The sequence below is a fragment of the Glycine soja genome, chromosome 14 (assembly GCF_004193775.1).
Source record: "Glycine soja cultivar W05 chromosome 14, ASM419377v2, whole genome shotgun sequence".
In the NCBI taxonomy this organism is placed as follows: Eukaryota; Viridiplantae; Streptophyta; class Magnoliopsida; order Fabales; family Fabaceae; genus Glycine; species Glycine soja.
In genome coordinates this window covers 4,581,434-4,637,672 of record NC_041015.1, presented here as the reverse complement: position 1 = coordinate 4,637,672, position 56,239 = coordinate 4,581,434, and the positions used below count along the sequence as shown (strand labels likewise).

Here is a 56,239-nt window from a genome sequence, read left to right as displayed (position 1 = left end):
TTTTGATAAGCCCTACCCTATAGTCTTTTAATATTAATTTAGACCCTTTAGATAGATGCACATCATTTTAATTAATCTCGAATTGGATCCAAGTGGGGGGAGGAGAGGTCCTATCGCCTCACCTATACTTTATTCATTAATTAAAAAAAATCTCTTTTCCTATTGTAGGATTCTAATCCCTGAACACAGACTTATTTATTTATTTATTTATTTTACCTTCTCTAGTTTACTATTACGCTAATTGAGAACCATATGCATCTCTATCTCTGCATTGGCCATATTTTTGTCTTGTGTGGAAGAAAGGAGACCACGTTAGAGAGAATCTGCACGAGAATTAATTGGCCGGTGATAGCTAAGTTGGGAATTTGACTAAGGTAAAGACTGTGGATGTGTCCTTGTCAACGTCATGCCGGGTAATATATTACATGCCATGTATGTATGTATTCGGGACATGTGAAATAGCCAAAAAAATTTTATATATATAATAATAGGGCATATCTTCAGTGATATGTTTTTAAATGAAAGTTAAAACTTATAAGCAATTTCATAGTAACACAACAACTTTAATTGAAGAGTATATATATATATATATATATGTGTGTGTGTGTATACAAGGCAAGGGATCGATGTGCAGCTTATAGGTTTAGGGTCGATCCTTAGGGTCTAGTAAGTGTAGATCTTATGGCTCGAGTTGGTTTCTATTATGGAGTGGTTATAAGGCTAAGTACTGATGTTTGGACCACACCCTCCATTTGACAAAAGATTATCGTCACTAGCAAGTACTTATGAACAAGCAACCCCACTAGCAATGTTTGCAGATAATTTCCTTTCTAAGCTTGTGCAATATCTAATCACATATTCGAATCCTTCGAATATCTCAAACGAAAGAAGGTAATATAAAACATATTTTTAGAAGTGATAAAGATAAAAACCATCCTAAGACCCCACTCCCTAAACTTTTCTCAATTATGTGGATCCATGCAACTATAATTTGTCTTACTTCGGGGTTAGCGATAAAAATATGCAACAAGTAGGTAAACACATACTATATTTAATTTAAGTTCTATTAGATTTCATAAAGAAGTAAATAGAAAATCCCTTTGAAAATTATTTTATTTTAACACGAACTGTGTGTTTTAAATTAAAAAAGCAACAAAATGAAATTTATGACTGTGACTCCCAATAATATGTGGATGCCACATGTATGTATGCGTAACCAAACCTAACAAGATGTATTTATATATGGGCAATGCTTTAAACTTTTATCCGTGCCTATATATCCTCCCAGTGACTGCTTTTCACCTATTTGCATTTTAATATTTTTCTTCATAAAATTTCTGCCAGGTATAGCTTGCCGACGGGGACACAAACTGGACAGAATGACAGACAGGCCGGTGAAGCAAACTACTCACGTCAACCTCATCACGAATTCACAGTTCACAAACACGACACCACCACAAAAAAAAAACAGTAAATTTTGTATATGCGAATTAAATTTTTACTAATCTTATATACTGTACAAGTATATATAACCAATGTAAAAACGATGTAATAAACAGAATTTGAAAACTAATTGTGCTTGGCGATGATTGAGATTGAGGGAGTAATAGCTATCAGTCCAACCCAACAGACAAAAAGCTAGCGGGCACATCTGTTCTACAGTATACTACATTAATTGTTTTGATATTCATTTTGATGCCCGGAGAATCTTGGCACCTTAATATCAAGTTCGTAAATGAATGACAACACTCTTCTCCGAACATCTCGAATGCTGCAATTAATTAATTATAGTAGAGTTGGGCCCCTACATGGTATTTAGGAATTCTAATAAGTTTTTTCCCACTTAATTCTTAAAAACTTAGAACTGTTTAAAATAGTTTCCAATTGAATTCGGATACTTTTAAGTAAGTAGATGAAAAAAAATGATATAAAATAAAATATTATTAACGATGATCAATTAAGTTGTCTAACAAAAACTAATCATGAAAAAAAAAAACTTTTTAAAACAGTTATTTATATAAACTATAATTATTACTGTGAGCACAATATTTACTCCAATGATAAAAGTCGATGAGAAGTGCTTCTTAAGTTTTGAGAACCCACGAGAAACTCACTTGTTCTTGTATTCCTTATAAATATCATCCATTTGTAGCTTCACTCGTACTCGCACTCACACTTGCACGCTTCTTAATTCGTTCACTCCACAAAGTATATGCATCTTAAACTTCTCCTCCCAAAGCCCAACAACTTGCAAAAATTACATAAATTCCTAGCCCAAAAAACTTGATCAGTGAACAAACATGGGAAGTTCCGTGCGCGTAAAAGAAGCATCAGTGATTACACCTTCTGAGCCCACTCCATCAAGCGTGTTGGCTCTATCAGCTCTTGATTCACAACTCTTCCTTCGTTTTACCATAGAGTATCTGTTGGTCTACAACCCTTGCCCAGGCCTGGACCAGGCTGCCACCACGGCCCGTTTAAAAGCCGCATTAGCCCGAGCGCTGGTTCTTTATTATCCTTTTGCGGGCCGGGTCAGGCCTAGGCCCGATGGCCCTGGCCTGGAGGTGGTGTGTGGAGCCCAAGGCGCGGTGTTCATAGAAGCCTCCGCTGACTGTTACAATGTTAACGACTTCGAGAAAGCGCCTAAAACAGTTACGCACTGGAGGTCTCTCTTGTCGCTCCACGTGGCAGACGTTCTCAAAGGATCGCCGCCGTTGGCGGTTCAGCTGACGTGGCTCCGCGACGGCGCCGCCGCACTCGGCGTCGGGATCAACCACTGCATCTGCGACGGGATCGGCAGCGCGGAGTTTCTAAACCACTTCGCCGAGTTAGCCAACGAGAAACGCGAGTTATTATTAGGTCTCAGGCCCAAACAAAAACCTGTCTGGGAGCGTCACCTTCTGAACCCGCCGCGTGGGAAGCAGACGCGGGTTGACTCGGCGAGTCACCCCGAGTTCAACCGAGTCGCTGATTTATGCAACTTCATGAGCAAGGTCTCGACGGGGCTTAAACCAACATCGGTGACCTTCGACAAGAGGAGACTCAACGAGCTTAAGCGACTGGCGCGTTGCACGAGTCAACCAGGCGAGTCGGTGTGTTACACGTCGTTCGAGGTGCTAGCGGCGCACGTGTGGAGAAGCTGGGCGAGAGCAATAGGGTTTCCGCCGAACCAGAAGCTGAAGCTGGTGTTCAGTGTAAACGTGCGGAACCGGGTTAAACCGGGTTTGCCGGAGGGGTATTATGGGAACGCGTTTGTTTTGGGGTGTGCGGAGACGAGTGCAAAGGAGTTGGAGGAAAGAGGGATCGGGTTCGGGTCGGGTTTGGTGAAGCGGGCAAAGGAGAGGGTGGGGAACGAGCACGTGAGGGAGGTGATGGAGTTGGTGTGGGAGAGAAAAGCGTGCCCTGACCCGGTTGGGGTGCTGATAGTGTCGCAGTGGTCTCGGTTAGGGTTGGAGAAGATTGACGTGGGTATGGGGAAGCTTCTTCACGTGGGACCCGTGTGCTGCGATAGGTACTGTTTGTTTTTGCCGCTCAGGGAACACTGTGTGAGTGTCAAGGTCATGGTGGCTGTCCCCACTCTCGCCGTTGACAATTACCAGCTTTTCATGCGCGCGTCGCACCTGTGACTTGTGACGCAAACGTGCTTTTTTTTTTTTAAGAATTTAAAATGGTGTCCAAAATTTTATAATAATTATAATCTACGTATTTTACTCAATTAATGGAACTGAACTTTTCACCTTAAATGCCTGAGATGCCCCCACTCTCACTCATTCCCACACTTCTCACAAGTGTGTTTTGTCCTACTTTTTCTAGCTCGAGTTTTGACCCAAAATCTAACTTATTAATTACGGTAAATCGGTAATTATTTTCGTACACTATTGAATCAGACAAAAATCATGATTTTCTGAAACGTACGTTATTTACTGATATGCTATCAAGTTTTACATTAATTTTAGATATATTTTTATATATTTAATTTGATGTTGTGTAGGAAAATTTAGAATTAATTTTGGATTAAAAGAATTTTTACTAATTTCTGCATTAAATCCAAGTTTTTTTTTATTAAATTTTAATCTTAATTTATGATAAAAACACCATACATAAATTACATCATTTTAAAATGAATTTACCAACTTACATTCAAAGGAACACTATGAATTGAGATCGAATTTAGATTAGATGCGCTGAATGGTTATGGTTGAGGTTTTACGAATAAGAATCGAGATTCGGTAGTGTGTTTGCATTTTGCAAAATGATGAAATGCCCACCGTGGCCTATCTCACATGGTGGACCATGAGGCGCTGTGGCAACGAACCAAGTGGCACAAGCTTATCATGTAGTACAGGGAGGAACATGATCTCCCATTTTCCAATGATGTAATGCAAGGATGCACCTTTGGTAGCTTTCAATGCAATCACTACGACACTACTTCTCTATCTATATGATAGGGTCTTAATAATTAGTAAAGAAATTAAGGATAATCAAATTTTATTTACATACAGTTAATGTATAACATAATGCAATCTGTGCCTATGCTATATTATACTATGTAACTATGTATATCATAATTTTCTTAGTCTAGCTAACATCTGTAATTTTAGTCAATGTATTCTCTTGTCACTTAGTTGACTAAATCTATTATTTGTTCACGAGTGATGAGTTTAATTGAAGCATCTGAAGTAATTTGAAACATTCAGGTAACATACTACAAGCGTTGCAATAAAAAATAAAATAAAATAAAGGAATGTAGATATAAGTGAGAAGCTATCAATTTGGCATTTTACCTTTTAATAATTTTAGACTTATTAGTGATCACGTAACAACAAAAGATAAAGATTGTGTCTGATACTATTCTTGCTGAAATATTAATATATGTTTGATATATGATGGAGAAATTTAAATTTAGTAGCACCGAACGTTATGCATGCTCACGATCAACTTCTGTCCATTGGGCACCATAAGTTTGGTTCTTGGCCTTGCTGGCTTATTCTGGTTGTTCAGTTACAAAACCAAGTTTTTTTGGGTAGGCACCCCTTGTGCCATCTTAATATATGATTCTCTTTTTGGCTGATAAAAAAATAATTCTGTCCATTGGAAAGGGTGACCAAGTGACTAATTGTACTGTGATCACTTTGACTAATATTTTTTTTAACTAAATAAAAAATTTAAATATATTTCTCTACCATTCGACCAAAACTGCAAATTTTAAGAGAATGAAGCGTATATTTATAAGAACTCTAGAGAATGTATATATCATTTTTGGAAGAGAATATGCATTGACAATTGTTGGACTTTAATTGAAGAGTGATTCCTATAAGTCACGTTGTGTTAAACTTCCTCAGAAACAACACTATTGGCATTCGTTTTGATGGGTTATTGAGTTTTCAAAATTTATGATTGAACTTTGACGGCCATAGTAATTTTAATTGTCTACCATAAAGAATATTTGTAGTGTACAGCAAATTGAACATTAAAATAATCCAGTAATTAAGCAAATTCAACATTAAAATAATCCAATAATTAAACACAAAATCAATGTATTGAAATTAAGATTAAATTACTTAAATAATATTCAAGTTGGATCTCTGACGAATTTTTTTTTTACTAAATTTTAATTAACTTCCTATGAAACTTTAAATTAGTCAGAGTTACATTCTTCTTATTATGAGTAGTTAACACGGAAAAATTGATAAGGAGAATTGACTCTCGTTATTCAAGTATGATAGTAGCAGTATCTTGTAGAAACTTACTCCTTAAAGGCCCAAATTTCTCCTGCAGCGCATAATTTTCAGCAACCACGGGATTGAGAACTTTGATAACTGTTGACAATATTTTAAGGTTAGATGTTCCGGATCTGCTGTTCCATGACAAGAATCTTTGACCTAGAAAGGCCGACGAGGGAGCCAACCGAAGGGGCATTACGCTAACTTATGCTGATTAAACGGCATATTTTGAGGGAACCATAAAAGAGTAAGTTGATTTTGCTATTACAAGACAATTTTAGTATTTTGGCCAAGAATATCCTTTTGTCCTCTGCCTAATTTTTCCATTATCTAAAATTATTGATATCCAAATACTATTATTAAACATTTATGCAATATTGGAATGAGTGAAATGAGATGATATTGAACATAATAAATTAGCTAGGTAGATAGGAATCTATAAAAATCAAAACTCCACTCCGTGTTATTTAAATATTTTATGATGGATTGGAAGAAAGTTTCTATTCCATTTTTTTAGTACTGAATAGAATGAAATAAATTAATTTTTTTTATACATGATTAGTATAATTTTATTTACACACTCAGTTAATTATAAATTATTTTAAATATAATTTTTAAAATAATTATTATAAAAATTAACAATATGTAACTATATATGATGATCTATAAGTAAACAACAATGTAAAATACTTTATAATTAGTTGTATATTCTGATTAAGATATTTTTATATTACCCTTATTTTAACAGGACTAATATCAATGCAATGTGAGATTCTCCCTCATTCTATGCCTTCTCGATCTACCTTATAAAAACACATGTTTACTTTGCTGTCCGAACTTTGGTCGCACAAATTTCGTGGTGCGTAGATGGAGAGGTTAGAAAGGAAATGCTGGATATCTCTCCAATGTTACCCCAAACATACCCAAAGTTGTAAATATCCCTTTTGATCCGAAATTATCATTCAATGAATCAGTTTCTTTCTCAAAACTAAACTTCCTGCTGAATCGAACATATATAGATGAGTGAATCAACAAGAAAACTCAAAAAATAATTGAAATAAGCAACATGACATAGAAAAGTAAAAGATCCAAAGAATATATATACCGCTTATCAGGAAAACTAATACTTAATTAATTATAACTTATCATCATGGCTTTCATGGGCTTTTGCTTAGAAAATGAGAAAAACCATAACAGAAATGCCATAGTGAATGGAAACTAAGAAGTTCAGTAACGATATCACTTTCCGTATTTGCAACAAATATATTGGGTTATTCATGGTTTGCATTATATAGATTGGACTATCATAATGATTTGTTGGGCTAAACCTTACTGCACTTTAAATTGCATTCTAAAAAGTTCAATTTGAAATTCATAATTGGCTAAATTATTAAATTATGGTATAGGTCCTTTAATTTGCTCTTCTAATTATTAAATGATTTAATTGGATTATCTAATTATTTAAAATGGTTCAATTTGATTCTTTCCAATTAAGTATTAATGTTAACCGTACAATCTAACGTGACAAATGATGTATCATTTTTTTAATAGATGATATATTAATAATGCTTGTACTTAATTTACGGAAAAAGCACAATTGAATTATTTTAAATAATTAGAGGATTCAATTGAACCCCTTAATAATTAGAAGACCTAATTAAACATTAAAAATAAATTAGAAGACCTAAACAATAATTTAACCTTCATAATTATATTTTGGGATGAATTTTTGGAATACAATGGAAAGTGTAAGAGTAATGGTGGGGCAGGAAACGACACCCAATTTGTAGTCACCAGCTCAAGTAGGATTTGAACACAAAATCATTTCATTACCTTGAAAGAAATCGTGAACGGTGATTGTCTTTTGCAACTTCTTTTTCTCAAAACACCCTCTATCACTATTTATTTTCATATTCCAAATTCTGAAATGTATAAAATAATTATGTTAATTAAGTTTTTAGTCTTTTAAATTTTTTAGATTCTAATTTGTAATCCCTCAAAAAATTTTGACAAAATTTAGTCCTCCATTAATTTTTTGTCAATATTTTTAGTCTCTCAATTTTTTCCCATTTTTAGTCCCTTAGTGTAAAAATTAATTTCTAGAATGTAAAAAAAGATGTATTAAAGAAAAAAGGTTGCGAAAAGAACCCCCGTGATATAAATGGATTGTGTTTTTCATTTGTAGGAAATTGATTGAGCTGGGTTCAGAGTTTCTGATGTTTCTTATCGGGCCGTTTGAAAGCACTGTACAAGATTGAAAATTGATATTTTCATCATATGTTATGTTAAGTTCACACACCCCCGTTGTGCATTTTTTTTTTATACAAAAAATACCTCTGACAGAAATACTTTTTATTTTTTTGAGGAGAAACAGAAATGCTTCTTTTTAAGACAAATACAGAGCGAAAACATATTTTCATTTCATCATAAGGTGTGCAAGCATAATATACAAAATGGAAACACATAAATTTTCTATTTCTTTTATTGAATTTAACTTCAATATATTGTAAGTATAAAACTTTTTATATTATTAATTTATCAGAAATTATGATAAGTATAATGTTTAAGATAACTATTGTTTTTTTAGAAGAGATAATTATTGTTAAAATTAACAAAATAATCATATTCAAATTTACATACACTATATACTCCTTTCATTTCCCATGTATCACATGTACCCTTACATCCAAAATCCCGGGACTACGTACTACATACACTATCTTTAATCTTGGACAATAGTCGAATTAATTATTCCCAAGATTTGATAGGATTAACATAGTAACTGAGATGTAATGCACTAATGCATGGTTGCTTGTTGCCCTTTCAGTGCTTGTATATTGATCTGTACCATGCGATGATATATAAATGAAACTTGATTGATCGAAAATTTAACCTTATGTTTAACCTTGATTTCCAATGTTCGTAGTTCGCTCAATCAGACCTGTTAAGGGATGTCAAGTTAGAAGTCAAATTATGTATTGATCTGAAATTGTTTGCAAAATTTTATTTTCTAGAATTTTTTCATACGTGGCATGAAGATCAACTGGGAATATTTATATTCTTTTCAGTCATACTATAATACTATTAGACTGCGTCTGAGAGTTAGGTAGTGTTGGACAACTTCTTTTTAGTTTCTAGTTTAAACAAAATCCTAAAAAGTTTATGAAGAACAAAAGTAATTTTTTAATATAAAGAAAATATAAAAATTAAGCTTTTACATGAAGTCTTGAACTAATTTTATTAATAGTTTTCCGTGTCCAAAACTCAATAATATATTATCCAATTATTTATATATTTTCCGTGAATTTTTCCTATCAAATTTTGGGTAAGATCGGACGGGTATTCACAAGTTTAATTTTTATTGCCATGTGTAAACAATAACATTGATGCACTTGTTGTTCTGTAGTATCCGAAAGTATTAAAATTACTAAATAGTTTTAACCTAAATTTAAAAAATTCAAATTCTAATTTCAAATTAATTTCAATTAAGACCCACAAAAGTCAAAACGTCACCTTAATGTCGGCAATAGCTTATTAATGTCGACAATTTGGGGACAGATTATTTGAATCCATCAACAACGACCTTAACGATGAAATCAATTAATATAAGGCAAGTTCATGCATATTGGTTAGTGGTGTATTAATGTAAGAGACGGTTAACGTATCTTGAATAAATGTCATGCGTTATATTTTGGGCCATGGCTTGTAAGGAACTACACTGTTGTGCCATATACGGCAAAGAAAAAACTGTTGAAGCCTTACGGTATTGGCATTAGTCTTTGGATTCCTATGACATGACACGGTTAAGCTTATATATGGACCATGGTGGTGGGGTTGGTGCGTGACTCTGAAAATCACAACGGGTGCTCCGTGCGTTGCAATAAACAGTACGGTTAATTAGACCCACTTCAGAGAGATTTGCAAGAATCAAAGTAGCTATAGTAGTGTTGCTGTCTCTATACTAAATGGTGTCTCACACATGTTGGTGGTGCCATTCAATACTCAGGTTCATCTGGTCCACTGTCTACATCACAAATAGGCTATCTGAATTCACAATCAGGGTCTTTCTTCTTCTTCTTTTTTTATTAGTATTTTTTTTGTTTGATGGTGGTGGTGTCTTTACTAAGCAAACAACACCGGAAAGAGATCATCCGAAGAACATTTATACATGCGTTTGGAAAGCAGAATTTCTTTTTGGTCACTGGGTGATCAAGAGAAGCATCATCATCCGTGAAAATCCTACTATTATTATTACAAAAATGAAATTCAAAACACAAAGAAAATCATCATTTTTCCTATAATAATAGCATGGAGAAAACTTAGCAATTGGTCCCTTTAGGAGTGTTTTTGGTGTTATTTTTCAATCAGAATTGAAATTTTACCTCAATGATTTTGCATCATGATTTAATAGAAACCTTTATTACATGAATTACTAAGATTGAAACTCCAATTCTGATAGAAGAATAACACCGAAAGCAGCCGTGCAACAGTATATCTAATTTTTGTCCTGGTAGCATAGGAATTATGAAGCTAAAAGATTTCAATTAAGACCAATTCATTCTAGCTTGATTATTTATTAGCATATACAACACTGTCGCTGCTTTTGATGATTTATCAGAAAATTCAGAACAATTACAACAAAGAGAGAGGGGGGGGGGGGGGGGGGGGGTCATAACTAACAACATATCTCAAAATATATATGGGATTTGAATGAAATCATCCACCGTTTCATGTCTGGTGAATGATGATTGAGACGAAGAGGTGTGACAGAAGTTGTCATTATTGAAATTATCAGCACAAGTGAAAAAATCAGGGAAGGGTGGCAAACTAACATGGCCATTAATCAAGGCATCAGAAGTGGTGGTAGTAGCAGTAGCAGTAGTAGCAGCAGCAGTATAACGAGCAAGACGGTCCTTAGCAATGGCAAGGTCATGTTGAAGCTCCACCATCTTCCTTTGCAGCAGAGCTATGGCACCAATGCATCCATAAACCGGGTCCCGAAGCCGTGCTTCCGCCTCATAAGCAAGCGAATTCACCGTATCCTCTCTCTGTTCCTCAGGAACCTCAACGAGGATCTTGCTCACATTGCTTGCCCCGAACACCTTGTGCACCTTGGCGAATTTCTTGCACTCGTCAGAGCGAAAGTAAGGTGCAAATATGCAATTGGGTATGCACCTTCTCTTCAAGAACTTGCAAGCTGCACAAGAAGAGCTTGAACGTGGCTCATAACCCTTCATAGCTCTTTCAGTTCTCTCAATTTTCACTTTACTATAGTGTTTGCACTTATAAGTGTATGGTTCTCTCGATAGGTATTTTACTCAATCGCTATTTAAGGGCTTCCACGTTTCCTTGCCTATTAGCTCAGCTAGGTCGCAGGTTAGGGACTTACATGGGCCAATGCTGTCTTTTTACTGCATTTATTTTATGTTATTTGCTTCTGATAAAAAAAATATTATTTAGGTTTTCTCTAGCTAGTATAGTAGTATATTTAATTTGCCATCTATACCATTCATTCAAATTGGGAGTGCAAAAGTAGGTCCAAATAATTGATTCATGTGGACAATGGGTGGTATGAATTGGTAGTTTTCAAGTAAGATATGATAATTGGTGAATAAAGATGGCCGGGGATATTTTGATTGCTTGAAGAAAAGAAATATTCTCAATAAAAGCAAAATTATCCCCTTGGCAGTGAGAGGTATGGTCACTAGAAGGAAACCAATAAGATCGAATTGAGTACTTTAGATGTAGTTGGAATCTTCAGGTACAGCATAGTGGAGCCAAAAATAAAGCTAGTGAATTGTTGTTTTTATGCTTTCTATATCATTCGATATTTCGTTTTTTCCGTTATTATTTTTGCAATTCTAGTTGCTTTCTAACAAACTGAAACGGGATGTTTAAGGTGAAGAAGCTATAGGCCTATAGCACATGGAAACAAAATGAGTGCGTGTCAAATTTTAACCACATTAAATTAAACATCTTCTGGTTGGACTTGCACAGTAACCTAACATGGTTCCCCCCCTTTTTTTAAAAGAAGAAACACAAGGGTGCGACTGTGTTAGGGGTGTATTATTTTTTTAAAAAAATTTACAAAATTAGTTAAATATTCCTGCTAATTCTATGGGAATTAAATATACACCATGCACACATGAAAAATCTTTTTATGGAGGAATTTAAATAAGTATATTTAATATATAAAAGAGGCTATTCTTAACCATATATAAAAGCAAAACCAGGAGCTAATCATGAACTGATTGATTTCCATTTCGGCAAGCAATAAGGCCAAACCTGACTTTATTATTAGATTAATAATTATTCGATCAAGGAATCCATAGATTCAAAAGTTCAACTTCATAATAAAGATTCAAGAGGAAAAATAAAAGAAATCTTTTTGTTTATCCTAAGTAATTCCGTAGTCTACAAAAACTGGTACCAGTCAAGAAAACATTGATGATATACTATAAATTTGATATTATTTTATCTTTTGGAGGCCACCTCACGCTGAAATTGATGCTTACACCGATAAGGATTAAAACATTAAATATTTTATCATTATCACTAGATAAAGAAGACATTAAACTGTATTAAGAAATACCATATTCGAAGGTTCAACCTAGTCGTAAATGTCCTATAACGACTTTCTATCATTGCATATTACTGTGGGGGTGCAACTGTAAAGATTTCCTATCTCATTATAGAATCTAATATAATAATTGTAGATTGCATTGTTAGGTGGACTGATCATAGCCCAGAATTTGGAGGGACTTGCATAATTTGGTGAAACCAATCTCTTGGTTCTCTGACTGTATTTTCACACAATTTAAAATTGTTAAAATTAGAGTTTATATTTTATGCATTGTTAGGCAAAACAATTACGATGTTAACCAATAAAAATAGGTGATTGTTGTTAAAGTCAAGAAACTTATTCAACATGTTAATTGATGATCGAATGATAATTTTTTTTTTATACTGCTGGGTCATCTCTAATGTTGTTATTTACGAGACTTGTTTTCAAGTTAAGCCGCTTAAGGTGATTGTTTTAATATAATAACGATTAAAAATTATCATAAAATAATATTTTTTTTCCAAATAATTTTTGCATATAATTATCATAGGGATAGTTTTTAGTCCTCATAATAATATTTAAATTTTTTATAAATTAGAAGGAAAGACGAGTAAAGTGTGTATCAAGTCAATTAATTTGAGCATATGAACAAACTAATTTAATCAAATATTATTAACTTTATTTTTTATTTTGTTAAAAGAAGGAGTCAAAGAACTTAAGATTCAGGTTTGGTAAACATTAAAAAGATTTAAATTGACAGAACAAACTATTGACATTAGACTTTAATTTAAAATATTAATATTTAGATTTATGAATCTTATTCTCAACTGATGAGGTGTTAAATCTTCTCCTTCTTATTTAATGTGAGACCTAATCTCATACTCATACTCTAATATTTTATTTAAATTAAACATAATTAGTTTAGATTTCATTTAACCTTAAATCAAGTCAATTCATGAAGATTCTGAGGGAAATCTTCTAAGCTGTATCACATACTGTTTAGAAAAAAAGAAAAAAAAGAAAAATGAAGGTAACTTTGTTTTTATGATTTTTTGATTAGGTGTGGAAGTGGGACATGATAAAATGGGGAGGATAAGTGTCACCTCAAACTCAAAGTGATGGTGGTAGAGAGGGGAAAGGGATGGAAGATGATAATGCACCCACCCTCCAATTTCTAAGACCCCAACCCAAGAGCCCACTTGTTTAATGCGCGTCGTTTTCCCATAAAACAAACAATGGACAATGGGGTGTGGGGGGAAGGAACCTTCCATGCCAGCCGTTGGATCAAGATCGACGGTGGGTAACACTCACGCGAAGGAGTGGATCGCGGAACTACGGATAATAGCTTCCGCAAAATGGGCCGGCCCAGGAATGATTGGAGATGAAGATGAGTCCCACTTCCCCCTCTCTCTTTTTTTTTTTTTTTTTTTTTTTTTTTCATTTTAATGCACATTCGGAGACAAAACAAATATGAATTCATATTTTCTGATACTCTGTACCATGCTGGACCTAGCTTGACTCGGTCAAAAGCTTGTGAGCGGCAATGTATCATAGTCCCTTCTCTCTATTATTTATATTTGAGGAAACCCCAATTTCATTTCTAAATTATTATTCTCTTTTTTAAATAGTTTTTAAAGTAAGAAAATTATATAAACAGTCTCAAATATTAAAATCATAACGAGTAGTCCTCTAATTATTTAAAAATTATCAATTTAAAACATATCAACTCAAGGATTAAAATGATGGATATTTAATACTTGAAGGATTATGTATATAATTTTATTACTCTAGGAACTAAATAAGAGAGAGGGTAATACTTGAAAGACTAAATCAGTTGTTTATTCCTTATTTTTCTTTGGTGTATATATATATATATATATATATATATATAAAATCTTGTTTAAATTAGATAAGATTATTATAAATAATATTTAAAAAAAAATATTTAATATAATTACATATTTAAGGTTCTAATATAAGATAACTAATTAATAAGAAACGACACCATTAATCGACACGTTAGATGTTAGGCGGTGTCTCTATTGTTCATTTTGTTTTATTGAAATTGAATCATTCTTTTTTAGTTATGAAAAATAAAAAAAAGGGGATTAATCTTTCTTTAAAGAGAAAATCAGAAAATATGTTGATTGGGGGAAGGAGCATCTTTCTGTTGTGTTCAATAAGTGAAGGAAAAACATAACAGCCAAAGACGAGGTAGGGGGTGGTACTAACCCAGACCAATTACCGTTTACTATAGGTAGGCCGAATATCTCTCTTGCTACAAAAATAATACAGTGTTGTGCTGCTTCTTGGTTCAGAAATCACAAGTGCTACTACTCGATAAAGTGAAACCAAAAAAAGTAAAACCAAATATGATGAACTGATTGACTGCTTACCAAATCAATGATATGCACAAACTATATATTGCGTCTTTTTTTTTTCTTTAGTTAGGAAAGTGGCCGTCACACAGTAGTGGAGACATTGTGCATTGTTTGAAATTTTCAGTATAGACATAATATTTAGGTCTTTTCGCTTTGAAATTAGAAAATTAATTATCGTATTTGAAATAAAAAGTTACCTTTTAATATATCTTTTCTTCAATTTTTTTTTTTGAAACGGAACTGTATCTAGTTGTACCTTAATGTTGAACTAAATGGTCTCTTAGTAAATTAAGAAAACGCGAGGAATTTAGTTATGCGATATGTTTGGAGCTTCTTTAAAAAACAATAATACTTGAAGGTATTTTTGCCTTTTTTTGTTGCAACAAAACTATGAAAAGTTGATGAGAGATATGAGAAGAATGAAAAGTGAAAACAAGATGAAGCTATTGGGAATCATTGAGAATTGAAGTAAAGTCAAAAGCTTGTAAAAGGTGGGTGGTATTGACATTGTTACTTTTAGTTCGGCTGACTATGGATGTGGATGGAGGCACCTAGGCTTTGAGGTTAAAGTAGCCAATCCAAGTCAATTGTAAGCCATTGGATACTGAAATTTCAAACGTAGGCTTGATCCAAGGATGTTATAGGCTAAGACAAGATAACGAGGAGGCAATTGTTTTATGCACCCATTTTTGCTTGGTGAACTCCCAAAATTTAATATAACCCCATCTTACCCTTCTCTCCTTTCCCATTGCCTACTTTCTTGTCCTCTCCATCTTCCTCTTGACCGCTTAGTGCCTCTACATTGCTGGCACATCCTCCTCATCCTTAGATTCAAGATTCAGAGTTATGGTTTCATAATTTTGGATTGAGTATTCTAGAATGCATTGCTATTCTGGATTACTCAATCCTTAATACATACAAATGGCATTCTAGGAGTTAGATTCCCTTACCTTATTTCGACTTTGAATTACTTTATCTATTATCATTCTTCATCTTGGGACGTCAGTGAGTTCTTTACAAATGATCTTTTATACGGGCATTGATATATCACTTGGATCCAATGTCATTCGTGCAAGGATTATTGCTATAAGAAATCTAATCCAATATTTAATCCATCAAATTCTTCAACATATATGCGAAAAACTAAGAAACACTCTAGGAGGTAAACATTTAATTTTTAAAACAAGGAGTAAGCTTAATTGATTTCATTTCCCATGGAGCAAGCGACGATTGTTTGGATGACATAAGTCCATGCGATTGATTTCACCCTTTACTTTGACCCCATTTATCCCTCCAACACCATTGACAACTTCTACTTCGACTGTGGTGAAAACAAGAGAGGACTCTTTGGCCCCATTTATCCCTCTTGCTTTGAACAATATGGATGCTAAGCATACTGCCTATGATAATGATCCATTCAAGTATATATTATGAATTTAACAATATGAATTGACTACTAAGATGAACCGAAGCTATTAAAATACACCTATAGTAACATGTTTTGGTGGCAGGTCAGTTTGACCCCATTTAACCCTCCAATCTTTATTTGAATTGACTACTAAGACGAGGGATTATTTATCCTAAGGATTTTGGTGGCAGGTCTTCCACCAATTGGGTTTCTCCCAGTGCAAATGACAATAAACAGCATCAGAGGCCTACAACATCAAGCTTCAATCCCATATCCATTTTACTCCAATATCTACACGCCCATTCTCGATATGGTCCAAAACCCAACCAAATATGGTAATTAATTACTCACTCATTTTTATTTTTATTTTATATTTAATTTGCATGCCTTGTCACATGTTTGTCTCGTGCTAATTTTGTTCATTGATAATTTGTGAAGGCTTTGCACAAACTCTTCAAGGATGCTGTGGGACAGGGCTATTGGAGATGGGTCCTGTGTGCAATGCACATGACCTAACTTGCCCCGATTCGTCTAAGTACCTGTTCTGTGATGCTGTGCACCTTACTGAAGCAGGGAACTACGTTCTTGCCGAGAGTGGTCGACAAAATGTGCTTCCATACCTTGGTAGTTAGGCTATTATGATTTTGATTTTATATACGCATTTTTTTTCCTTAGGATAAATAATCAGCCAATTGGATGGATCTGAATAATCTTCATTTAGGGTGATTATATTATTTTTTTCATGCCGGTTTAGGAAATTTGTTTTATCTATAGAGAATGTCATTTTGTGTAGGTACAATTACTTTCTTTTGATAATATTAAAAACACTTTTGGAGCTTTTGATTGATTAGCTTTTCATTAAATTGTCATTCTTAATTTTTTCTTCTTTTTGTGTATTTTACGCTCTAGCTGATGAGACCATAGAAGTAATTTTATATCATCTTATTTTATTTTCTTACAACTTCTCTTAGTACTTCTCCTGTTCTAAAGTAATACTCTTCTTAGATTATTTTGCCGTATTGAATGAAAAATAAATATATTTAGCAACTTGAAAATATAAAACATATTTAAAATTTACCATAAAAGGTAATAGGAGACTTTATAGGAGGATGGAGCATGAGAATTTATAATTAATCTTTCTCAAACACAATCCTAATAGTAATCATAATTTGAACTTGATTTCACTGCCAAAAAGAATAATTAAAATTGAAAAACATTATTCCTACTAGCATGGTTTACTTTTTAGAGTTATAAATGAATAGTTCAAGATATTCTCTTGAATAGACTTTATCTTATTAATCAATTTATTAAAGTCACTTTAATTAGAAATTATTTCAATACCAATTATCTTATTTATTTCTAATTTTCACGGTGACACACACACATATATATATATATATATATATATATATATGTGTGTGTGTGTGTGTTGTAGTTCATAGTAATAATTTTTTAATCTATAAAAAAAGTATTAAAGTTTTAAAGTTTTTCTTAAGTTTTCTAATCTCATGAGATTTTCATTTTCTTTATTCTCTGAAAATAATATTTTCAATATTTTTTCTTTTCTTTTCTTTGGATGAATTTCCAACATTTCCATCTTCATTACTTAGAAACATATTTATCTTAAACTATTCTTATTTTATCTTCATGTATATACTCGATCATCTTAATCGTCTGTATATTTAACTCTATCATTTAAAAAAAAAAATGAATTTTAATAAACTTTTTAAATCTTCTCACGAGGAAAATGGCCTTATGTTTTCCAATCATCACCCTTGTGTACTGCAAAGATTGAACTCAATTCAATATCACTGAGTAGGTATAACTTAAATTACATGAAAAAAAAGGTAGTGGATACTTTAACAACTCACAGTGATCTCTCAACATAAAGAGTGGTGTAAATTTTACAATCCAAGCAGGCCAGAAAAAGTAAAGAATTCTCAGTTGCAATGCTTCTAAAATTGCAGTACATAAGTGCATTATTTTCGAATTTCATACAACTTTGTGTGAAAATCTGCCGATATGTTATGAATGAATGCCCTCTCTTATTTTGTCTGGATTTAAGGTAAGAAATGAAAATATCGTGCCGAGACAGATTGCAAAAAATATTTAATGCTTGAAGAACCACAAAAAAATGGCAAAGAACACAGCTGCTATGAAGGCGCTGAGAAGCTAAACCTAAACCCAGTCTTCCCACGATCATGCTCACCCTTTCTGAGTATGTAAAAGTAGTTACCCTGAAACAAGAGGCATGTTAGTGAAGAAATCATTGAATATTTTGATATAACACACATATATAGCAAATTAAGAAAAGGCATGGTGGAGAATAGGAGATGGGTACAACAAAAAAGAGATTTACTAATCCTGATTAAAATGCTAACCTATCAATTCAACAGATTGTTCACCTAAATTACCTTGCTAAATTCAAATACCAATTTATAGCAGGAAAATGAGGGAAAAGACAAAAAAAAAAAAAAGAGGAAAATTATGCAACAAGATTTCAGGATTAAAAAATTATATATTCTCTTTTCTTTCCTTCATACTCTTTAATGTCCAAATATAACAAGGTTACCCCAAATTCCTTCATATATATTTTGTCTTCATCATTGACATTTCACTTCTAACTCCACTCAATCTCCCAACTTTTGGTTAGTCTGAGCTTCTTTTTAATTAAATACTAGTATAAAGAAATTAAAACAGATGCTGACCTCTAAGCGGAAGAGTCTAGTAGGAATAACTACTCCACATCCTACTGACATTCGAAAGGATTCTAAGAACTTCCGAGGAGAGAAGTGCTTATATTCATTCTTAGTTAATTTAGCAGCATTCCCAGAACCTGCAAAAACATGTCCGTGGATTCCATGTTCTCTCAACCACATAATTGGAAGATCAAAAGAGAGATCTGCAAAAGCAGTAACAGCAAAATCACCACCAATGAAGTCCCATCCAGAGGAATCAACATTGTCATCATTAGACCCATCTCTATTTTGCCTCCGAGGTTCAGTAGGACCTAATCCTCTAGTTTTAAATCCCCATAATGTTGTTGGTCCTCCTAGGGTGCAAACTGGAGAAAAATCACCACCCAAATAAAACCTTTCTGGAAGGGGAGATGGCTTGGTTTTGAATCCATTCCCCCATGGAAAAACAGCACCAGCAGATATCCCAAGGTTTAGTGCAGTATTGTAAAACCCAAAAGGGACAGAAAAGCGAACATCAAACTCCTGCATTAGAACTTAGAAGAGTTAACAGAGTTACTCAAGAAAAAATAGTAACAAAAAACAGAGCAAAGAAAAGAAATATTAAAATGTAGATGAGTTTTTGGCAACAAAGTTTTATGAGCAAACAAGTCCCACCATTTTTGTCCCCGAAATTGTAAAACACTGTCGTGATAGTCCAAGGTTTTCACTTTCTGGCAAATAAGTCCCAGAAATTGCATTCTGTTACTCAAGTTAGTCCTTGATGTTAGTCATCCACTAACACTATTAACCAACACATGATATGACTGCCAAAACGGCAAATAGCATGCCACATCAAATGCTGGTTAATGGAATTAGTGGATAACTAACAACAGAGACTAACTAGACTAATGGAATTCAATTTCGGAGTCTTATTTGCTAGAGTTAAATCTAGGGTCTACTATGGCATTGCTTTACCTCATACTTGTGAAATCCTTCATGGACATTTGCACTGAGATTTCACTCTCACAGTCTCACTAAAGGATATTGAACCCATCAATGAATAATAAGGCTATAAGCAACCAATTAAGTTCTTGTGCCAATTTTTTTATGAAAATGAAAAAATTACTACATAGATCATTCATCATATGAAGCATTGTCTCAAGGCAGAGTAACAAGTACCATGATAACGAATGACAAATAGTGGGCCATTTGTTTGTGCTTTTTAAGGAAAAAAATATTTAACTTTTTTTTATAGTAAATAGAATTAAAAGAACTCAAGAAAAGAAAGAAAAAGCCATTTGAGTGCTTCTCAAAATGCACAGACTGTATTCTCTTCTAAGGGAAGAGATCTTCTGTGACAAAGAAGATGGACTCCTTCCATATATAAAATAGATAAATCTAAAGTTTTAACCATAATTTTCTGCTTATTAACTCCATCAAATCATTTTAAAATTTCTGATGGCAACAATTTAAAATTCTAGCCACTCCCAAGATTATTTCAATAATTCTTATGCCAAAATCATTTAACACAAGAGTTAATAAGTTTCATGCACTACACATAAGTTTACTCAGTAACAGACTAATTGGAGGAAAAGAAAAGCATTTAATCAGACCTGACGCAGAAACCGCAAGCTCCTGGGGTCCAGTGTAAGGCCACCAACATGAGTGGTGGAAAGAAAAACATATCCTTTTGTTGGCCTAATAGTAGAATTTCTCCTATCAATTTTAAATGTATACTTCAAAGATGACACTAAACCATGCCCAAGCTGCCTCCTTATAGACCTGGATGACATCTTTGACGGATCTGTTAAGGTACGCCATCCAAGGGTGTATGCTAAGTCATGGTGCTTTGTTGAGATTAAGCCAAGATACGCACCCAACAACCGCTCCTTATATGAGGAAGACTCCTGCCAATCTTGGGAAAGCATGGATATCCGTGTTACAATAGGAGTCAAAAATCCTTTAACTCGAGGGGCATACACCCCTACACTCACCTCAGTCGCTTGGTTGGCACCATAGGCCAAAGAAGCATCACATAGATCACCATAACCCAACAAGTTCTTATACTTAAGAGCACCTTCAGCAGTCCACGAACTAGTCTACAAGCATCACATAATTTCCACATAAATAAAAATTAGATCCCCTTGCCCTTGACGACCCCTAAAACCTAACATGAAAAATGTTAGGACAAAACTTCAATACGGTTCCATTGCTGTTGTTTGTGCTCCAATCAGAATTTAAATTTCACATTAGTAATCCACATTATAAAGGTTTGCATCAAATGATTATGTAAGTGAAACTCCAATTCTGATTGAAAAATTGTACAAGTAAGGAGCTGCATATAAGTTCAGTCTACATAGGAAGCGTGAGAGCATGAGCATTCAATCTGTCACAGACGGTCTAGGTTAGTTTTACTTAAATCTAAACTTGACTATCTAAGTAAGATGGAATAATCGGAGTTAATTTTCTCACTTCTCACTTGATACTTTTATATATTTGCATATAAGTTTCTATACAATGCAATGCCTCGAATCAAAGTAAAATGTACTCAGTTCGAGTCTGAGAAGAATAAAGTGTACCGAGGGTTTGGTATAAATGCCGAATTCGCCGGAAACTTTGTTATCGGTTTCGACAACGTCGACGATGACATTGGCAGTGTTTGGAAGCTCTCGTGGTCCAGCCTCGAGGCGAACCATGCAGGAATCGAAGATTTCGAGACCCTGAAGCTTGGCAATGGCGATTTGCGAAGCTTGCATAAGCTCCTGCATGCTGGTGGCGTTCTCGATGCCTTTCAGCTCCGCTTCAATCACCCAATCCTTCGTCTTCGTGTTGCCGTTTATGACCACGTCGTGGACTCGGATCGGAACCAGCTCCGACGACAAGCGCCGCGATAGGGTTTCCACCTTGAAACGCTGTTCCCGCAACTTGGACGCTGCAGATTGGGGAATTCCGCGATTCGGTTCCTGAACGACGTCGTCTTCATCGTTTTCTTGGTCTTCTTCGATGTCTTCGTCGTCACGAGGTTCCACATCGTCGTTGGTGGAGTGTTGAGTGTAATTCTTAGGGTTCGGAGGAGTTGCTTCTTCTTCTTCGGTGTTTGTCATGTGAGACTCGGTTCAGTTTGTGACACGATTGAGTAGCGAGTGTAGCTGGTAGACGCCACCTTCTGTTACAAATTACAGTGTTTTTTTTTTTAACAAGGTGTCCATTACACAGTCTCTTTCGCTAGAGAGATGTCTTTTTTTATTGTTTCAAATATAATATTATAATAAATATTTTAAAAAAATATAAAAATAAATATAAATTAAAATAAATAGACTATTTTATTAACATTAACATACAAATGTTATTAGATAGATGTATTTCTCACATTTTTTTCATTTTCGAAAAATAAAATTTAAATTTTTATCTTTCAGAAACAATTTTATTAGGATTTTATATATTTAAAGACGAAAATAATTATTTATCCTTAATTTAATTATTTTTATTTTTAATTAAAAATATCTCTATTTTAAGGCATAAACATCTATTAGTTTATTTTAATTTGATTTAAACAAACTTTTGAGATTATATTTTTTTTCAATTGTTACCCATAGGATTGCCAAATGTCAAAGCTTAGTTCTAAAGGTTTGGCTTGGCTTGTAGAGCATCCAACCATGGTGATGCTAGATACAGTTTTTGGTTAATGAATTTCTAAATTTTATTAGCAGAGAAAAAGGTATTATTTGTGTGACATTTCAAAATGAGTCAGCCTCGTTGTGTCAAACAGTCAAAGTAATATTTTATATTTGACTAATGTTATATATATATATATATATATATATATATATATATATATATATATATATATATATATATATATATATATGATTTTTTTAAAAAAAGTACATAAAGGAAAGGAAAAAGAGAAAAAATAAGTGTAATAAGTGATGAGATAAAGAGAAATAAAAAAATACCAATATAAGAAAATTGCTTTAAAATTTTTATGCATGAACAATATTATTCTTTATATTTTCTATAGGTTCATAATGCAAATTGAACTCGTGTCATATTTATCTAAGAATTAATTGGCAGATAAATATGATGGAGAAATTTAACATCAAATCAACATCTTTTGTTATAAGACAAAATTTAGCGCAATATTTTAGTTGTGTTTAGTGTTTGGATAAAGTAGAATAGATTGGAATATAATCAAATGATACATCATCATTGTTTTTTTTTTTTTAAAGAAATGATACATTTTTGTTATTATAAATCTATAGAACGGAAATAAGATGTTGTTTTTAATAACTTAGATATCCACGTCTTGTTTGATGGTTGAGTAGATTTTTTTAAAATGAAAAGCAAGACATATAGTGATTGCCATATATTAATTTTAAATTTCAATAATGTTTTTCAAGATATATACAGAAATAGATGAGTAGTTAGATAGTGTATCACTGTATTGAATACAATAAATGTTTTTTTATTCAATACTTATCATAAAAGATAATAAGAAGATTCATAGAATAATATAGTAGGAGGATTTAACATTACCGGACGAGGAAAGAAAGATATAAAATTCATTGGTATCTAGAGGTCAATAAAAGAGCAATTAATAGAGTTGTAATGTTCTGTTTCATCTAGTTTCATATTTGACAATCACTATCCTCTGTTGTCAAAAGAAAGCTTGGAATAACAAATGCAAAAGAAAGCCTCCCACTCTCGTTAATACTTGATAGTTTTGAACTTTTGGTCAATGCACGTGAGCAGGACTATGATTATTAAACCATTAGTTTGTTCGGCACATATGAAGGGGATGAGAAGATTTGGAAATATCTTGATTAAGTGATATACAAAAAGCTATTTTCTAGGTGCATTTCCATAGGCTACAATTTCTTTTTTAAAAAAAACAGCACCCAAAAGAACTTCACCACACCATTTTGGTCCCCCACACGTCACTTTTGACCATGTCCTACAACAATAGATACTTCAAGTAAGAAGTTTTTTATGCCTTCAGCTAAGGAAAAAAAGGATCACAATGCTAAGAGCTCTCAAAGACTTTTAAAAATCTGCTACACTGATCTCAACGTGCTTCTGCAGATGCAATCTCAATCTCTGCCCACCAAAGTGGAGAAAGTTTTGGAACCGCAGATTCAGGTGTTATTTTTGTTATCTCTCTCAGTCTCTCACTCACATCTTTCATTGTTGGTCTCTTCTGTGGATCAGGGTGGACACAAGATGTAATCAATGATGCAACTTGTTCCAGCTGATCTTCTTGGTAAGATACTAGAATTGGATCCACTATTTCTTTGAGGGGTTGGTCAACTTCTAAATAGTGTGATGCCCAGTTTTCAAGTGAATCCTTATGTTCTACTGAATAAGGAAGACGACCCGTGACCATTTCAAATAGTAGAACACCCAAGCTATAAACATTACTTTCTGGAGTTGCTAGTGGCTTGTCCATAGCTCTTGTCTCAGCTGAGGCTATGTCATTGGAGAAACTTAAATCTGAGAGTTTGGCAGCGTAGTCATCGGTGAGGTAAACGGCTGAAGAATTCAGCTTGATTAGGGCCATAGGAGGATCTAATTGGTGCATATGTTGCAGGCAATAAGCCACACCCGTTGCAACTCTAAGTCTTGTTCCCCAATCCAAGTGCTCAGCCTCTTTTACTGGAATTCACAAAATGATCATTGACAGGGATAATAATTGGAGGGCATTGTTGCTTCCAAAGAGAAAAGGAAACAACATAGTATAATTTCAAATATATTGTAATGGCAATTTCACATTGAAAAGTGCAAAATTATGAGCGAGTTTTAATAAATAAGGAGTGAAACCTACACAGTTATGTGATTATCAACAAATTTCGGCCAATAATTGACAGTATGCTAGAAAAAGTGTGTTGTTAGCATTTCTCCTTAATGTAGTAGTTACTCTAAAATGATACATTACTTACTGTGTAGATGCTCAAATAGTGTTCCGTTTGGGGCATATTCAAAAACCAACATTCTGGTGAAAGGCTCCTCTTCTTCACAGTATCCAATAAGATTCACAAAATTCTTGTGGTTCACTTTCGACAATTTATCTATCTGAAACCATGATGGTTAAGAAGTTAGTAATAATCAAATTTCCTAAATTGCAATTCTACAGTTAAATTTGCTGGGTTTTTTTTTCTTTTCTGTTATGATAATTGATGTACCTTGCTTCTAAATTGAGCTTCTAAAGTTTTTGACCAATTCTTGGATGATGTTATGGAAACAAAAGCTACAGCTATTTCAACGCCACCAGACAAAGTTCCTTTGTACAGTATACCAATGGGTGAATTACCAATTACATTGCTAAAATCTTCACATGCTGCTTCAAGATCTGATCTCTTTAACTTTTGCGCACCTGAAAATGTAAAACACTGTCATGCATGTACATAGGCAGAAAACATACATATATAAGCATGAGAAATATAGCTCAAAGACATGGGAAAGCAATCATTCAAAGCTAAATCAATTGGATGACCAAAGGGCCGAAAGAAAACAAGTTAAATAAGTTCCTATTATTTGTCATGTTTCAGGTATCCTGAGTCAATATGCAGTATGGGGTTTAGATCTTCTGTTTTCCTAATAATAAAGGACATGGTCCTTCTTGGAAAGAGAAAGACATTTTATTTTATTTTATTAATATATCTAGTAGACTCTATAACTAATAATGTAGGTCCTTGCATGATAAAAATTATATGCTGCTTATAGCCATTGTTTTACTCATGTTAACTTAATAGTAAAAGAAATGCTTAGATTTACCAGTTACAAATGCCTTCTGAAGCTGTCCACTTAGTCCCATGGCCCAAGGTCTGACATTAGCTACCTTTGTTTTACAAAGATATATGCCAATGCTTGAAAAAATAAGAAACACAGCACCACCTATAACTCCAGCCAAAATAGGAACTGTATGAACCTTTGATGAGGTGCTTTTAGTTTTAGATAGTGTTCCAGAACCTGATGTAGAGTGGGGAGGAGAAGAATCAGAAGCATTTTTCCTATGAGGAGCTAGCTTTGGCACTGGTGGTTTTGCTGAGCCTGATGGGGAAGCAGAAGGAGAAGAAGGGCTCTCAAGAGGTGGAGCAGCCACACGATTAAACTGGTAATGATTAGCAGCAGGAGAAGTATTAGAATGTTGTGAGCCACGAGTACCTTTACCTTGACCAATATGCCTTCAAAGAAGAGAAAATTATTTAAGTTTGTTTTTTTAGAAAAAAGAAATAGGATAAGATTAGCCTATAATAATAGCATGAGATGGGCACATCTTAGAATAGAAAATACAAGTACATAAGAAGGCACATAATTCCTGAGATGGACCACCTTTCAATCAATTAGTAACATACCTTGTGGTAGCTCTTTCTGTACAAGCTGGCATTTTAGCAGCATTAGTCAGCTGATTTTCATCTACTTGACATTCGGAAAGCATCCTCAGTTCATTTATTTCGGGAGATAAACCAACAAGAAATTCATTGTTATCCAGCAAACTGCAATAAAGAAGAAAATAAGTACATGAAGAGATTAAAAAAAAAGAAAGAAAGAGAAATTGAACTGTCTTAAGAGTATCATCATCATCATACAGGATTGTTAGTGAGATATTACTCCCTAGATCAGCAGGTAGATGTCCACTGAAGTTGTTGTATCCCAAATCCAAAACCTCCAGTTCTTTTAACTGTACAAATCCTTCAGGGATGGTCCCAGAGAAAGAGTTGTTCCGCAAAATACTGTAGCATATTCACCCTCTAATTATAGGAATGAACGCCAATTTATAAATAATGAAGAAAAGGAACTACAAAGTCAATTCCACCAAGTAACAAACAATTACTTACATGGACTTTATGTTGACAAGTTTCACAAGCTCAGGTGCCAGAGTTCCTCCAAGGCAGAGATCCTTCAAATTCCTGAGCAAAGGAAAAATTTCTCTTCATTAAAATCCCTCAAGTTTAACAATACAAACACTAGTGATTAGATTTATCTCAAGAGACTAATGTTCAAAAAATTATTGTGATAATAGCCACTGTCGGTAGAGTTGATCACTTGAGCATAAGGTTTTAGTGTTTTACCAAAAGAAAATAAAGTTTAAAAAAAAAACTTGAATCTCTCATTTGATGACACAAATAAAGAGAGAGATTAAAAAAAGCATGTATATTCATCTTCTTTACTTGCCCTGCTTGTTCCCATAAATTACACCACAGAATTGGTTACAACTTACAAATTACAACTAATCAGTTTCTGTGAAAACAGATAACAGAATAAGCACTTACAAGACCACAACTCTTCCATCTGAGCACTCAACTCCAAACCAGTTACAAGGGTCAACAGAAGCCTCATCATCAACCCAATTTGACAAAGCATCAAAAGGGTCACTCACTATTCTCTGCCTCAACTTCAAAAGAGCATTACCTGCACACACAAACCATGTCTCAGCATCTATCTTCCAAGTAACCACAAGATTCCACAAACTCAAAATTCCACCACTACTAGTCAAGTACCTTCTTCATTCAAAGAACAGCACAAACCCAAGTGGTGAAACAAGAAAAAAACTGCCACAAAGCAAAAAGCTATAGAAAGATCCTTGAACCGACTGAGTTTCCTGTTCTTGTCCATTCTTACTGCAAAAAACAAACCTTGGATGGAGCTTAATAGCCCAAGGAAGCAAAGTTTGAAGTTGTAAACATATTAAAAAGAAGACAAGTTGAAGAACATGTAGAGTGGAAGGAGCTTAAGTGTGATATCTAAGGTGAAGCAATAAAACATGGACTGGTTCTAAGTTCTAAGATTGTTGTGAGTTGTGACAACTGCAATGCAAGAGAGATTGGTGAATGGACCCAAAGAGACTTGAAAGCGCGTTCGCTGTCGCGCAGCTAACTAGTCATAATAGTAACGGTGGAAGGAGTGAAGGACAACAACATATTCACATAACCTTTTTAATACGTTATTGTGAATTTGAGGGAAAAAATAAACCAAAAAAACTTGTGATCCTATTAATTTTTTCCAAATATAAAACATGTTTCGTATAAAAATATCCGAGGCAGTATCATTTTATCAAGTCTTATTATATATTTTTAAATTATTAATGTTAAAAGCAAAAGATTTTGTTTGTCGAAAAGTTAAGTGATGTCACTACCACACCTCTCTTATTTAACTTGGAAAAAAAGAACTTAAAAGACCTAAGAGTTTTTTTTTCTCTAAATTTTATTAAAAAAATCTCTGAGAATATAATTTTTATAGACTTAAATATGTTTTTAATCATTCACAAAATATTTTTTTTAATCTTTCTCTTTCTGCATATTACAATTCAAACATGAAACAAAAGATTCAAAATTGATAACTTTTAACTAGTAAAATTTAATTTTATATTTTATATTTTAAAGTATGTTTCTGATGATCAAAAGGTAAAAAAAAAAAATTAAAACAAATCAACCACTTTAAAAATTACTTTAATTTTTTTTATTGACTTGATTTTAGCATTTTCAAACCACCAAAAAATCATACTTTAAACCATAAAATAGAAAATCAATTTTTTGCAATTAAAATATCTAAAATTGTGAATCTCTTATTTTTGTTTTGTTTTGACTTACACTTTGCATAAGAATAAAAGAACATTTTGCTGATTCTAGAAACTAAAAAAAAAACAAGTTGAAATTTAAAAGATTAAAAAGAAAATAACTATTTTGAGGGATTAAATAAGTATTTTAGTATTTTTTATATTATATATCAAGTTGTTGTTTTTGAAGTTGAAATGACCTTCAAACTTAGATTTTTTTATACCGTCACATATTTTTTTTATTTTATGAAATATATTTGATTAATTTCTCTATAAACTTGAATACTTGAAATACCTATATTTTAATATTTATATTTTATTTTATATTTGATTATCAATAAATGTTTTTAAATTTATATATTTTCATATTTTACATTATTTATAAATATATATTATATATATCATTTAGTTTAATTCACATCATTTTTTAATAAAATAAATAAATATGTAAAAATAGTGTGGGGGTAATTTTGTCTGCTTTGTTTGATTTGATCCATTAGTTCACTAAAGTTATTTTGTAAATGGGTTTCATGATTTATTTTTTCATTTAATAAAGTTATATGGTTTTTTAATCAAATTTCCAAATCTCTTGTATGCTTATGTAATCATATAATAAATTTTTGATAAAAATTGGTGGTTTGTATTTTCAATTATGTTTTTTATATAACTAATTGAAATATTTCTATAAATTCATTCAATTTCTAATAACTTAATTAAATTATACTTTCTCACTTTTTGAGTATGTTCTTTTATCTTTTATATTATAAAAAAAATCGATATAAAAATAAAATAAGTTTTGTTACAGCTATTTTATTTTTTCTTGTCACAAAATTAAAATATGAAAGAAAAAAATATTTCCTCTCATATCTCAAAATTGTGTTATTTAATTAACTATATATCAGCTAATTTGTTTTGGTACAGAAACTACCTAATTAATTTAACCATTTAGTTATATAAATTTAATCAAATATTTGAATAACGATACATGATTAATTTGTTAAATATATTTGACAAATGTTAAAAATAAGATATCTCTTCATCTCCTTTAATAAATATATACTTATCTGTAAATAAGTAAGTAATAAAATTAATTAATTTGATCATTAATCAAGCACAAGTCTAGGAGGAGTGGCCTCTGAAGTCTGAACAAATAACACGAGCCATATAAATAAAAGTAAAACAGCAGTAAGGATATCAACGAATGAATGAATGGCTGTGTTTTGATAAGGATGATATGATGATATGAGAAATAGATTGTAAGTTTTGGTGCTATTTAATAGTTATGTTTATTCTCCGACGACTTGACTTAGCTATTGTTATAGTTGGTGATGATGTTAAGACATGCATCGTGTCAGTGTCTGTCTTTCTCCTAGCTAGACTTGGTAAAAGACCCCTTTATAGATGCCACTGTCAACTTTATAAACAAACAATAGTCGTACTTTTTCTTAATATATTTTTTGTTATTAAAAAATATAAATACAAATATTATAGAGAACATATTTAAGTAACTAGCTAGTTTATTTAGTAGTTGCTTGATAAGTCTTCATTATATAATAATTTGTTATAAAATTAGGTTTTTTTAACTATATTTTTAGTCCCTTGCAGTATAAAAAAAACAACTATGTTTTTAGTCTTATAAATCTAGCAAGTTCTAGTTTTAATCTTTCAAACTAATTTGTTAATGATTTTTATAACTTTATTTTTTAAAATAATTATTACACACACACACACACACACACATATATATATATATATATATATATATATATATATATATATATATATATATATATATATATATATACTGCAATTATATAACTTTATATTCTAATACTATTGTATTAGCTTATCAAATTTAAATAAAATATATATCATTAGGGAATTTCTATTTCCACTCCACCTAATTTATAATACACTCTCCTTTATAATTATTTTTACTAAAATAGCTTGGAAATTGCACTCCGCTTTTTTAATTCTTATTGCCTCCAACTAGGTCAAAGCAGAGAGTGGGATAAGTTCAGAAATTTGGTTTGGTAGAATTAAGGATAATGTTCATGCAAATGAGATTATTGGAAACTAAATGCATGGAATGATGCACACGTTCCATAATCACTATTTATTTTTGTTATTATTTGCTATTTAATTTTGTAGGTATTCTAGTGACCTAGTTTCAGGTATTGCTCTCAACATTAATTAATTCCCTCTCATTATACCTTCTTAATCACTAAACTAAACTTCAAAATTTGTTGGCATACTATATGCTTGAAAGTGTAATATTTGCAAATAATTCTAACCTGACTCATTACACGGGGAACGAGTACATACAACTTGTGCTCCGCTTATGGAGTAAGCCGGATAATTTTACTTATTCAAATTGCTAAGTCTATCTGACACAGCCTTCTCTTTGTACGTCTTAAACAAAATATTGATTTAATTTTTCAACCTTTACACTCAAACTCTATGTATATTTATAATTTTGTGATATTAACAAAATAAATGCTACGTGTAGATGGATAATTTTAGTCTTTCAAACATTTTCTTCGAGACTAGTTTTAATATCTTTTATGGAAATGTTGTTGATATAATTTTGTGATTGATCATCTACGTTTAGCGAACTCTAATGTGGAGACACTAAATTGAATTTTTTATGCTTGAGAGGGGATGTGACAGTTTAATTTTTGGGGGGAAAATGGTTTTATGAGAACTTCGGGGATGTTGTCATTAGATAAAGAATCGAAACACCCGCTAAAGATGTTTAAATTACATACCTCGCTCTTGACAATGACATAAGAACTACTCAGTACATACATAGGTGGTGTGACCTTTTCATTTTCATAATGGCACATAACATCATTAATGTACATTGATTTGCATAAACTCTCTCAGCATAGGTGGCTATTATATAAAATAGTTATCATTATAGTTTATAGACAATGATATATAACTACGGAATGCAATCTATATTTTAAAATTAATTTTAAAAGTTTTAGAATGAAAAAGAACCATTTCATTTTATTTTTTTTTAAATGAGGATTACTTACGTCTATGTCATCAAAATTAATTGGTTCAGGCAACATTGACTTTTCTCTCTTTATTTTGTAGCATTTTTTTTCTCCAAATTAACTTATGTGTAAAATCACATCATTTCATCTAGAATTCACTTTTTTTTAGCTATCTAAAAACTATTAGTTTTTGCAGAGGGAGAAAATTCTTCTATGGGGTAGTAAATTTCGTTTTAAACTACATTCAAACAGACAATTAATCTAACATTATTTTTGTCGTAATCTATCATGTTTTTATAGTAAGGCGGCTCAAAACTTATTTAAACCCAAAGATAATTGAGTTGTGATTAAATTTTAAAAAAATTATATAGGGAAGCTTGTTTAGATAGGTCAAACATTCTTTTAATATGCACAACTTAAGTTTTATTTGTTTAATAGGTCAAACGGAGTTTATATACTTCTTTATGTAAAACAACCCTGTTCGATGTAATTTTTTGCAGAGGGAGAGAATTCTGGGATAGTAAATTTCATTTTAAACTACATCCAAACAGGCAATTAATCTAACATTTTTTTTGTCGAAATCTATCATGTTTTTATAATAAGGCAGCTCAAAACTTATTTAAACCCAAAGATAATTGAGTTGTGATTAAATTTTAAAAGAGGTGTACTTTTTAGTCTGTTTGATGCTATACTTTAGGTTGAACGATCCGACTCAACCTAAGGTTACATAATGTTGCAAAACATATTTTTTTTTAAATAAAGGATAAATTTTTTTATAAAATATTCTTACTTGAAACTATATATTATTATAATACTTTTACATTAATATTTTTTTATAAATGTGTATATTGTAAAATATCTTTTTATTTTTTTGTTGATTATTTAAAAAAATAATTATACGTAGTAGTAATATATATATATATATATATATATATTAATATGATAATACTTTTATTTAGTTGTATGTAAGGTAATTTTCAATTAAAAACAAGAATTTAAAACTACCATATTGTATACAAGATTTTAAGGTTTTTAAAAATACAAAAGACTCTGAGTTTGGGGTTCTATTGGGCATTGGCCAAGTTTTAACGAGAATTTATTCATTATTTGTTAGCCAGTTACTCTTAAGTTATTTTCAGTTGAAAATGTTAAAAAAATGATGACGAGAGATGTACCTACACTTCTATTATGCCAAAATACTATTTTACTTTTCTAAAACCAGCCCTGCGTGCATATATATTATTTTGGCTTTCTTTCTGTACTCCTAACCTCATTCCACGATGTGTAGAAACAAAAGCCCAAGATTATTCTCTTCACAAACCCAACACCAAGCCCAAACGCATTCATCGTAGTAAAGCAAATGCCATTGAGGGCAAAAGAAAAGGTAATGCCTGCATTAAATCCAACGTCGCATTTTTCATGTTTAGCATATTGAATCGAATTCAGAATAAAATAATTTTATAACTAATTCTGGAGCACAGCCAAGGCACCAATGTACTTTTCCTCTAAGTAGGTTTTTGGATAAACATTGTCCATCCTAGTTCTTAACTTCCAACACACTTTCATTTTGATTTAAGGCACACACAAAAAAAAGAATATAAATCAAGAGACAAGCTGGGGTCATGTTAACGTGAGCGACATGAGAATTGAGCATCAAGAAATTTGCGCTATAAAATAAGTGGGCCAAGCAATCAAATCAACACTCCAGAAAAGCAGGGAAATACAAAATGGACCAGACCCAAAACGAGGTCCAACACACACGGTTTCCACGATCTGCCCCAATGATTATTGTGCTTGTGTATGAGCAGGAACAAAACTTGAATCAGAAAACGGTGGGAACAGTTTCGACCCCTTTGAAGAAAATTTGGCAGCAACACCCACCAGACAAAATAATTTCAAATTTCGTGCCCTTGCCAAAGTAACCTCTCACAAAGATCATTGTGTGCTGTCAGTACATGGCTTACTCCATGTGAAAATCATTAATGTTGAAGTGCCATTACATTACAACAATTAATCAAAACCTAGCTCCTAAGTCCTAACAACATATAATAATAATAAGATACTATCCATACAGTGAGATTCTCCAGATACTACACGATTAATTATTAATTAATATATGTAATGTAGTAACATAAACGAAATGAAAGTGAGAAAGTGTTTATTTATCAACATAAATATGATTAATTAAATTTCATCCGTGAGTTGTCTGTGAGCTGTTACTAACTGAGGGGTAGGTAGCTATCTGGTGTGGCGCGGGAGCACGAAGAAGCATGCGGGGCACCGAATCAAGCCGTTGGCATTGCAAGAAGAACAGCATAGGAATCCGTTTTTCTCAGCGAACACTTTGTGGCTTCCATTGCACTCATCGCACACAACGAATCGGAAGCCTCCGCAGGAGTCGCAGGCGTTCAGGTTGGAGCGCGGGAGGCGTTCGATGAGGCGGTGGAGCTCGCCGCTCTCGTGGAGCTGGCGGACGTCGTCGGCGCCGCCGACGTAGACGCCGCCGACGAAGACACGCGGCAGGGCGAGGTTGCCGCGGCAGCCGAGGACGGCGTGGAGCTCGTCGCGGAAGCGGTCGTCGATGGAGACGTCGCGCTCGTCGACGGCAACGCGGAGGCCGCGGAGGATGGATCGGACGGCGCGGCAGTCGTCGAAGGTGCGGCGGACGACGCGGAGGGAGGTGAAGTAGACGACGACACCCTGGTCGAGGCCGGGCGGGAGTGCGGCGGGGGCGGCGGCGCGTGAGGCGCCCCAGGCGCGGAGCACGGCGGTGGAGATCCGGACGCGGCGGAAGAGAGACGGAGATTTCGGAGCGGCCGGTTCGGGTTTTTCTTGGAGGAGGCTCTGGATGTCTTTGAAGGAGGAACAGGAGAAGCTGAAGGAGCGAGTTCGAGAATGCGACGGGGATGGTGACGGCGGTGGAGTGTTGCGGAACCGGCTGGGTGAGTTAAGCCACGGTGGCCACATGAGAAGTAATGGTGAGGAGGAAAGGGAAAAGGGTTTTGAGGGTAGTGAAGAGTGGAGAGGGTGATGATGGGCACGCAAAGGAAACTAAACCAAACGAAGGGGGTGGGGGTTATTAATGGAAGATGGCTTATTAAAGAAAGTGTCAACCAGGATGCATTATCATAGCTAATCATAACCCTACCTAGAGAAGCATGCGAGTTTTTTTTTTTTCTCTCTCTCTCTCTTGACTACCGTTTCACACATGAAAATAAGGAAGATTTAAACGCATTCATAAGAAGAAGAAGAATAAAGAGAAAGGGTGTAATGTGTAGGGTATGAAAAAAGTTGTTGTATTTTTTCGGTTGGTCTATTGTGCACTGAAGAATATTTTATTTTTCATAGTGGTTTATTTTCTTAGTTAGAAATAGATCGTGTTATTTTTTAATTGACAAAAAAAAAATTGTCTCAACTCCCAAGGCAAAACTGTAAAACACCTTGCCATTGTTAAGTTTAAATTTTATTATTTGTAAAAAAAAGAAGTTTAAATTTTATTAGTATTATTGTGAAAAATAGTTAACATATGTACTAATGTCATTATTTTTTTATTGTTTTTTTAAGTATTTTTTAGGTATCATTATTATATATTAAATATGGACACTACTTTTTATAGTGATTTAAACATTGATTTATTTCCTCTAAGAAAAATTGATTTATCATATTAATGTTAATATCAATCCTTTTTTATATTGCAAGACCCAATATTAATATCTCTGATTAAGAAAGTTAGTTAATATAATTTAATTTTGTTGATCTTACTAAGAAAATAAGTTTTCTTTTCAAATTATTTTCATTAAAATTTGATATGAAAAATAAAAAAAGTCATGTGAATTAGAATCTCAATTAAGCAAAAGATATCTTGGAAATGATTTATTCAAATATAATTAAATTAATTGAGATTTGTTTATATTCAAAACTAAAATATATGGATTTTTTTATTAGTTATATTTAAGACTAATTAATAAACACAGATGTAATGTAGCTTTATTTTGTTAGAAAATATAAAATGAAGAATGTTATATCATTTGAGAATATATGTGAGAAATACAAAGAGAATATAGGAAAAATAGTTATTAGATGAAAGGATATTTGATAGTGTGTTTCAATTAAAGATGTCAATAAGTTTGTCTCATTAGAAAATGTTAATAAATAACTTTCTATTTTCAAATCAATTATTTTTTGCATAGGGACTTAACACCCAAAACTTACATTAAATTCAACTGAAAAATCAAGTTTTTTTCTTGCACTACACTTTCTTTTTCCTCGTTTTTTTTTCTCTAAAATAAACCTACATGAAAAGTATTTCATAAACTAAGCTTGTTTTGAGTTTTCAGAGAGAAGTCGGGATTGGGGAACCCGAATGGTTCCTTTTTTTAAATTAAAATTATTTTATTTTATTTTATTAAGTCTTTAAATTTTTTTAAAAATTAATTCCATTTTTTTTAAAATATTATTTTCACATTAATTTTTTAATATTATTATTTTATTTTTTAAATAATGAGAATATTTTTTGTTTAATTATTTATTAAAAATTTAAAATAATTAATTAATAGTCTTAAAATAAATTAAAAAAACAAAGTAATTAAAAAAATAGATTTGTCTTTCTTATTTTATTTTAAGACTATTAATTAATTATTTTAAAACCGTTAATAAATAATTAAACAAAAAATATTTTCATTATTTAAAAAATAAAATAATAATAATAATATTTAATTATTTTTATAACTTGAAAATAATATTAAAAAAATAACTGAATTAATTTTTTTAAGAAATTAAAAAAAATAATAGAAAACTATTTTTTAAAAAAGATAAGAATAAAAGAGAAGTGCAATTCTCCAATCCCGACTTTTCTCTGCAAACTCAAGACAAGTGTAATTTAAGAAATATTTTTCATGTAGACATATTTTAAGAAAAAATGAAAAGAGAAAAAGTATAATGGAGGAAAAAAAACCCCAGAAAATCGGCCAGCAAACAAACATAACTGAACCCACGTAGGAGAAACATCAAATCAATTTATAATCAAATTCATATGAACTGAAAGTTAATAAAGATATTTGACTGTAAATGCAATCAATTATACGTTTTAAATTTGTACTAATAGATTACAAAATAAAAGTAATCTATACTCAAATATTTTATATAAAAAAGGAAAAAAAGCAATTGTCTCTACAACAAATATTATAAAAGGGAAATAAAATATTTATATAAAAAGAATATGATATAATTAAATAGATTCCCAATAAAGTCTGTAAAAAAGAATAAAATATTTTCAAAAGTAAAGAATGTTGTGATATTTATTCTATATATATTTTTTTAATTGTTTCTAACTTTTCCAACGTAAACAATATCAAAATTTAAGTAAGTAAACTTTTTTTAAAATTAAAATTATTTTCTAATTTTTGTACAAATAAAATTTAAACAACGTTTCTTTGAAAAATAATAATTATTTTTTCATTATAATTTTTTTATCAATACAAATAAAATGTTATTAAAAATTAGATAAACAGTACAATTAATAATCAAAATAAAAAGCATAATGTTTAAATAATAATCTAAAAAGATATTTTGACAACGACAAATGATGCTCTGACCTGACTGAGATCTATTGAATGTGAGTAGTGAGATGTGAGAGTGTCAGGTTTCAAAAAATAATCGGACAAACAAGAAATTATGAGATAATATTAAGAGTAGAATCGGAAAAAAAAAATTACTTCTACTATTAACTAGGTGTTAAAAATCTGAAAAGCTTTATAGAATATCGTTTTAAAAAATGTCACAAACTATTTTATCAAATAAGCCTATTTTGCTTAAACAAATAATTTTTGAAATAACTTGAAAGTGACATTAAGCACACTCCTAATCACCTGACCAAATAGTAGTAGTCCAGCCAGTCCTACCGAACAATTTTCCATTAGACATTGTTCAGGAGGGAAAAAAAAATCTAACATTTAATCCTAGCAATGGCTATTTGGGTTTTGGATAATCGTTGTCGTTTCCTAAATTAAACATCAATACCTCTAGCTGATAAAGAAAACTAGCTGCATTAATAAAACTCTTAAAAGGAGAAGAAGCAAATTAGTATAACATAGATAACTGGGGGGGAACTAAAACTTCATCACATTCTTAATCCTCTAGAGAAGAGAATCTCTCCGTAGGGCACCTTTTGGTCAACCTTCAACGCATCGCGGGAAGCAAGAACTGTGAATGAAAGAATTACAATAATCATTAGAACACTTTGGATGTTTATTTTAAACAAAAGATAGATAAGAGGACTAAATAATAAATAAATACCACAAATTTGATAGAAAAGTTGTGCTGCTGATGTCCGTGTCATTCCAGCAGCTAGGATATGAAGGGATTCCACTGGAGGAGCTCCAGGCGTGTCAAAATGTGCCTTCATCTGCCTGTTGATCAAATACAAGGAATATGCAATTAAGGTCAATAAATTTCTTAAAGTTATTAAGATTAATAAATTTCTTAAAGAGACTCATACGCTTGGATGGAATCGGTTATCTTGTCACTAGGATGATTGATGTTTACTTGTGTTTGAGTGGGTCCTGTTTCCACGAGGAGTTCTGAAAAGAAACTTACGAGACTGATGTATGTGCTATGAGTGGATAAAGAATATACCATCACAGCAAGGCTGCTTCTAATACTAGAGAAGCCTTAACAAGTAATATACTATCCAAAAAATACAAGTAATATACCTTGATCAGGTGTGGGACCATCTTCATACAGTCTAGCTAACTTGAAATTTACATCTTCAGCTAGTGGCTCAAGGCCTCCACTGCTGTTTGCAGATGATGAATACCTTTTATTTTTGAATCTGTGAACAGTTCTGAAGAATCAGACTAACATTAATCTTGTTCAACAAGATCAAAACTCTCACCTCTTTTTGTCCTTCAGATATTCAGATATTAAGATGGAACAATAATGAGCAATTGAACAATAGAACAACATTCAATATGTTATAAATTGAACTACCTTCCCGAATCAAAATCTGAATGTGAGGCAGGACCATTTTCAGACGTCGGTCTTGGAAAGGAATGTACACTGCCTCCTAGAATATCACGTCGAAGAACAATTATCTTGTATTTTCATAGTTATACGCGTATGTTAAAGAATTCAAAGATCTAACAAACAAATCAATAAAATATACCAGCTTTCCCAGATGAGACCTGAGGAGTAGCTTCATGCCCTCTCAAAAGGCTAGCTGTCAGTTCATCCATGAGGATATGTTCCCGAGCCTTCTCCATTGGAGGTGCCTGGTAGTCTGGCCTACCGTCAAAATCTTCAGAAGGCTTCACATTTGTACATTTTATCAGAAGTAAGCAACATTTCCTCCTAAAATAGAGGAAAATCAAACCAAACCAAAAGATGGTGCAGAAGACTAACAAATTGCATGAAATATTCATTTTGTACTCCTGGAGGCGATGAAAATGATGGTTCTGGAGGATGGTGGGCTGAAATCCTTTCTGCATAAAATTGAGTTTGTTACTTTCTGCTAAACCTTTTCCATATAAAGGTTGATTATTTTCTCAATACCAACTAATACCATTTTAACACCCCCCAGGCACCCCAGAGAGAGACTCTATGCTGACCTGAAGGTGAATCATGAGGTGGTTGAATGCTCTTAATCCATAAGTCAAGAATAGGTTTTGGATAATATATATTGTCATTTACAGCAGTAAATAAATCATCAATTTGTACAACGGGTGGCAGCTTCATGAGGCTGGCTATCTTTGTTGAAGACATAACATCATTTTGCTGCAACAAGGAGTAAAAATTTGTTGTGTAAGTATGTTGTTGAAGATATAGCTGGATTACTAATTTTATCCGCTTCTCTTTTCTTTTCTTATTTTTTATGATATTAAACTCTCAGCTCAGTACTTTTCCTTAAAAAAATTCTGGTTTACAAAATATCATACATGATCTGTCTCTTCGGTGCCTAGATAACATACATGAATAAGCATTTCATTCAAAAACCTTGGATGTTATATGCATAATGAATATCAAATGAAAACCTTTTTCCTTCTTCCCCTTCGCGAGACAATGTCAGAAGCATTCTGAAGCCAGTGTTGATATATGTGAGCAGGAATAATGGTTTGCTCATAATCCATTTCAATAGCCGATGGTTGTCCTCTTTTCCTTTTATTTGGTCCTCGCCTTCTAGGTTCCTGTTGCATTGCACTTCGGTTGGTCATTTCTTTTCTCATCAATCATAATGGTCACTGTACTATTAAATACTTATGGCACCTGTCTAGGTATCATGCCTTCACTAGGTTGCTGAATGTCTGGGTGTCCAGGATGATGGTCTTGAAACGTATCAGCTGCAGAATAATTATATGTCAGCAAAAAAATTCATTTCTTTCTTTTTACTTTTTATATTGACAATGTTTAGTTATCTCTACAACATTTCTATATTTTAATATTTGCTTGACTCTAAGGAAAAAAAACTATATCTCAGGATATTTTCACAGTAAATAATAATACTGCTGAAATGTAGTCTCATAATTACTAAACTCTAATAATAATAATAATTCAGTTTCTATGCAAAGATGCCCTTTTACGAGTCACAACTTATGATACCAAGATAAATTTTTACTAGTACGCCACCAACTGAAAAAATTACAATTGCTTACCTTCCACTGTCATTTGTCAATTCTAAACCTCCTCTCTGGTAAGAAAGGTAGAGCAGGACGAGTAGAGATACACAGGCTGTATATGTATGCAATGCAGTATGGACACTCCATAACTTCCCTACAATCCTTAAGCTACATGTACAACACTAGGAATATGACGCTCCATTACTCCCTTACAATCCTTAAGCTATATGTACACTTTAAGTTGTAGCCAAGCTCAATCCCACACAAATTTCCAAGCTTCTAAGTTATGAGGAGGAATGGAATTTGATGGAGTTGTCAAATCATACTGAGGTTGGGTCATGACTGAGTTTGGTCTGGATGGTACAGTACTATCTTGCGTCAAAAACCCAGTATTGATATAAGCTACATGAGTAGGGTACACACAAGGGAAATGTGGTGGAAGAAAATGAAATGGAATTAAGGTGGAAGGAAAGACATGTTTTAAAATCAACCGATACTTTAGATGACACCATGTTAAAAAGAAAAACAACATTATTTAAAATCTTAATGTTTACAAATGATTGTTATCCTAATCACCTTTGGTGGGTTCGTCTTGATGAGGTGGGGAGGGTACAAGCGTGGTTAGAATTTGATCTCCTGAAGTTACATTTACCTGTGTTTCCTCATCTTCTTCAATATCAAACCTGCCACAAAATTCAAAAAAATAAATGGAATGTTGCAAGAAATTAAAAACACGTATACAAATAAAAAAGGATGATTGAAACTAAAAACCTCTCAAAGCGATTGTATGTATCCGTGTTAGCTTGGAACGTTTCAAAGCGTTCAAATAAGGTAATATTCTCTGCGTCAACTGAGAATGATAAGAGTTAGGAAATGGACACTTGCATGGACTATACATATATATGTTTAGCAAATTTAAAGAAGAAAACCTTGATGGAGAAGTTCTGATTGATCTTGGTCCTCTCTTGCTCCATTATTACTGAAGGGTTCATCCACATTATCAAGTCGCTGCAATAAACAAAAGGGTATAATGGATCAGCTCAACCTAATTGGGGATCAAACCTAGATTAACTTATTGATTAGTTCTTTTCGTTTTCTAATTCCAGGCAGCGAGACCAGGTATATACCATAGTAAAATAGGCGTTATGTTGGAATCCTGTTGTGGTGCCTGTGTTGGAAAACTGAAGGGACTGTTCAATATCTTCCATGTTCGTTTCACCGGTCCCTGGCAGAGTAACAGCCTCTTTTCTGTAAAAAAAAAAAAAAAAAAAAGGTAATACAGAGAACAACGGAATTAAATCATTGAAAAAATGCATGACATTACTCATTGAGTCATGTAGTTATCTAAAAGGTAACGTATACTATGCATAATTTGAATAACGAGCAACAAAATGTGACTAACTTGGCCTTGGATTTGGACTTGGGGAGCAATGTAGGATCTGGAGCAGTCTTTACTTTCCAGGCTTCGTTTATCTCAACCTTTTATACCCATAGGAAAGAAATGCAGAGAAATGTAAAGAAAACGAAACAAAATTCGTAGGAAATGTTAATTAATGTTGAGCTTATACCAGAAAACGGGTCACGTCCTCTGCGAGAAAACAAGGTAAAATTAAAAAATAAGTAAGAGAATTCAGAAACGTGCGCTTTGATTTTAATGCTACACTATGAATGAAAACAAGGATTCGAAAGTTTACCATAAAGGAGCTTCACTTTTCTCTCATAGACAATCACTACTCCTCCTGATGAAACGCAACAACCATTAAACAGGGACGTGGAGATGTCCTACATTTCTACCAATTAATTGAAATGGAAAATGAGATTGAAGATCACAGAGCATCAAAGAGAGCGAGTGTGCACCCATCAGAATTCCAGAAAGTCTAAGAGCCATAGGAATCGATGGGTTTAGAATCTCTTCGCTGCAAAATAAGCACAAGAAACAAAATAAATATAACTGCACTACTATAAGAAAAACATGCGTTCAGGTAAGCAACCGTTACCAAATTTTGATGATGTTGAGCTTGTCTAGCTTTCTTCGGTTAATCTTTGCGTGCATTGTCGCAGCCATCCTTCATCAAGGACCAAGTGAGAATTCATTCCTCATTTTAGAAATAAACTTCCAAGTTAAAGGAAATTGAAAAATCCAGAATCACCGATAATGTTACACGGAGACAGAAAACAAATTAGAAAAAGCATTCGTAAATTAAAACAACGATTTAATTTAGTTCTACATAAGTTCATCACATTCATGTTTGAAGTTCCATGTTCGATAGATGCTTTGCAGAAACGAAGAAATGGACAAGCATGGTGACCAAAATTAGAAACCAGTGATCTCACAGAAAACAGAGTACCGTTGAAGTCATACTTAAGACAGATACAAAAACAGAAAGAAGAAGCGTGAAGCGAATAGAAACGGAGTTACCATATTTGACCGAGTGGTGCCTTTCGAGCAAGAAGCTGGTGAGAGTAAAACATCTTCAAGCCAGTGAAAAACTCAACTATCTGTATTGATCAAAGTAGCAGAGACTCAGTATATGTTAAATTCAAAAAGATCAAAGAAAGAAAGAAAGAAAGAAAGCGTTTGAAAAAGCAGAACTCACTACTCTCTATTCGCTTCGCCTTGCAAAACTATCAACCCGCCAAATGCAATATGTAATGGCAATGCAGCAAGCAACAAACAAACACGCCAATGGTAACGAACGAATGTAGCAAAATAAGAGCTACCCGAGGGTGCACCAAATCTTCCCGTGCCCCAAAGCATGATTATAACACGTGTCAATGGCGTGACAATGTATAATAGTGTAGTAGGAGTAGGAGTAGTGTAGCTTTAGCGCACTCTTGGCTGGCTGTTAGGGTGGGCTCCACATAATCAACGATTTTTTTTTTCATTCTTTCCATCATGGCGAATTCGTTAGAAAAAGTGAAAACCATGTCAAATTAAAAATCGACACGTGGGGAAGGGTCGTAACGAGTTTACACTACATTACATTACAGTGTCACGTGACTATCATTTTCTTTTCTCACAATCTGATCACGGCACCACCAATCCGAATCTCACACAGAGTCTATATAGGGTTGGTAGATGGAGGCACCAGTGGAAGTGTGCGAACCCGCGGAGGTTCGGATTGAGTTCGCATTGAACTGCAAATGTCGAGCCATGGTTCGGATTCGTTCTACTCCTCGGATCGTTTCCTAGTCAAAACGGCCGAGTTCGGTGCTAACACGTGCGGATCCACTCACCCCGAGTCTAAGGCCCGTGATTCTTATTGGACTTGTTATATACCTGGGAATGGGAAAAATAGCAAATGGTATTTTATCTTCTTATACAAATGAGTCATAAGCAATCAAACTTGATATCATATTTTAATAAAAAAATTTAAACAGAAATTTATAAATCTTTTTTTTATTTATATGATGTTTAACTTTTTCACGTCAGATATACTCTAACCCAACATGATGTTTATATTTCCATCCATTATCTTTTCTCCACAATGCCAACATGGAAGAAATGAATATTGTCCCTTAAAAAAATGCCATAGAAAATGTGCATGGACCATTGCAAGCAATGCTAGATGTTACTGTTTTGTCTAATTTCTACCTTTGCTTATTTTGTTTGCATGATTGTATTTAGGTATGCCAGACTCAATAGTTGTCTTACTCCTCTTCCGGTTGATGGTATGGATAAGCTGCAGAGCTGGCCCAAGCCTTGGCCCCAGAGGCTTAACAGTAAGCAACCAAGCTTACCTACTGATTCAGATGCCAAGGACAAGTTCTTCAAGGACAGCAAACGCTGGTCTGAATTTGTTTCAGACGTTTATGTGAATGGTCTTTCAATGTCAAGTGTTCAAAATGTAATGGACATGAATGCTGGTTATGCAAGGTAAAGTAATTTTGTTATTGATTTTCTTTACTCACTTTTTCATTTACATTCTTTATAGTAGAATATGGACCCTTTTGAGGGCATTGGTAGTATTTACCCATATACTTGATCTGTTTTTCAGACCTACATATGGTTCAAATTCAATAATTGCATGTCAATCTTTTGTGACATGTACATTTACATTATCTGTTATTGCATCAACATAAATTGACCAGTTTCCTCCATGTTTCTTTCTTTGAAACTGATACCGAGTCTGTTATTTCCAGATTTGCCGCGGCTCTCATTGATTTACCAGTCTGGGTGGTGAATGTAGTACCTATTGATGTGCCAGATACTCTTTTAGTGGAAACGATCCGAAGGTGATGAATGTGTTGGGGTCTTCTTAAATTTTGCTGTGCTATAATAGTTTTTTGTAAAATCTTTTTTTTAATGGATTTAAAAGCATATAACACAGTACTAGTTTATTAACTTTTGGACATTTTATAAAAGAGCTGGATTAATGTAAAAAATTATATACCATGGTCATTATTAATTTTTTTAGAAAATAGCTAAATTGACCTTTGAATAGATGCGACATTATAGCACAAGTCATATTAATCCCTAAAAAAAATATAAAAATGATCACATAAGTTCACGAAATGTGTATTTTGTGAACTAAATTACTGCTTGTTTGATTCACCTTTTGAAGCAAGTTTCCAATTATCTCAATTTAGTCACTTTACATTGTGCTTAAAAAGAATACATAAAAGTTGCCCATGTTGAAATGCATTGCTCTACTACAATTGATTGTTAAAGGAGTTATAAGGCTGGCCCTTAATGGTTGAAGGAAGAAGGAATGAGGAAGATGCCATGAGTATCATTTCCACCCAGGATGGATCCAAAAATATTTTATAGTGGAGGCAAAAAATATTAGTTTGTAATATTTTCAAAGAAAAATGTCAATGTTAAATTTTTAAAATACATAATCTCATGGTAAAAAAATTTAAATTATTTAAACTTTTAGAAATTATAATTGGATTAATGTGTGTGTTTGTGTCACTTGTTTGTTTAAAAGATAAAGTAATAAAATTAGTAAAATTGTCTCTTTTATCTCTTATAATTGTTTATATTTATTTATAAAAATAGTTTCATGTTATGGGGGCAAATTTGTTTTTTATGGGAGTAAAAAAAATTTATCAAATAAGAAAAAAAAAAAAATCGTGGGGGCAGTTGCTCTCATGGGAAGGTTGATCCGTCCTTGATTTTCACTAATAATTACAATAAGTAATAATCCTAGCGTCAGTGGGTTGTTGGTGTCCATTTTTCTTATCCTTTTTTGTCAGATCCCTCCTGCATAAATCAGGGTTTGGTCTTCGGCTTTTGCAGAATGTGAGACAGACACGACATTGTTCTAACGTTGACATTAAAGACCTTAACATGTTCGGAGGCAGCGTTTAACCTTAGTAATCTCACATTTAAAGTCACCATAAATGTAATTTTCTTTAATTAAAATATTTTTTACTATATATAATAGCACGAACATTCGTTGTATTTCGTAAGATCCTGCAAAACTAAACAAAGCACAACGCTGCCATTGTCGGTGTCAACACGTCGGTTCGAAAGTTTGAGAACCTAGGATTGAGTTGAAGCTGCGTTCTGAATACTGAATCTGACCACCAAAGTACACAGTCTTTAGGATTCGAAGGACAACCACAAGATCCAGTTATTCCTTCTTCCTCGTAAACCCGCGTGTATATCTGTCTCCCTTAAGCAGAGTGAAAAAACAAAATGCCAATTTTAGCTGAAAACTTCTTCAAGGAGAGAAAATACCCTTTCATTCTCACTCTCTTAATCTTGCTCATTTGCGTCACGCTCTTCCTCTTCAGCTTCAACCACACCACCTCAAACGCCGTTGCTTTCTATTCTGTTATCCAAGAGAAACCACCCCTTAACCCTTCCCAAGCATCTGCTGATTATACTGCAAATCCAAAAGAACAAGAGCTTCCACCAAACATGACCAATGTGAGGTTCGATTGGAAGCTATGTGAAGAACCGCAGAATGTTGATTTTATTCCCTGTTTGGATAATTTTAAGGCGATTAAGGCTCTTAAGTCGAGAAGGCACATGGAGCACAGGGAAAGGCATTGTCCTGAGACAAGTCTGCATTGTTTGCTTCCCCTTCCCAAAGGGTATAAAGTCCCAGTCCCATGGCCCAAGAGCAGGGACAAGGTGAGATTGATGAGAATTGAATAGGTTTTGCTTTATGATTTGTCACATACCAATTTCTTCTTACATACTTATGAAAATAGTGTTGATTGTTATTAGTTAAGTATTTGAGTTTTACTTTTATCTAGTCTTGAAATCAGTGAAGGAAACCTTTTTTTTTATTTTTTTTTTCAGATTTGGTATGATAACGTCCCTTATTCAAAGCTGGTGGAGTACAAGAAAGACCAACACTGGGTAGTGAAGTCTGGGAAATATCTGGTCTTTCCAGGTGGTGGTACTCAGTTCAAAGATGGGGTTGATCATTATATTAAGTTCTTAGAGAAGGTATGCTGTCATCTGGATTCACATAATTCAGTACCATAATTATGATACACGCTTTAAGTCTTTAATCTTTAATCTTTTATTCTCCATGTGACTGTTATAGTTACAGAGAAACTGTAATCAACAACTGAAAAAGAGCCGAAAAATGAAAATAAAAAAATAAAAATTCGGAGGACATGGAGAGTACTGAGAAGGAACCTGACTTCTGTTTGGATCTTGCTTGGCCTGCATATTGATATTATATGAACACATCAAAAAGCTCAGGGCTTATAATTAGGAATGTTAGGCAGGAGCAGTAGGTATACATTCTGATAGAATCCTGAGGCTGAATTTTTTTTTGCTTAGTGCTGTTAGACGTAGTGCTTTGTTGCTTTTCTCTAGGATTGATGGAAGTGTCTAAGATCTCAGATAAAGAGTTGGCATTTTTTAACTTACAGTAGTTGGCATCCATTTATTGTTTTATCCAATAAAAAATGGTGACATTTTGTTAAATTTTGTTTTAATGAGTGCCAAACAATGTTTCATTTTGATTTATGTATGACTTAAACCAGTACATTACATATGTTATCCTCGATGGACTAATTTTTGAATGCTTACTTCATTTTGTGGTTTGCTGATTTTTTTTTTTGTTTTACACTAGACATTACCTGCAATTAAGTGGGGAAAGCATATCAGGGTTGTTCTAGATGTTGGCTGTGGTGTTGCTAGCTTTGGTGGCTATCTGCTGGACAAAAATGTTATTACTATGTCATTTGCCCCAAAAGATGAACATGAAGCTCAGATACAATTTGCTTTGGAAAGAGGAATTCCTGCAACACTTTCTGTCATTGGAACACAAAAGTTGACTTTTCCTGATAATGGGTTTGATTTGATCCATTGTGCACGATGCAGGGTTCACTGGGATGCAGATGGTACTTATCTTCTTTTCTTGTTTCCATTAAGACAGGTTTCTATAATTGCCTTCCATGTTCCATTTATATTGATCTCTGGTAGAAATGTTTATTCACAAATCTGATCACAACTTTAGGTGGGAAGCCCTTATATGAGCTCAATAGGATTCTTAGACCAGGTGGTTTCTTTGCATGGTCTGCAACACCAGTTTACCGTGATGATGAAAGAGATCAGAAAGTATGGAATGGTTTGTCTTTCTCTTTTACTCTCACCTCAACCCTGTCTATTTATGTCAATGTCTCTCCTTCCTTTGTAGTTAAAATTTTTTCATCTGTGTTGAGAATGTATCTTATTGAATACATGGAGATGTTGACCCTGTCATAATGCTCCAAACAAATTTGTTCTTTCTTCTTATGTTTAAGAAAAACTATTTCTTTTTCAAACTGCAGCCATGGTGGATATAACAAAAGCCATGTGCTGGAAGGTTGTGGCTAAGGGTCGTGATTCATCTGGAATTGGACTTGTTATATACCAAAAGCCAACCTCATCTTCTTGCTATGAGAAACGTGAAGGGAACAATCCACCTTTATGTGAAAATAAGGATGGCAAGAATAGCTCATGGTATTTTTTCTCTTCTTGGGATCTTATTTATATGATGTTTATATTTCCTTCTGTCTATACTTTCTCAACAATGCCAACATGAAAGAAATTAATATTGTCCCTATAAAAAGGCCATAGAAAATGTGCATGGACCATAGCAAGCAATGCTAGATATTACTATGTTTTGTCTAATTTCCACCTTTGCTTATTTTCTTTGCATGCTTATATTTAGGTATGCCAGACTGGATAGTTGTCTTACTCCTCTTCCGGTTGATGGTATGGGTAACCTGCAGAGCTGGCCCAAGCCTTGGCCCCAGAGGCTTACCAGTAAGCCACCTAGCTTACCTACTGATTCAGATGCCAAGGACAAGTTCTTCAAGGACAGCAAACACTGGTCTGAATTAGTTTCAGACTTTTATATGAATGGTCTTTCAATAAAATGGTCAAGTGTTCGAAATGTAATGGACATGAATGCTGGTTATGCAGGGTAAAGTAATTTTGTTAATTTGTTTTTTGCTCTTTTCCCTTTTATTACATTCTTTATAGTAGAATATGGACAATTTTGAGGGCATTGGTAGTATTTGCAGATCTTCTGTGACATTCAATAAATTGGCTGGTTTCCTCCAAGCAACTTTGAAACTGATACCAAGTCTGTTATTTGCAGATTTGCCACAGCTCTCATTGATCTACCAGTTTGGGTGATGAATGTAGTACCGATTGATGTGCCAGATACTCTTTCTATTATAATGGACAGAGGGTTAATAGGAATGTATCATGATTGGTGCGAGTCCTTTAACACCTATCCTCGCACATATGATCTTCTTCATTCTAGTTTTCTTTTCAAATATCTTGAGCAAAGGTATGCTTATTGAGGAAACTAATACCTATAAGATCACGTGATTTCTCCTTTTATTTATTGTTCTAGAACTCTCTCGACTTCTACACGTAGCATGGGTATGTGTTAAGAGATATATGAATCTGATAATGAACATTTTTTTGGTCAGATGTGACATTGTAGATGTGGCTGTGGAGATTGATCGCATATTGAGACCAAATGGATATCTTGTGGTTCAAGATTCTATGGAAATACTTAACAAGCTCATTTCAATCTTGCGTTCACTTCACTGGTCTGTAACGTTGCATCAAAATCAGTTTCTTGTAGGTAGAAAAGGTTTATGGCGTCCTAAGGGCTCTTGAAACTGAATGTATATCAGGTTAATAAAAATGACGTATTCTTCAATCACCCATGTATCAGTATATTCTGGATAAAAATTAGGTGTAAAAAGAATGAATTTTAGGAAAGGAATATGTATTCGACTAGGAAATCTTGTCTGAGTGTGAAGTATGTTAACGAGACATTTACTTATAGTAATACAGAGGAATTTGTTTTTCTAATATAACTTTTTGCGGAAACTTGTGTTCTTTTTTATGAACGAATGTTAATTTTTTAGTTTTATTAGAAACGTTAATTGGGAGATTTGAACTCCCGACTTCCCTTCTTTTCTTATATCTTATTTTTTAATCACCAGGCCAATTTTATATCTCTTGAAAACTTGTGTTATGTATGATGTGTTTACCTTTACCATAACTTCTGCATGCAATAGTTAAAAGTAGTTTCGTTCATGCATTTGTTAGCCAACACAAAACCAATTTAGCATGCAGAACATGTTACAAAAATGTCATTTTTTTTACTCTATTCTTTGTTTTCAAAAGTGTGGATTTTTTTTTTTAACAAGCAAAATACTTTCATTGATCAAAAGTGAAAGCTTAACCTCCAAAACACAAGCCGTGTTTTAAAGAACAGCTCCTCCCCAAGGTAATACAGCTTCCAGAAGGCAGAAGCTTCAAAGTTTGGATATAAAATAGTGAAAAACAAAGTAAAAATAGAAAAATGAAAATAAATTTTCATTATTTATTAAACTAAATTTATTGTCTATTTTCATTTTCTTTTTTCATTACTTTTGTACAAACTTTTGAGAAATGAGAAAAGGGTAAAAATACAAATAGATTTTCTTAAGCCAAACAATCCTTAGGCTTTTGTTGTGGACTTGATGGATGGCCTCAAGGCCACGAAAAGCATAATTCTTGAAGCTGAAAATTGCTTGTCTGCAAGCTCTACTCTGCTAGGAGCCATACATTTATGATATGATCCTTGTTTACTAACCGTAGGTTCAGTAGCTTGTGTCTTCCTTCAGTGTCTACTGTCTAGATCCAGGCACAGTGGCACGTATGGAAACAATACATACATTATGCAGATTCAAAAGATACTATCATACTACATAAATTACTACACATTCCTTCCCCTAGAAAAAAAAAAAAAAAAAAAAAAAACTATGCAGGAAACTACATAATAAATAGATGTACGGAAAAAAAGAAACTACAAAGAATTTTCACAATTCACAGACAAAAGTTGAATTGTCCGCAACAACCCTGCCATTAGTCGCAGCAACATTCCTTGAGTAGCAAGTGAACCTATCAAAGTAACTGTAATTCTGGGAGGTGCTTGCTTGACCCGAAACAACAGAGTGACCCTTAACCTGGATCCACCCCTTTGAATTCTGCTCATTACTAATCGATTTGACGAAGCACCCACTCACATGCTTCTCCTTAAGAGTGTGAGAAAGATCAGTGATAAGCCTATAAGTCCCATCCCGAAACTGCTTAGTGTTTGTGACAACCCTTAAAGGGTACCTCCTCCTAACCTTCAACCTAGTAATCGATTCGCCTTTTCCATCGATCACCTTAACTTTCTTCTTGGCCTTGAACTTCTGCTTAACGGTCTTGATACTCCCGTTGTGTTGGAACTTTATGGAGTTCTTAAACGAGAAGCCCTGAGAAACAGTGGTGGTGATGTTGCCAACACTGGTCATAACCCACCCTGTGATCTGCGTTTCCTTCTCTGCGTCCACACCAAAGGCCCCATCAAGCCCTTTAAAGTCCTCTTGCCGTTCGATTGAAGTTTCAGGACTGTGATGAACCACAGGGTTTGCATGAACCACCGTGGATTCATGATCCAACCAAAGATGCAAATTTGCGTTCAGAAGCCAGTAAGAGATTCCCTTCACCACCCCAATTCCAAAGACGTGCTCTTTCCCGTCCAAAACCTTCCCCAAAAACGGCGTCAAATCGATGTCGTATGAGGGAAGATCAAAGGCCCCAATCGCCACCATTGGTTCCCAGAACAGAGGGTTTATCCCGCCGGTGAAGATCACCGGAAACGGAATCTCCCATCCAACAACCTGGCCGTCGATCGTCACGTACACTTCCCTGTACGCGCCGTTACCACGCTCCGTTTCTAAACCGTTCGCCGTGATGTACGAATTCGGCGGGTTGGAGTACCAAAACTCGTCGTTTCCGTGGAAAGAAACGTATAACTCAAGCACCGCGCGGTAAGTGTTCCTCGGAATTCGAATTCTCCGGGAACAAGAACCTTTTTCTTCCTCCAATTTGAACCAGAACCCTCGCCGTCCGTCGTCGGAGATCGGAATAATCAAATCCGCCGGTGATTCGTTCACGCCTCTGGAGCCCGGTTCCTGAACAAGAGATCGAGATCGTGATCTCGATTGAATTGGATCAAAATTGAGTGCCTCGGGGCACGGGACAAACGGAACCCTAACGGGAGCCCTAACGGCGTACTTGTTGTAGAACAAAAGAGTGACGGTGACGTGGTAGACACCGGTGAATTCGTTATTGACGATGTTTTCGAGCATCATGGTGAGGTCTTGGTTGGGCTTGGCGAGGAGGGCGGAGTATTTGGTGACGTCCTTGCGGACGTTCCAGAAGATGCCGGCGGGGCTGGGCTCGGCGGTGCTGGTGCGGAGGATCTCGGCGCCGGCGAGCCAGATGGCGGCGATGCGGTCGTACTGCTCGCCCTTGCACCGCGCGTGGAAGTGGAGGACCACCCGAGACCACGGTGCCCCGCACCGCGGGGGCGGTGTGTAAGAGGTGGTGTACGGTGGAGAATCGATGGTGTTGGCGAAGGCGTGGTGGATTATTCGGTGGGTGCATGAAGGTGTTGTGGGTTCGTGTGAGTTTGGAGGGTAACTCACTTCGAAGTATTCTTGTTGAGAACCACTAAGGGGTTTGCGTCTCATGAAACGGTCTGGTTGGGACTCTGATAAGGTTGTCATCAAGAGGAAGAGTAAGGAGCAGAGGAAGGTGGTGGTCATCTTCTTGTTTGCTGTGTTGTGTTGAACAATGGCACACTGTAACACTGCTTTTTCAATAACTAAATAACTAACCTCTCAGGATCATTCATGGTTAGGAAATCATACTTGAAATGAAGCTGAATTCGGGTTAAAACCCTGGAGAACTTTGGATACCGGGTAGATTGCTTCATTTACAATTTGGTTAAAAATGGCATCATATATAATGGAGTTCGGTACTACAAAAGAAGGAAATTTCTTGGTCGTATTTTTCTTATCAGCATCCTACCCAATGTAAACTCCGCGTGTACTTCTTCCATTCCATTGCAAGTGTTGCCACATCCAAAATAACAAACTAAACTTCAATCATGAAAATTGACCTTATTTAATTGCTCTACTTTTATGTCATAATAATAGTAAAGTGATAAAGCTGATTTTTATTATTTTTTCCGCCAAAAAATGTAGAAGAGGAGGTAAATTTTATACACTCTAAGGTAATTCAGGAAAACTGTGAAAGTGCCAATGACCTTACCAAACAGATAAAACAGAGACAATAGTGTAAAGTATGGGACACACATTTCCAATTCCAGAGACCTTTTTAGTCGCTCGTGTGTAACGAAAGCATATTGACAGTGACATACAATACATTCAAATTAGAGATTGAAAAGATTAACCACCACCCGCCCCAAAATAATGAAGGTTGTGCTTTCCATTTGCTTCTCCACTCTACCAAAATATTTTGGTCAATATGTGATCTCAAAACCCTGGTTCTTCTACACATCAATGTCCCCCATTCTTATCTTCTTCCTCACAATCTTCCCCACCACTTACCACCGCATTGTCTTGGCATAGCTTTGTCATGTGTTGGGCAAGAAAAATATCACCATGTTCACTCACCTGAATCACAATGTAGTGTCAAAACCATCAAATCAACCAAAAAAAAGTATAATTCTACGCTAAATATGCACTATATTAAAAGATAGAAGAAAGCATGGCATATGGAGTACTAGTGTATTGGCAAAACATATAGAGGATGTCGTAAAATGATATATATTAGAATTTAGAAAACCAAAATTCAGTCAAATATAGAAAATATTGACACCCTGCTCTTGGCGCCTCCTTCACAAGAAGTTTACCCTTGTCAGTTGTGCTGTTCTATTGACGCAAACAACAACAACATTGTTGACAACAAGTATTCCTTGCAACTGTCCAGACCATAACAAAAAGTTACCGCTTACACTTTTAAATGCAATTCTACAAGATTACAACTGTCTTACTTCTACTTGATAGTGGATAAGACATGAGATTTAGGTGGAAAAGAAAAAGGAGGAAAGAAGCACAAAACTTAACAGAATGATAGAGAGAGACAGAGATCAAAGAACTGAGCATTCCAATCTTTCTCAAATATAACAGTCATGCTTTAGTTTTAGGTAGCTACCCAACAGATATCAAAATCCTAACTAACATTATTTTCTTGTTTATTTTTACATAACAAGATACTGGATATTGTCTAGTCTGAAGTGTCTACTACTCTATTGTCTAAACAGTTGGGATTGCCAGAAGGGAGATATCTTCTAATAACATAGTGCAATTACAATCTCTGCAAAGGTGACATTTGCTTAAGTAACCACGACTTTTAAAGTTATCAACATAGCTTGCATAGGACATGAATGATATATTTTTTGGTCTAGTACAAATAAATATTCAGTAGCAGATACCAAGAGTTACCTACCATATCAACCACATACTCAATGTTAGTAACCGAGTGAGAGATTGCTATAGGTTGGGGGTACATCTGATACTTGATTAGTTGGTAGGATAAAAAGACACCTTTGAGTAGTATTCAGAAACACAAACAACCATGTGTTTGACTTCTGAAATGCATACCACCTTAGATTTTTTTAATTTGATCACTTTTGAAAACTAGCAAATTGATAGCAATTCAGCAACAGAACACAGGCCATTTCAGCAGGTCATAACAGAATTAGTTACCCAGTATGCAATAGTGCAATTCTCACTAGTAGACAAACAATTATATGTATAAATAAGCACTAAGTGAATGGAAATGAGGGAGAAGAATTATGAAATACTTGTTAGTGTAGTTTAGCATAGCTAGCCTAGTTACTATTCATAACACAAATACTAAATAATAGTAATTTGTAACACAATAATTAAGGAATTTAAAAGGCAAATCAGGATCCTCTAAGTACAAAGTGCACTTTAGACAGTAGAGTACTAGGGGTGTGTGTCTATTACCACTCCAAGATGTCTATTGTTACTTCTATTCAAGTAATTTTTGTTTAAAATACTCTTTTCATCTTTGTTAAATGTTGATCAAATTAATAATAAGGGTATTTTAAATGAAAAATTGATAGATAGGAGTGGGAACAGACACATGAAAGGGGCAATGGACACTCTCAAGAACAAGTTATAAATTCTCATGAGAAAATCGAGGGTGAATTCCCACAAGTCTATGACTTTGTTTATTTATCCATGTGCTTGTATTAGATGTTATAAAAATGTTTTTTTTTTTTTTAATGCAAGATGTTATAAAGAGCTAAAGCAGTCCGATAGAAGCCAGGAGCTTTGATTGTTTCATGGATCTGACACAACCTAATAGGATAGATACACAAGTGAAGGAAGGTTTAGAAAAAAAAAATCTTAAAAACAAAATCGCCCACCGTGGGGCTCGAACCCACGACCACAAGGTTAAGAGCCTTGCGCTCTACCAACTGAGCTAGACGGGCTTCTTATAATAAGCTTTGTATTCCATTTTAATATTATTTATTTTCCACTTGAAGATATAGTTTAACAAGGTGTAGTTCTTTTGGGTAAAGGAATAAATTTTTTAAGAATAAAGCTATGAAAGAATTACATATTTAATAGACAATGAGTAAATTTTAGGAAGTGTTTTTTTTTCTTTTTTCTGCTAAGGGTTAAATCTTTCACCATAAATTAAAATAAGGTAATCTTTGATTTCAAATAATTACATATTATAAGTCATATATCAACCCCAATCTTAATAACTTTTTTTTAATTTCGATTTTAATTTAATTAAAGTTATATATATATATATATATATATATATATATATATATATATATATATTACATGAGTAAACTTGACTTAAATTTACTTTGACTCGCATGTTAAATGGGATAATTCATTTTAATCTAAAGGAAAAAAGTAAGCACAGTTTTACCAACATCCATCCTAACCTTTTAAATTTCTCAATTTGCTTTCCATTTAATATGACATACTGTTTCCTTAACTTTTTTTCTAATTGAATAAACTATATAGTGCATTGTTTGGATCAAAGTTAGGAGAACACAAAAAAAAAATTTACTCTAAAAGAAACAATATTTTTCTTCTTCATTTGGTGCACTGGAATTGGGGCAAAAATACTTTTGAAACTTTAATCTAAACATTCACTCCCACTAGAACTGTTATATTTACTTTAAATGATTTTTTAAAATGATAATGGGAAAAAAATTAAAATCACGTAGACACATAACATATGGTAAAAATGTAATAAGATGAGGAAAATGTATAATACTTGCATTTTTTTAAAGAAAGGCTATACATAGAGTATATTTTTCATAATTTTTTTAAATAGAAGTTAATGGAACTTTAACAAAAAAATAAAAAATGAAGTGTTATATACTAAAATTTTAATTGAGATAAGTGCTTGAAGACTTAGGTTGAATTTTCATAATCTACATTGTTAAAAGAATACTTAAATCTGTCAAGGAGACAATAAATATTTTAACATGAGAAAAGAATTCGCATATTTCATTTTAGGATAGTATAATAATTTACTCTTTAAATATTGCTATTTGACCACAATTAATATTTCAAAAACGTGCTACTTACTATTTTTTTACTCACTAATAACCCATCTCATTTAGTTTGTATCCAGTAAATTACTATTGTTTCCTATCATATTTGGCAAAATCTTCTTCTTCTGTGGTTGCTTCTCCTAAGTCTCATTCGTGCACGGCGTTGGATGTAACTGTAAAGATATTTCGACAGTCAAGTTAGAGATACAAAGATAGAAGAAAGGTATAAAAAAATGAGTTAGAGTGAAGTCCCCTACCTAGTACCATTGAGGTTGTTTTTATAGAGTCTTTCTCTAGGTCCATGGGCATAGTTCCTAGTATAAATGGCATAAAATATGACGAAGATCCAATAGATAAAGATAGAGATTTTATCTCTTTTCTTACCTAATACATGATATCAAATAGAGCCATTGTGTGAGAGCCATGTTTTCTTTTGATGCCAAAA

The 56,239-nt window shown here is 33.7% G+C and overlaps 8 protein-coding genes and 1 non-coding gene across 10 annotated transcripts; 2 read left to right on the top strand and 7 right to left on the bottom strand.

Moving 5' to 3' along the window:
* Window positions 1-2,057: 2,057 nt before the first annotated feature.
* Window positions 2,058-3,743, top strand: LOC114383057 (omega-hydroxypalmitate O-feruloyl transferase-like). Its single transcript, XM_028342647.1, has one exon. The coding sequence runs from the start codon at window positions 2,301-2,303 to the stop codon at window positions 3,624-3,626; it is 1,326 nt and encodes a 441-aa protein (XP_028198448.1). The 5' UTR covers window positions 2,058-2,300; the 3' UTR covers window positions 3,627-3,743.
* A 6,356-nt stretch (window positions 3,744-10,099) lies between these two features.
* LOC114384262 (LOB domain-containing protein 21-like) lies at window positions 10,100-11,100 on the bottom strand. Its single transcript, XM_028343921.1, has one exon. The coding sequence runs from the start codon at window positions 10,958-10,960 to the stop codon at window positions 10,412-10,414; it is 549 nt and encodes a 182-aa protein (XP_028199722.1). The 5' UTR covers window positions 10,961-11,100; the 3' UTR covers window positions 10,100-10,411.
* A 6,765-nt stretch (window positions 11,101-17,865) lies between these two features.
* LOC114385498 (sorting and assembly machinery component 50 homolog) lies at window positions 17,866-21,961 on the bottom strand. Of its 2 annotated transcripts, XM_028345610.1 has the most exons (5): window positions 21,332-21,961; window positions 20,366-20,851; window positions 19,004-19,295; window positions 18,783-18,910; window positions 17,866-18,311 (listed from the first exon to the last, which is right to left on the bottom strand). In XM_028345610.1, the coding sequence occupies exons 1-5, from the start codon at window positions 21,854-21,856 to the stop codon at window positions 18,228-18,230; spliced, it is 1,515 nt and encodes a 504-aa protein (XP_028201411.1). In that variant the 5' UTR covers window positions 21,857-21,961; the 3' UTR covers window positions 17,866-18,227. The 2 variants fall into 2 exon arrangements, with proteins under 2 accessions (XP_028201411.1, XP_028201410.1); XM_028345609.1 differs by having other exon boundaries at window positions 18,783-19,295; window positions 21,332-21,960.
* A 1,364-nt stretch (window positions 21,962-23,325) lies between these two features.
* On the bottom strand, window positions 23,326-27,654 carry LOC114384700 (probable inactive receptor-like protein kinase At3g56050). The gene is made up of 9 exons (XM_028344434.1): window positions 27,251-27,654; window positions 27,023-27,161; window positions 26,588-26,659; window positions 26,339-26,482; window positions 26,105-26,245; window positions 25,524-25,933; window positions 24,932-25,122; window positions 24,689-24,821; window positions 23,326-24,404 (listed from the first exon to the last, which is right to left on the bottom strand). Exons 1-9 carry the CDS (start codon window positions 27,363-27,365, stop codon window positions 23,818-23,820), a joined length of 1,932 nt encoding a protein of 643 aa, XP_028200235.1. The 5' UTR covers window positions 27,366-27,654; the 3' UTR covers window positions 23,326-23,817.
* A 5,314-nt stretch (window positions 27,655-32,968) lies between these two features.
* Window positions 32,969-34,561, bottom strand: LOC114383379 (uncharacterized protein At3g28850-like). The gene has a single exon (XM_028343043.1). The coding sequence runs from the start codon at window positions 34,272-34,274 to the stop codon at window positions 33,546-33,548; it is 729 nt and encodes a 242-aa protein (XP_028198844.1). The 5' UTR covers window positions 34,275-34,561; the 3' UTR covers window positions 32,969-33,545.
* A 2,550-nt stretch (window positions 34,562-37,111) lies between these two features.
* LOC114385260 (sister chromatid cohesion 1 protein 1-like) lies at window positions 37,112-42,674 on the bottom strand. Its single transcript, XM_028345281.1, has 20 exons — window positions 42,514-42,674; window positions 42,265-42,370; window positions 41,774-41,867; window positions 41,611-41,655; window positions 41,485-41,504; window positions 41,319-41,395; window positions 41,044-41,164; window positions 40,846-40,924; window positions 40,688-40,766; window positions 40,493-40,599; window positions 39,567-39,640; window positions 39,335-39,487; window positions 38,912-39,077; window positions 38,706-38,785; window positions 38,470-38,611; window positions 38,295-38,370; window positions 38,018-38,148; window positions 37,804-37,885; window positions 37,602-37,714; window positions 37,112-37,508 (listed from the first exon to the last, which is right to left on the bottom strand). Exons 1-20 carry the CDS (start codon window positions 42,672-42,674, stop codon window positions 37,426-37,428), a joined length of 1,989 nt encoding a protein of 662 aa, XP_028201082.1. The 3' UTR covers window positions 37,112-37,425.
* A 2,593-nt stretch (window positions 42,675-45,267) lies between these two features.
* LOC114383226 (probable methyltransferase PMT23) lies at window positions 45,268-49,223 on the top strand. Its single transcript, XM_028342852.1, has 8 exons — window positions 45,268-46,001; window positions 46,173-46,322; window positions 46,960-47,230; window positions 47,347-47,457; window positions 47,660-47,831; window positions 48,043-48,297; window positions 48,475-48,669; window positions 48,815-49,223. The coding sequence occupies exons 1-8, from the start codon at window positions 45,561-45,563 to the stop codon at window positions 49,005-49,007; spliced, it is 1,788 nt and encodes a 595-aa protein (XP_028198653.1). The 5' UTR covers window positions 45,268-45,560; the 3' UTR covers window positions 49,008-49,223.
* A 685-nt stretch (window positions 49,224-49,908) lies between these two features.
* LOC114385154 (peptide-N4-(N-acetyl-beta-glucosaminyl)asparagine amidase A-like) lies at window positions 49,909-52,291 on the bottom strand. Its single transcript, XM_028345150.1, has one exon. It carries the CDS (start codon window positions 51,977-51,979, stop codon window positions 50,201-50,203), a length of 1,779 nt encoding a protein of 592 aa, XP_028200951.1. The 5' UTR covers window positions 51,980-52,291; the 3' UTR covers window positions 49,909-50,200.
* A 2,338-nt stretch (window positions 52,292-54,629) lies between these two features.
* On the bottom strand, window positions 54,630-54,702 carry TRNAK-CUU. The gene has a single exon. It is a non-coding gene; the product is annotated as a tRNA-Lys (tRNA).
* Window positions 54,703-56,239: the final 1,537 nt, after the last annotated feature.

What these genes read in the sequence shown, in the direction of transcription:
- LOC114383379 (XM_028343043.1), bottom strand. Translation starts at nt 34,274, where the DNA reads ATGTGGCCACCGTGGCTTAACTCACCCAGCCGGTTCCGCAACACTCCA.
- LOC114385154 (XM_028345150.1), bottom strand. Translation starts at nt 51,979, where the DNA reads ATGACCACCACCTTCCTCTGCTCCTTACTCTTCCTCTTGATGACAACC.
- LOC114384700 (XM_028344434.1), bottom strand. Translation starts at nt 27,365, where the DNA reads ATGGACAAGAACAGGAAACTCAGTCGGTTCAAGGATCTTTCTATAGCT. An exon ending in AATATCTCACTAACAATCCT is followed by an intron (nt 26,246 to 26,338) that starts GTATGATGATGA and finishes TCTTTATTGCAG; the next exon opens with TTTGCTGGATAACAATGAAT. An exon ending in AAGCTCAATTTAGAAGCAAG is followed by an intron (nt 24,822 to 24,931) that starts GTACATCAATTA and finishes TCATGGTTTCAG; the next exon opens with ATAGATAAATTGTCGAAAGT.
- LOC114383226 (XM_028342852.1), top strand. Translation starts at nt 45,561, where the DNA reads ATGCCAATTTTAGCTGAAAACTTCTTCAAGGAGAGAAAATACCCTTTC. An exon ending in ATATTAAGTTCTTAGAGAAG is followed by an intron (nt 46,323 to 46,959) that starts GTATGCTGTCAT and finishes GTTTTACACTAG; the next exon opens with ACATTACCTGCAATTAAGTG. An exon ending in ATGAATGCTGGTTATGCAGG is followed by an intron (nt 48,298 to 48,474) that starts GTAAAGTAATTT and finishes TGTTATTTGCAG; the next exon opens with ATTTGCCACAGCTCTCATTG.
- LOC114383057 (XM_028342647.1), top strand. Translation starts at nt 2,301, where the DNA reads ATGGGAAGTTCCGTGCGCGTAAAAGAAGCATCAGTGATTACACCTTCT.
- LOC114384262 (XM_028343921.1), bottom strand. Translation starts at nt 10,960, where the DNA reads ATGAAGGGTTATGAGCCACGTTCAAGCTCTTCTTGTGCAGCTTGCAAG.
- LOC114385498 (XM_028345609.1), bottom strand. Translation starts at nt 21,856, where the DNA reads ATGACAAACACCGAAGAAGAAGAAGCAACTCCTCCGAACCCTAAGAAT. An exon ending in GCATTTATACCAAACCCTCG is followed by an intron (nt 20,852 to 21,331) that starts GTACACTTTATT and finishes TGATGCTTGTAG; the next exon opens with ACTAGTTCGTGGACTGCTGA. An exon ending in GCTTGCGGTTTCTGCGTCAG is followed by an intron (nt 19,296 to 20,365) that starts GTCTGATTAAAT and finishes GTTCTAATGCAG; the next exon opens with GAGTTTGATGTTCGCTTTTC.
- LOC114385260 (XM_028345281.1), bottom strand. Translation starts at nt 42,674, where the DNA reads ATGCTTTGGGGCACGGGAAGATTTGGTGCACCCTCGGGTAGCTCTTAT. An exon ending in GAAGGGGAAGAAGGAAAAAG is followed by an intron (nt 39,078 to 39,334) that starts GTTTTCATTTGA and finishes TCCTTGTTGCAG; the next exon opens with CAAAATGATGTTATGTCTTC. An exon ending in TGGTCCCACACCTGATCAAG is followed by an intron (nt 37,886 to 38,017) that starts GTATATTACTTG and finishes GTTTCTTTTCAG; the next exon opens with AACTCCTCGTGGAAACAGGA.